General features: G+C 46.2%; 1 non-coding gene and 2 pseudogenes across 1 annotated transcript; 2 read left to right on the top strand and 1 right to left on the bottom strand.

Annotated features, from left to right (window-relative positions):
- Positions 1–8,562: 8,562 nt before the first annotated feature.
- Trnal-aag lies at positions 8,563–8,643 on the top strand. The gene has a single exon. It is a non-coding gene; the product is annotated as a tRNA-Leu (tRNA).
- Positions 8,644–26,173: 17,530 nt separating this feature from the next.
- Positions 26,174–26,588, top strand: LOC117193001 (annotated as a pseudogene).
- Positions 26,589–35,147: 8,559 nt separating this feature from the next.
- Positions 35,148–35,860, bottom strand: LOC117193004 (annotated as a pseudogene).
- Between the last annotated feature and the right edge of the window lie 36,229 nt (positions 35,861–72,089).

Here is a 72,089-nt window from a genome sequence, read left to right on the forward strand (position 1 = left end):
TTTGTGGTAAAAGTGGATGTGTGTAACGTCCAGAAGGAATCGTTTCCGACCCCATTATATTCTTGATCAGCATCAATGGCCGAGTCGATTGAGCCATGTCTGTCTGTCCGTCTGTCCGTCCGTCCGTCTGTCCGTCCGTCCGTCTGTCCGTCCCTTCAGCGCCTAGTGCTCAAAGACTATAAAAGCTAGAGCAACGATGTTTTGGATCCAGACTTCTGTGATATGTCACTGCTACAAGAAAATTTCAAAACTTTGCCCCGCCCACTTCCGCCCCCACAAAGGGCGAAAATCTGTGGCATCCACAATTTTAAAGATACAAGAAAACCAAAAACGCAGAGAATAGCCATATCTTTTAGACTGCGGAATCTGAATTGGATCGTATTATTATTATAGCCAGCATCAAGAAAACAATTTCATTTTTTCTCGCCCTGTCTCTCTCTAACACACACGTAGCGTAGCCGGCTTTGTTTAGAGTAAAACATTAGCGCCTAGATCTCAGAGACTACTAAAGCTAGAGCAACCAAATTCGGTATCCACACTCCTAATATATCGGACCGAGACGAGTTTGTTTCAAAATTTCGCCACACCCCTTTCCGCCACCGCAAAGGATGAAAATCTGGGGATATTCAAAAATCTCAGGAACTATTAAGGCTAGAGTAACCAAATTTGGTATCCGCACTCCTGTTAGATCTTACTATAAAACGTGTATCTCAAAATTTCGGCCCCCCCCCCCTTCCGCCCACACAAAAGACGAAAATCTGTTGCATCCACAATATTGCACATTCGAGAAAACTAAAAACGCAGAATCATAGATAATGACCATATCTATCAGATTGCTGAATCTAAATAAGATCAGGTCATTTTTATAGCCAATAGGAACAAATCAATTTGCAGTGGCTACGCAGCGCCCGACGTCACGCTCAGACTGATTTTCTGTCTCTCTCGCACGCACTCTTTGTCGTGTCGTTTAATATTAGCGGCGTCTGCCGGAGGAGAGCCATACTGACTTAGTATCGGGTATAACCGTAGAGTTGCGGTGCCCGCAACAACTCGCACCGTTCCCCCTCGTTATACCCGATGCTCAAAATGAGTATTGGGGTATATTAGATTTGTGGTAAAAGTGGATGTGTGTAACGTCCAGAAGGAATCGTTTCCGACCCCATAAAGTATATATATTCTTGATCAGCATCAATAGCCGAGTCGATTGAGCCATGTCTGTCTGTCCGTCTGTCCGTCTGTCCGTCCGTCCGTCTGTCCGTCCCCTTCAGCGCCTAGTGCTCAAAGACTATAAGAGCTAGAGCAACGATGTTTTGGATCTAGACTTCTGTGATATGTCACTGCTACCAAAATATTTCAAAACTTCGCCCCGCCCACTTCCGCCCCCACAAAGGACGAAAATCTGTGGCATCCACATTTTTAAAGATACGATAAAACCAAAGACGCAGAATCGTAGAGGATGACTATGTGTTCTAGAGTGTAAGATCTCAACCAGATCGTATAATTATTATAGCCAGAATCAAGAAAACAATTTCATTCTTTCTCGCTCTGTCTCTCTCTAACACACAGGTTTCACGGTCGGCTTTGCCAATTGCAAAATATGAGTTCAAGGATCTCAGAACCTATAAGAGCCAGAGCAACCAAATTTGGTATCCACACTACTGTGATATCGGACCTTGACCGTTTCGTGTCCAAATTTCGCCACACCCCTTCCGCCCCGCAAAGGACGAAAATCTGGGGCATCCACAAATCTCAGAGACTATTAAGCCTAGAGTAACCAAATTTGGTATCCGCACTTCTGTTAGATCTCACTATAAAACGTTTATCTCAGAATTTCGCCCCACCCCCTTCCGCCCCACAAAGGACGAAAATCTGTTGCATCCACAATATTGCACATTCGAGAAAACTAAAAATGCAGAATCATAGATAATGACCATATCTATCAGACTGCTGAATCTGGATCAGATCGGATTATTTTTATACCCAAAAGGAACAAATCAATTTGCACTGGCTACGCAGCGCCCGACGTCACGCTCAGACTGATTTTCTGTCTCTCTCGCACGCACTTTTTGTCGTGTCGTTTAATATTAGCTGCGTCTGCCGGAGGAGAGCCATACTGACAAAGTTTCGGGTATAAATGTAGAATTGCGGTGTACGCAGCAACTCACAACGTTCCCCCTCGTTATACCCGATACTCAAAATGAGTATTGGGGTATATTAGATTTGTGGTAAAAGTGGATGTGTGTAACGTCCAGAAGGAATCGTTTCCGATCCCATAAAGAATATATATTCTTGATCAGCATCAATAGCCGACTCGATTGAGCCCTGTCTGTCTGTCCGTCTGTCCGTCCGTCCGTCTGTCCGTCCCCTTCAGCGCCTAGTGCTCAAAGACTATAAGAGCTAGAGCAACGATGTTTTGGATCCAGACTTCTGTGATATGTCACTGCTACAAAAATATTTCAAAACTTCGCCCCGCCCACTTCCGCCCCCACAAAGGACGAAAATCTGTGGCATTACATTTTAAAGATACATAAACAAAAACGCAGATCGTAGAGGATGCATATTTTGATGTAGATCTCAACAGATCGTATAATTATTATAGCCAGATCAAGAAAACAATTTCATTTTTTCTCGCTCTGTCTCTCTCTAACACACAGGTTTCATGGTCGGTTTGCATTGCATAATATGAGTTCAAGGATCTCAGAACTATAAGAGCCAGAGCAACCAAATTTGGTATCCACACTCTATATATCGGACCGAGCAGTTTGTGTCAAATTTCGCCACACCCCCTTCCGCCCCGCAAAGGACAAAAATCTGGGGCATATTCAAAATCTCAGAGACTATTAAGGCTAGAGTAACCAAATTTGGTATCCGCACTTCCTGTTAGATCTCACTATAAAACGTATATCTCAAAATTTCGCCCCACCCCCTTCCGCCCACACAAAGACGAAAATCTGTTGCATCCACAATATTGCATATTCGAGAAAACTAAAAACGCAGAATCATAGACAATGACCATATCTATCAGATTGCTGAATCTGGATCAGATCAGATCATTTTTATAGCCAATAGGAACAAATCAATTTGCAGTGGCTACGCAGCACCCGACGTCACGCTCAGACTGATTTTCTGTCTCTCTCGCACTCACTCTTTGTCGTGTCGTTCAATATTAGCTGGCGTCTGCCGGAGGAGAGCCATACTGACTTAGTATCGGGTATAACTGTAGAGTTGCGGTGTCCGCAGCAACTCACAACGTTTCCCCTCGTTATTATACCCGATACTCAAAATGAGTATTGGGGTATATTAGATTTGTGGTAAAAGTGGATGTGTGTAACGTCCAGAAGGAATCGTTTCCGACCCATAAAGTATATATATTCTTGATCAGCATCAATAGCCGAGTCGATTGAGCCCTGTCTGTCTGTCCGTCTGTCCGTCCGTCCGTCTGTCCGTCCCCTTCAGCGCCTAGTGCTCAAAGACTATAAGAGCTAGAGCAACGATGTTTTGGATCCAGACTTCTGTGATATGTCACTGCTACAAAAATATTTCAAAACTTCGCCCCGCCCACTTCCGCCCCCACAAAGTACGAAAATCTGTGGCATCCACATTTTTAAAGATACGAAAAACCAAAAACGCAGAATCGTAGAGGATGACTATATGTTCTAGAGTGTAAAATCTCAACCAGATCGTATAATTATTATAGCCAGAATCAAGAAAACAATTTCATTCTTTCTCGCTCTGTCTCTCTCTAACACACAGGTTTCATGGTCGGTTTTGCCAATTGCAAAATATGAGTTCAAGGATCTCAGAACCTATAAGAGCCAGAGCAACCAAATTGGTATCCGCACTCCTGTAATATCGGACCTTGACCGTTTCGTGTCCAAATTTCGCCACACCCCTTCCGCCACCGCAAAGGACGAAAATCTTGGCATCCACAAATCTCAGAGACTATTAAGGCTAGAGTAACCAAATTTGGTATCCGCACTTCTGTTAGATCTCACTATAAAACGTTTATCTCAGAATTTCGCCCCCCCCCTTCCGCCACACAAAAGACGAAAATCTGTTGCATCCACAATATTGCACATTCGAGAAAACTAAAAACGCTGAATCATAGATAATGACCATATCTACCAGACTGCTGAATCTGGATCAGATCGGATCATTTTTATAGCCAATAGGAACAAATCAATTTGCAGTGGCTACGCAGCGCCCGACGTCACGCTCAGACTGATTTTCTGTCTCTCTCGCACGCACTCTTTGTCGTGTCGATTAATATTAGCGGCGTCTGCCGGAGGAGAGCCATACTGACTTAGTATCGGGTATAACCGTAGAGTTGCGGTGTCCGCAGCAACTCACAACGTTCCCCCTCGTTTTTAGCCTATTTTTATACCGATTCTCAAAATGAGTATTGGGGTATATTAGATTTGTGGTAAAAGTGGATGTGTGTAACGTCCAGAAGGAATCGTTTCCGACCCATAAAGTATATATATTCTTGATCAGCATCAATAGCCGAGTCGATTGCGCCATGTCTGTCTGTCCGTCTGTCCGTCCGTCCGTCTGTCCGTCCCCTTCAGCGCCTAGTGCTCAAAGACTATAAGAGCTAGAGCAACGATGTTTTGGATCCAGACTTCTGTGATATGTCACTGCTACAAAAATATTTCAAAACTTCGCCCCGCCCACTTCCGCCCCCACAAAGGACAAAAATCTGTGGCATCCACAATTATAAAGATATGAGAAAACCAAAAACGTTGAATTGTAGAGAATGACCATATCTTTAAGACTGCGGAATCTGAATTGGATCGTATTGTTATTATAGCCAGCGTCAAGAAAACAATTTCATTTTTTCTCGCCCTGTCTCTCTCTAACACACACGTAGCATAGGCGGCTTTGATTAGAGTAAAACATTAGCGCCTAGATCTCAGAGACTACAAAAGCTAGAGCAACCAAATTTGGTATCCACACTTCTAATATATCGGGCCGAGACGATTTTGTTTCAAAATTTCGCCACACCCCCTTCCGCCTCCGCAAAGGACGAAAATCTGGGGATATTCAAAAATCTCAGAGACTATTAAGGCTAGAGTAACCAAATTTGGTATCCGCACTCCTGTTAGATCTCACTATAAAACGTATATCTCAAAATTTCGCCCCACCCCCTTCCGCCCACACAAAGGACGAAAATCTGTTGCATCCACAATATTGCACATTCGAGAAAACAAAAAACGCAGAATCATAGATAATGACCATATCTATCAGATTGCTGAATCTGGATCAGATCAGACCATTTTTATAGCCAATAGGAACAAATCAATTTGCAGTGGCTACGCAGCGACCGACGTCACGCTCAGACTGATTTCTGTCTCTCTCGCACGCACTCTTTGTCGTGTCGTTTAATATTAGCAGCGTCTGCCGGAGGAGAGCCATACTGACTTAGTATGGGGTATAACTGTAGAGTTGCGGTGTCCGCAGCAACTAAAAAAACTAAAAAATCAGAATCATAGATAATGACCATATCTATCAGATTGCTGAATCTGGATCAGATCAGATCATTTTTATAGCCAATAGGAACAAATCAATTTGCAGTGGCTACGCAGCGACCGACGTCACGCTTAGACTGATTTTCTGTATCTCTCGCACGCACTCTTTGTCGTTTCGTTTAATATTAGCGGCGTCTGCCGGAGGAGAGCCATACTGACTAAGTTGCTGCTGACACCGCAGCACTACAGTCAGTATGGCTCTCCTCCGGCAGACGCCGCTAATATTAAACGACACGACAAAGAGTGAGTGCGAGAGAGACAGAAAATCAGTCTGAGCGTGACGTCGGGCGCTGCGTAGCCACTGCAAATTGATTTGTTCCTATTGGCTATAAAAATGATCTGATCTGATCCAGATTCGGCAATCTGATAGATGTGATCATTATCTATGATTCTGCGTTTTTAGTTTTTTCGTATCTTCAATATTGTGGATGCAACAGATTTTCGTCTTTTGTGGAGGGGAAGGGGGTGGGGCGAAATTTTGAGATATACGTTTTATAGTAAGATCTAACAGGAGTGCGGATACCAAATTTGGTTACTCTAGCCTTAATAGTCTCTGAGATTTTTGAATATCCCAGATTTTTGTCCTTTGCGTGGGCGGAAGGGGTGTGGCGAAATTTTGAAACAAACTCGTCTCGGTCCGATATATTAGGAGTATGGATACCAAATTTGGTTGCTCTAACCTTTTATAGTCTCTGAGATCTAGGCGCTAATGTTTTACTCTAAGCAAAGCCGGCTATACTACGTGTGTGTTAGAGAGAGACAGAGCGAGAAAGAATGAAATTGTTTTCTTGATTCTGGCTATAATAATTATACGATGTGGTTGAGATTTAACACTCTAGAACATATAGTCATCCTCTACGATTCTGCGTTTTTGGTTTTCTCGTATCGTTAAAATTTTGGATGCCACAGATTTTCGTCCTTTGTGGGGCGGAAGTGGGCGGGGCGAAGTTTTTAAATATTTTTGTAGCAGTGACATATCACAGAAGTCTGGATACAAGACATCGTTGCTCTATCTCTTATAGTCTTTGAGCACTAGGCGCTGAAGGGGACGGACAGACGGACAGACGGACGGACGGACAGACGGACAGACAGACATGGCTCAATCGACTCGGCTATTGATGCTGATCAAGAATATATATACTTTATGGGGTCGGAAACGATTTCTTCTGGACGTTACACACATCCACTTTTACCACAAATCTAATATATGTACCCCATTTAATTACTACATTTTCAGTATTTTTTCGTCGTCTTGAGCACGAAGCGGCCTCGAGAGAGGTGCCGTGCCGCAAAAAACCAAAATCTCCTTTTCACTAAAATGTTTTATAATGCAGATAGATAGATGGTGTAAAATATGGACCACCCATTAACGCTCTGACGACGACGCGGTGGCTGTCAACGTGCAACGAAAACACTTCAACTGGCAACAAAACAGCGCAGAAGAGCGCTTTGCCGCTCAAGGGTTGTTTTAATTGCTTTACAAAGTAGAACAACAATAACGTCGGGAACGGGAAAAACCTGCCGGTTAAGGCCGATATCACAATTCCACTACTATTTCTCCCTTGGCCCCTCTTATTATAAGTTTTTGAAATGTATTGTAACGGACCGTTCTTTTCCCGTCTGATGCAGCTGGGCTGGCTCAGCGGTCGGTAGGCTCGCTGCAACAATATTTGTATGTTGCCCCGACGACTCTCAGTCAGGCGACTGACGCGTTCGCTCTCACTCGACTCCCTTGGCTTTGCGGCCGAGGGTGCCTCACTCCTGGTGGGTTGCGCGTCAAGCGTGGCACCGTTGGTTCAAGGGATTGGGGTCTTTGGCTCTTGGCTTCACGCTCGAGTCCGCCTCTCAATCCTCACACAACGTGTTCGCTTTCTAACGCTCTTTTCCCTTTGCTTGGTCTCACTCTTGTCACTCACTGTGCACTTCACTCTTGCTAGCTCCGTTTGCTGACTGTCCCTTGTTCCTGGTCGCGGCCCTCCTCTTATAGGCTCGCTTCTGCGTCAGCGCCGCCGATGCCGCCTGGCGCTAACGGCACTTTCCGCCATGCGGTGCCATGATCCTCTGAAGTATAGTCTTAACTTTTACAGCCACGACCTGTGGATCTTCACCCGCCGCGAGCTAGAGCCAGTTGGGAATTACAACAGCGCAATCAACGAAAAAGCAACCGACACGTGGGGATTATTGCGCGTATATGCGGAATATGGTGTTGCTATGGGGTGGGATCACTTTTTTCCGACTTGTGTGTTGTTCTAAGATTCTTCCTTCTTCAATGCCGATCGCCGATCGGATCGCTACGAAGCTGTTGAAAAAGATAGAAAATCTGGAAATTTACAAAAAATCAATTCAGTTGGCGGCGGTGGATTCAAACCCAGGAGGCTGGTGCCTTAAACCAGCGCCTTAGACCGCTCGGCCACGCTACCATTTCCTAAGTAGCCGCCAAAGCCGCGACCGACTTAAATTTGTATAAATTCACGTGTGGCAAATATTTTCTATGCTGACGCGGCGTCTGACTTTTTGCTCCTTTCGGTGGCATTTTAATGAAACCGCAAATGCTGCTCTGTTGTTGCCGACTGGTTTCCCAGTCCTTGGAGCACCCTCTGGCCAACCGCAGACTTTGTTTTTGTTTTCCCTGTCGTACCGTGCAAAGATTTTTATTGAAATTTTCTAATTTCATTGCGGATGTTTTGTACCGTCGGAGTCTTCTCCTTTTTCTAGATACCCAAGTCCTGCTCCTGCGCCAGTGCCTGTGCCAGCTCCGGCTACGGTTCCCTGCCACCGGCTTCAGTTTATGGCTTGCAGCAGCAGGGCGTCCGTCCAACCGCCTGTCACGCATAAATTCGCATTTTCATTTGAATTTTAAACGCATTTCTAAGCTGACGCCGCTGTCTAAGCAAAAATGATGACAGTTTTGTAAATATAATAAACATTTTAATGCAGCAGCCAGAGAAGGCAAGAGCAGAAGGCTTACGCCAGAAATTGATTTCGATTGATTGACATTTTCTTTTTTCCCAAATGAGCCCATTTATATTTATATGGTAGCGTGGCGAGCGGTCTAAGGCGCTGGTTTAAGGCACCAGTCTCCTCGGAGGCGTGGGTTCGAATCCCACCGCTGCCAACTGAATTGATTTTTTGTAAATTTCCAGATTTTCTATCTTTTTCAACAGCTTCGTAGCGATCCGATCGGCGATCGGCATTGAAGAAGGAAGAATCTTAGAACAACACACAAGTCGGAAAAAAGTGATCCCACCCCATAGCAACACCATATTCCGCATATACGCGCAATAATCCCCACGTGTCGGTTGCTTTTTCGTTGATTGCGCTGTTGTAATTCCCAACTGGTTCTAGCTCGCGGCGGGTGAAGATCCACAGGTCGTGGCTGTAAAAGTTAAGACTATACTTCAGAGGATCATGGCACCGCATGGCGGAAAGTGCCGTTAGCGCCAGGCGGCATCGGCGGCGCTGACGCAGAAGCGAGCCTATAAGAGGAGGGCCGCGACCAGGAACAAGGGACAGTCAGCAAACGGAGCTAGCAAGAGTGAAGTGCACAGTGAGTGACAAGAGTGAGACCAAGCAAAGGGAAAAGAGCGTTAGAAAGCGAACACGTTGTGTGAGGATTGAGAGGCGGACTCGAGCGTGAAGCCAAGAGCCAAAGACCCCAATCCCTTGAACCAACGGTGCCACGCTTGACGCGCAACCCACCAGGAGTGAGGCACCCTCGGGCCGCAAAGCCAAGGGAGTCGAGTGAGAGCGAACGCGTCAGTCGCCTGACTGAGAGTCGTCGGGGCAACATACAAATATTGTTGCAGCGAGCCTACCGACCGCTGAGCCAGCCCAGCTGCATCAGACGGGAAAAGAACGGTCCGTTACAATACATTTCAAAAAACTTATAATAAGAGGGGCCAAGGGAGAAATAGTAGTGGAATTGTGAAATCGGCCTTAACCGGCAGGTTTTTCCCGTTCCCGATGTTATTGTTGTTCTACTTTGCAAAGCAATTAAAAACAACCCTTGAGCGGCAAAGCGCTCTTCTGCGCTGTTTGTTGCCAGTTGAAGTGTTTTCGTTGCACGTTGACGCCACCGCGTCGTCGTCAGAGCGTTAATGGGTGGTCCATATTTTACACCATCTATCTATCTGCATTATAAAACATTTTAGTGAAAAGGAGATTTTGGTTTTTTGCGGCACGGCACCTCTCTCGAGGCCGCTTCGTGCTCAAGACGACGAAAAAATACTGAAAATGTAGTAATAAAATGTTTGCTAATGGGCGGAGGAAGTGTAGTGCTTCCATAAATTACTTAACGCTGCATATGAATGACCCTTGAGCGAGGGCGTGATTATACCCGATACTCAAAATGAGTATTAGGGTATATTAGATTTGTGGTAAAAGTGGATGTGTGTAACGTCCAGAAGAAATCGTTTCCGACCCCATAAAGTAATATATATTCTTGATCAGATTCAATAGCCGAGTCGATTGAGCCATTTCTGTCTGTCCGTCTGTCCGTCTGTCCGTCCGTCCGTCTGGCCGTCTGTCCGTCCAAAATTCTGTGATATGTCACTGCTACAAAATATTTCAAAACTTCGCCCCGCCCACTTCCGCCCACTTCCACAAAGAAGGAAAATCTGTGGCATCCACATTTTTAAAGATACGATAAAACCAAAAAACGCAGAATCGTAGAGGATGACTATATGTTCTAGAGTGTAAAATCTCAACCAGATTGTATAATTATTATAGCCAGAATCAAGAAAACAATTTCATTCTTTCTCGCTCTGTCTCTCTCTAACACACAGGTTTCATGGTCGGCTTTGCCAATTGCAAAATATGAGTTCAAGGATCTCAGAACCTATAAGAGCCAGAGCAACCAAATTTGGTACCCACACTCCTGTGATATCGGACCTTGACCGATTTGTGTCCAAATTTCGCCACACCCCCTTCCGCCCCCGCAAAGGACGAAAATCTGGGGCATCTACAATATTGCACATTCGAGAAAACTAAAAACGCAGAATCATAGATAACGACCATATCTATCAGATTGCTGAATCTGGACCAGATCAGATAATTTTTATAGCCAAAAGGAACAAATCAATTTGCACTGGCTACGCATCGCCCGACGTCACGCTCAGACTGATTTTCTGTCTCTCTCGCACGCACTCTTTGTCGTGTCGTTTAATATTAGCAGCGTCTGCCGGAGGAAAGCCATACTGAATTAGTATCGGGTCCGCGGATGACGGGATCGGGCCGGCAGTGGCCCAGCGCATGACCAAATATGGTCATGAGATCACGCCACCAGCCAGGTCCCGTTGGAAAGCGACAAGGAATGAAGGAACGCCGATGGAAAAATACGGGCACCGCATGGCGGAAAGTGCCGTTAGCGCCAGGCGGCATCGGCGGCGCTGACGCAGAAGCGAGCCTATAAGAGGAGGGCCGCGACCAGGAACAAGGGACAGTCAGCAAACGGAGCTAGCAAGAGTGAAGTGCACAGTGAGTGACAAGAGTGAGACCAAGCAAAGGGAAAAGATCGTTAGAAAGCGAACACGTTGCGTGAGGATTTAGAGGCGGACTCGAGCGTGAAGCCAAGAGCCAAAGACCCCAATCCCTTGAACCAACGGTGCCACGCTTGACGCGCAACCCACCAGGAGTGAGGCATCCTCGGGCCGCAAAGCCAAGGGAGTCGAGTGAGAGCGAACGCGTCAGCCGCCTGACTGAGAGGCGGATTTGGGCCACGTGCCAAGAATCGCTAGCCCCAGTCAGTAGAGCCGGCGGTGCCACGCTCGGCGACGCCGTGGGGGGCCCAGGGAGCGCCACGCTCATCGAACCACAGAGGAGAACCACGAGGAGGACCCGCACCGGAGTCGGAATAGAGTAAGATAGACTTAAGATACCAATAAAGCATACTAGCATACCAGTACAAGACCCAACCCGTGCCTTCTTACTTGTCGTCGGGGCAACATACAAATATTGTTGCAGCGAGCCTACCGACCGCTGAGCCAGCCCAGCTGCATCAGACGGGAAAAGAACGGTCCGTTACAACTGGCGCCCAACGTGGGGCCTCTCGACAAGCAAAATACAAAGTGCATTTGGGAAGGGCGGTATTGAGTTTGGTATCGCGAGGGCACAAAAATGAGGAGCCGACGATGGGTTCATTCATTGAGGAAAGAGGACTTGGTCCAGTGCGCGCGGGCGTGCGGTCTTCGATTGGAAGGCACGCTGACCAAGATGCGCCGAATCTTCAAGGAGTGGATAGAGAAACACGGAGAGGAACCGGAGTATGCGGACGCGCTCGAGGCCTGGGAGATGAAAGCGGGAGGAGCCGTGACCGCGGCCCAAATGGAGGACGGGCGGATCCATACGAGCGCCTGACGCTGCCGGCGAGTGCGGAGCAAGTAACGCTGTGGAGACGGCCGTCCGAGACCCCAGAGGAGCTCATCGCGAGCCTGGCGGTCCCGGTGAAAAGCCGGTCGCCTAGCCGACCGCGGGCAGAGAGTGGGGAGAGGCCAACCAGGCCAGCACAGCCGGAGCAAGGGGGCGCGAGAAACCCACAGGGATTGGAAGAAGGGAGAGCAGGGGAGGATCGTCGACGGGGACTAGATGAACAAACCACGAGACCGCCCAGTTCGAGTTTTGCCCACGTCGCCAAGCAGGTCAGGGAGTGGTCGTTTCGGTTCGACGGAACGGCGAAACCACTCGAGTTCCTGGAACAGATCGAGTGGTCAGCCGACATGTACGGGTTGGAGTTGAATCTAATTCCGCGAGCCATGCCTGAGCTGCTAAAGGGTCGGGCGCTCATGTGGTTTGTAGCCAACAACAGGCAGTGGCAGACATGGGACGCATTTGCGCGTAGCTTCCAAGCATACTTCCTGCCGAGGGGTATTTTGAAAAATTACTCCAGGAGGTGAGGTTGAGGAAGCAAAGATGGGGAGAGCCATTCAAGGACTACATGGTGGAGATGCAGACCCTTATGCGGCCACTAAAATGCACGCCCGAAGAGCAGTTGGAGCTCATTAGAGACAACAGCATGCCCGATCTGAGGGTGTTCATCCGGCCACATAGGTGCAGAGACCTGGATCACATGATGACGCTGGCCGACGAGTTTGAGGCTCTGGAGAGGGACCGGCTGGAGTTCCAACGGAGTGTCCGGCGAATAAGGCAAAAGCAAAACAATCCGTTCGCTCGTCCGGCAGTAACGGAGATATGTCGCCGCTGCCAGGGCGACACGACAGCCAGCTCTGATTCGACAAGGGAAAAAAGGCCGTCCCAACGCGGCGGGACGACCAAGCGAACACGAACATAGAGGCTGGGTTCGTGAAAAACCCAGCCCAGGCGTGTCGACGATGTGGAAGTGACCGCCATTGGGCACAAGCATGCGATGGCCGACCTATAACATTCTGCTGGAGGTGCGGCAAGGTAGGAGCCCCGACATGGCAGTGCTGCCAGAAAGCGGGAAACGCCCCGCGACCCAAGCCGCGGAGGCCGTGCAGGGTCGCAAGACGAAGCCCCCCAAAGCTCATAGGAGAACTCACGGAGGAGGATGTCCAGCTGTCGGCGGTAGTGAGGATCGCGGGCAGCAACTGGAAAGCAACGGTCGATACCGGGCGACAAGCAGTTTTATCAGCTGCGAGGCGGCGAGTAGACTGGGGGAAGAGGGGCGACAGAAAGAGACGTGGAAGCTGGTGCGGCTGGCTGACGGACGCAGCCGGGAAATCAATTCCCAGATCGAGGTGGAGCTGGCCTTCGGGGACAAGATCGTTACAATCCCGCTTCTCGTGTTGCCCGGAGTAATAGATGAGCTGGTTCTGGATGGGATTTCCTCGCCGCGGTCGGAGCAGAGGTGACCTGTGCGGGACACAGGATTGTGATCCCGGCGAGAGGCCACCGCCAGGGCGGTTGGAGGAGAAGCTGTCAGTGGCGGTGGTAGCGAACACGGGAAGGTCTGTCGAGCCCGCATCCGACGGAACGCGAGCGGAGGAGGATCGGTTGAAAACTTCCTGGCAAAGGAGTTGGAGGAGTTCCGAGAACTGAATGATCTCTATGAGCGACGCGCAGCCGGTCAAACAGCGCTACTATCCCAAAAATCCCAAGATGCAAGCCGAAATCAACCAACAGGTTGACGAACTGCTGGAAAGAGGGTGTATTGAGCCCTCGAAGAGCCCGTACAGTTCACCCATCGTGATGGTCAAAAAGAAGACGGGAAAGTGGAGATTATGCGTGGACTTCAGACAGATAAACGCGAAGTCCATCAAGGATGCGTACCCCATGCCAAGAATAGACTACATTTTGGACCAGCTCAGGGAGGCACGGTTCATCAGTAGCTTGGACTTAAAGGACGGATATTGGCAGATACCACTGGAGGAAGCAGTAGGAAGTTCACCGCGTTCACGGTGCCCGGCAAAGGGCTGTTCCAGTGGAAGGTGATGCCATTCGGACTCCACTCAGCCTCGGCTACGTTTCAGAGGGCATTGGACCAGGTGATAGGCCCCGAGATGATGCCACACGCGTTCGCGTACCAAGACGACATCATTGTCATCGGCCGTACCGAGGAGGAGCACAAGCGCAACCTCGAAGAAGTTTTTCGACGGTTGAAGAACGCCAACTTGCGCCTAAATGTGGACAAGTGTCAATTTTTTAGAAGGAGCTACGATACCTGGGGCATTTGGTAACGGGAGACGGAATCTGCACCGATCCCGAGAAAGTGGCGGCCATTAAGAGTTGCAGCCGCCAGCGAGTGTCAAAGAGCTACGACAATACTTGGGCGTGGCCTCCTGGTACCGGCGTTTCGTAAAGGGATTCGCCACGTTGGTGCAGCCCCTCAGCACTTTGCTGAAGAAGAAGGCCAAGTGGGAATGGTCAACGGAACAGCAACAAGCGTTCGAGGACGTAAAAAGTCGGCTGACAGCAGATCCGGTGTTGGCATGCCCAGATTTCTCAAAGAAATTCGTGCTTTCAGACGGACGCCAGCGACTACGGACTGGGGCGATCCTGACGCAAGAGACGGAGAAGGGCGAGAGGATCATCTCATACGCAGTAGGACTCTGAATAGCGCAGAAAAAGAACTATTCGGCGACTGAAATGAGTGTCTGGCCATTGTATGGGCTATAAGAAAGCTAAAGCCCTATCTGGAGGGATACCATTTCAAGGTGGTCACGGATCACATGGCGTTGAAATGGTTGAACAGCATCGAGAGTCCAACAGGGAGGATCGCCAGGTGGGCGCTGGAGCTACAACAATACGACTTCGAAGTGGCATATAGGAAAGGGCAGCTGAACGTAGTGGCGGATGCACTGTCCCGACAGCCATTGGCGAGCGATGCCTGAGAACCACCGAGGAGGAAGCAGAAAAGGGACACGAACCGGAGGCAGAGTGCGGATGGATTCAAAAGGTCAAAGAGAGGATGAGGACGGAACCGAGGAAATATCCGGATTACGTCGAGGAAGCAGGCGGATATACGGCACATCCCGCCACCGGGCTGGAGAAGAGGAGATAGCATCATGGAAGTTATGCGTACCGAAGGATCTAAGAGAGAGAGTTATAAGAGAGAATCACGACTCGCCGGAGGCGGGGCACGCGGGCGGCAGAAGGACGATGGCCCGAGTAGCCGCCCGATACTACTGGCCGGGGATGCACCGAGATGTGAGGACATACGTGAGAAAGTGTGAAAACTGCATACGCTACACACCAAGTCAACTGCAGACGGCGGGGAAAATGCTGACACAAGTGCCAGAAGAGCCGGGGGCAACGGTGTGTGCCGACTTCGTGGCCCTCTGCCCAGGTCAAAGCATGGGAATGCCATGTTATTGGTGATGGTGGATCGGTTCTCGAAATGGACCGAGTTGGTCCCCTTGAGAAAGGCCACTGCGGAAGCACTAACGAAAGCGTTCCGAGAGCGCATCGTGTCCCGGTTTGGCGTGCCGAAGGTGGTGATCACAGATAATGGCGTCCAGTTCACCAGTAGAGCTTTTAAGAGTTTTTGGAGCAGATGGGTGTACGGCATCAGTTCACGGCCCCGTACACGCCGCAGGAGAACCCGACGGAGCGAACTAATCGGACAGTGAAAACTATGAATAGCTCAGTTCACCGAAGGGAACCAGAGGAACTGGATGAGAAATGGCCAGAGATAATGTTGGCCGTAAGTTCAGGGTGTCCGAATCCACCGGGTACTCGCCGGCATTCGTGGTCCCAGGGAGAGAGCCGAGGCTACCAAAGGCTCTATACGATGACGAAGCGCTTGGCACAGGACAGGGCACGCACACTCCGGACGAGAACGCGGCCAAGTTGAGAGAGGTGTTTCAACTGGTGAGCGGAATCTCGAAAGAGCGGCGCAGGACCAGGCGAGGTATTATAACCTGAGGAGGAGAGCGTGGAAACCCACGATTGGAGACAAGGTATGGGCCAAGCAACACCATCTATCCAACGCGGCCGAAGGGTTTGCGGCAAAACTGCCCCGAAAATGACGGGCCCTACACCATAATGGATTTCGTGTCCCCGGTCATTTGTAACTTAAAGAAGGACAGCGAGAAACGGACGCGGACCGCGCATATAGGGACCTGAATCCACAACCCGGGGAAGGAACCCCCAAAACAGGCCCGGAGCCGAAGCGTAGACGACGCACAAGGAGGGGCAACGGCGAGGCATACGGAAAAGGGTGGACGAGCACGGAAGACAGAGACTAACGGCAGGGGCAGAAAGGAGAGTCCCAGCTGGATGCCACGCAGGACAAGGTCGTACGAGTTACTCTTACAACTAAGGTTCAATAAAACTAAGAACCACGCGTGTCACGCAGGACATGAATCGCCCACAAGGGAGGAGCGGGTGGCCCAACTTGATGCCACGCAGGACAAGGCCGTACAGGATGCTCTTACAACTAAGGTTCAGTAAAACGGAGCAGCAGACGGCGGCCGGCGGACCAATAAAGCTGGACCTACAAGAAAAAAAAAGAAGGATTAGCTCGTCAGCCAATTGGAACTGATCAAAGGCAAAGAAGGTAGAAGATACCCGGTTACCACTATCCCAGGGGGGGCGGGTTGCGTGGTGCGTCGACGGACGAGGGGCGCCCGAGAAGGGGTTCCGAGATGAGCAGAAGTTCGGGTCCGGGTCCAGGGCATCGAAGCCAGCTGCTAACGTCGGGATGGCGGGACAAAAGCGGATGCCGCCCGTGCGCGGTCTACCGGCTGGGGAATCGGATGATCCCTGGTCCGAGGCGCTGCACGGGGTGACATCCGCGTCTAAGCCGATCCAGAGACGGCGGAGCTGGCCACGGGGGCGGGCCGATGTTTGGCAGCACGGGCGAAAGGTCGGAGGACCTATTGGTCACGGCTGGGAGATAGGTCAGCACACTGGACTGGAACCCAAGGACGGGCTGGAAGAAAGGCAAGGTGAGATGAGGAACCCAAGAACTCGGGAGGCTTACCAGATCCAAGGCGGAGCCGGACAACACGTCGCCAGACCTGGAAGTAGAAAGGGCCAAATAAAAAAAAAAAAGGGAAAAGGAAAAAAAGTGGGAACCGGAGGAAAGCTAACAAAATTAGGGGCACCCTAGGGTTAACGCGGCGAGAGGCGCGGATAACTTTCAAAACGGAGCGAGCGAGAGAGCCACTGGAAAGCAAGAGAGAGCCGTCCCACGGGCCCATGCAAGCACCGTTACAGGGAACGGTGAACACCGGCACGAGCCCTTATAAAGGGGGAGCAGCGCTCGATCAGGTCTTTTCAAAAAGTTGACCACGTGGAAAAAAGAAAAAGTTTAAGATGCAGCAGCATTTTAATAAGGTACATAGCGGAGCAGCGAAAATGGATTCGCGCGGGTATCAGGCTATGGTGATACACAAAGTCTGCGGCAGGCGTACCAGGTCGAGCGCGAGGAGCAAAGATCGAGTAGGAAGGAGTAGGTCCCCGGAGCTACAATTGTTGGCCTCACCGCTAGTGTCAACCGCGGATCCATGGACCGACGGTGTCCCCCATGGTATTGCCGGGTACACCGAGGCGGAAAGTGACCTAGAATTGGTGAGCTGGGAGCCGGCGCCACGGAGAGAACGCGCACGCGAGGCGAAGCGCGAGGAGCCCGGACCAGCAGACGCGAGGAGCCCCACACCAAGCGCGAGGAGCCCCGGACCAGCAGTAGCAAGGAGCCCGCACCAGCAAGCGCGAGGTGCCCCGCACCAGCAAGCGCGAGAGCCCACACCGGCAAGCGCGAGGAGCACCGGACCAGCAGACGCAAGGAGTCCCGCACCGCAAGCGCGAGGACCCCGGACCAGCAGCGCGAGGAGCCCCGGACCAGCAGGCACGAAGAGCCCCGCACCGACAAGCGCGAGAAGCCCCACCCCAGTAAGCGCGAGGAGCGGCCTGAGGGAGGAAGGAGGGGCGCACGGAGACGCGGAAGAGGAGCCAGTGAGCGGGCCTCGAAGCTGGCGTCCACGCGTTCGACGCGTACGGCCAAGGAAGAGGAGTCGTCGGCACGCACAAGGGGGAGGTCGACGGCGCGGCGAGGGGATCAGCGGCCGACAGACCCACAGGTCGAGGAGCCGCTGCCATCGGGCCGTTCGTCTCGCAGGAGGTTGCGCTCCGCGGTGGCGAGACGGCATGATGTGGCACGTGCAAACGCTGCACATATCGTGGGCCTCTGGGCCGCGCCCCAGCAGCCCGGGCAAGAAGCGAGGAGCTCGACTGTGGGAGGAGGCACCACGCGCCAGTGACGAGCGGGACCCGAGGCGGCGGGCACGGCCACAGGAGTCGACAGGCCCAGCTGTGGCACCCACCGCCGAAGAGGTGCCCGAGGAGGCGCCGGGAGGACGGCAGAGGTCGAGACGGAGGCACGACGAACACGCCAACATCACTGACGGCGGAGGCCCAGCGGCGGCGCCCGAAGCCGAGGTGGCGGCCGACGGCGAAGCGGATGACGGCGCAAGAGCAACGGCGGAAGCGAAGAAGGACGAGGCGCGGAACAACGCTCACCTTAACCATGGGAGAGAGGTCCTTGGCGATGGCCGGAACCCGGCCAGGGCGAGCGTCCGAAGCTGGGCCGACAGGCGTCGTGCCCAGGGGAGCGGGCGAGGCGCGCCGGCCGAGCTCCAGCGCCAGGCATCGTGGCCCCAGACGAGGTCGGCGGACAACTCACGGTGGCGGGCCGTCAACCGCGAGGAGTGGCCAGCCGTCGTCACGCGCTCTCTCGCGCGGATAAAGCCAACCGCAAGGAAGGTGAAGCGTCTGGTCAACGACGGGGGCGTCCGGTACCGGCTATTGGTGTCCACCGACCGGCAGGAGGTATTCCGGCTAGTTATTGAGGAGAAAAGAAGAGTAGAGAAGAAGAATGGAGAAGAAGAAACTGAAAACAAGAAAAAGTAAAAAAGGAAAAAAAAAACCAAAAAAAAAGGGGTGTTTTAAAAAAAAAACATGTCTTACCTTGCAGCAGTGGAACAGCGGGGAATCGGGGAGCTTGAATGAAGGCGGCGGAAGGCGTCAAAGCGGGAGGAAAACTTACCGAAGCATCCAGAGGGCCGGCGGAAAGCAGGCGGCCCAGCGAAGGGTAGTAGGAAAAACCAGACGCGCACAAGGTAAACAAAGAAAACACCCGGCATCGCGAGAAAATGGTACGTTTCCAGTCCATTGACGAATTCGCGATCCGGAAGTAGAATACGCACGCTGCGACATATCGAGTAGAGCACAGAAACGACCCTACGCTGTTTCGAGTGGAGCGTAAGGGCAACGCTGTGTCATATCGAGTAGGTCAGAATAGCGACCGTACTATACCGGGCGGGGCAAAGGGAAAAAGCTCCTATGCGAACTATCGGTAAGGGGGAATCGAATCGATCGCGCTCATCGGAGAGGTACGGCAACACCGCAAGCGTGAAGCCGAAAGAGGGCGCCAGGGGGCACCCGGGTCGAGAACAAAAGCACGCGCACCGGTCGCGCGGGCTTTTTGAAGCATCCCAAACCTGGACGCGGAAAACCGGGTTTTCGACAATAAAAGAAAGGGGAAGTGTGAGGAAAGGTATTCCCACACGTAGGGGGCAGTGCAGGGTTAAGCGCTAACGGCCGTTATCCGGGGATATCCGGAGGCGGCGAATTCCCGAGGAGAGCTCTCCCGGGGACCCAAGATGAGAGGGGGAGGACCCCTGGAGAGAGAGCCGCGGGATGACGGGATCGGGCCGGCAGTGGCCCAGCGCATGACCAAATATGGTCATGAGATCACGCCACCAGCCAGGTCCACCAGCCGTTCCAATGAAGGAACGCCGATGGAAAAATACGGGCACCGCATGGCGGAAAGTGCCGTTAGCGCCAGGCGGCATCGGCGGCGCTGACGCAGAAGCGAGCCTATAAGAGGAGGGCCGCGACCAGGAACAAGGGACAGTCAGCAAACGGAGCTAGCAAGAGTGAAGTGCACAGTGAGTGACAAGAGTGAGACCAAGCAAAGGGAAAAGATCGTTAGAAAGCGAACACGTTGCGTGAGGATTTAGAGGCGGACTCGAGCGTGAAGCCAAGAGCCAAAGACCCCAATCCTTGAACCAACGGTGCCACGCTTGACGCGCAACCCACCAGGAGTGAGGCATCCTCGGGCCGCAAAGCAAGGGAGTCGAGTGAGAGCGAACGCGTCAGGCGCCTGACTGAGAGGCGGATTTGGGCACGTGCCAATAATCGCTAGCCCCAGTCAGTAGAGCCGGCGGTGCCACGCTCGGCGACGCCGTGGGGCCCAGGGAGCGCCACGCTCATCGAACCACAGAGGAGAACCACGAGGAGGACCCGCACCGGAGTCGGAATAGAGTAAGATAGACTTAAGATACCAATAAAGCATACTAGCATACCAGTACAACACCCAACCCGTGCCTTCTTACTTGTCGTCGGGGCAACATACAAATATTGTTGCAGCGAGCCTACCGACCGCTGAGCCAGCCCAGCTGCATCAGACGGGAAAAGAACGGTCCGTTACAATACATTTCAAAAACTATAATAAGGGGCCAAGGAGAAATAGTAGTGGAATTGTGATATCGGCCTTAACCGCAGGTTTTTCCCGTTCCCGATGTTATTGTTTGTTCTACTTTGCAAAGCAATTAAAACAACCCTTGAGCGGCAAAGCGCTCTTCTGCGCTGTTTGTTGCCAGTTGAAGTGTTTTCGTTGCACGTTGACGCCACCGCGTCGTCGTCAGAGCGTTAATGGGTGGTCCATATTTTACACCATCTATCTATCTGCATTATAAACATTTTAGTGAAAAGGAGATTTTGGTTTTTTTGCGGCACGGCAACCTCTCTCGAGGCCGCTTCGTGCTCAAGACGAACGAAAAATACTGAAAATGTAGTAATAAAATGTTTGCTAATGGCGGAGGAAGTGTAGTGCTTCCATAAATTACTTAACGCTGCATATGAATGACCCTTGAGCGAGGGCGTGATTATACCCGATACTCAAATGAGTATTAGGGTATATTAGATTTGTGGTAAAAGTGGATGTGTGTAACGTCCAGAAGAAATCGTTTCCGACCCATAAAGTAATATATATTCTTGATCAGCTTCAATAGCCGAGTCGATTGAACCATGTCTGTCTGTCCGTTCTGTCCGTCCGTCCGTCTGGCCGTCTGTCCGTCCAAAATTCTGTGATATGTCACTGCTACAAAAATATTTCAAAACTTCGCCCGCCCACTTCCGCCCCCACAAAGGCCGAAAATCTGTGGCATCCAAAATTTTAACGATATGAGAAAACCAAAAACGCAGAATCGTAGAGAATGACCATATTTTTAGACTACAGAATCTGATTTGGATCGTATTATTATTAGAGCCAGCATCATGAAACAATTTCATTTTTTCTCGCCCTGTCTCTCTCTAACACACGTAGTATAGCCGGCTTTGCTTAGAGTAAAACATTAGCGCCTGGATCTCAGAGACTATAAAAGGTAGAGCAACCAAATTGGTATCCATACTCCTAATATATCGGACCGAGACGAGTTTGTTTCCGCCCCGCAAATGATGAAAATCTGGGGATATTCTTAATCTCAGAAGACTATTAAGGCTAGAGTAACCAAATTTGGTATCCGCACTTCTGTTAGATCTCACTATAAAACGTGTATCTCAAAATTTCGCCCCAACCCCCTTCCGCGCCACACAAAGGACGAAAATCTGTTGGCATCCACAATATTGCACATTCGGAGAAAACTAAAAACGCAGAATCATAGATAATGACCATATCTATCAGATTGCGAATCTGATCAGATCAGATCATTTTTATAGCCAATAGGAAACAAATCAATTTGCAGTGGCTACGCAGCACCCGACGTCACGCTCAGACTGATTTTCTGTCTCTCTCGCACTCACTCTTTGTCGTGTCGTTCAATATTAGCGGCGTCTGCCGGAGGAGAGCCATACTGACTAAGTATCGGGTTTAACTGTAGAGTTGCGGTGTCCGCAGCAACTCACAACGTTCCCCCTCGTTTTTATACCCGATACTCAAAATGAGTATTGGGGTATATTAGATTTGTGGTAAAAGTGGATGTGTGTAACGTCCAGAAGGAATCGTTTCAACCCATAAAGTATATATATGCTTGATCAGCATCAATAGCCGAGTCAATTGAGCAATGTCTGTCTGTCCGTCTGTCCGTCTGTCCGTCGTCCGTCTGTCCGTCCCCTTCAGCGCCTAGTGCTCAAAGACTATAAAAGATAGAGCAAACGATGTTTTGTATCCAGACTTCTGTGATATGTCACTGCTACAAAAATATTTCAAAACTTCGCCCCGCCCACTTCCGCCCCCACAAAGGACGAAAATCTGTGCATCCACATTTTTAAAGATACGATAAAGCCAAAAACGCAGAATCGTAGAGGATGACTATATCTTCTAGAGTGCAAAATGTGAACCAGATCGTATAATAATTATAGCCAGAATCCAGAAAACCAATTTCATTCTTTCTCGCTCTGTCTCTCTCTAACACACAGGTTTCATGGTCGGCTTTGCCAATTGCAAAATATGAGTTCAAGATCTCAGAACCTATAAGAGCCAGAGCAACCAAATTGGTACCACACTCCTGTGATATCAGACTTGGCCGTTTTGTGACCAAATTTCGCCACACCCCTTCCGCCCCACAAAGGACGAAAATCTGTTGCATCCACAATATTGCAGATTCGAGAAAACTAAAAACGCGGAATCATAGATAATGCCCATATCTATCAGACTGCTGAATCTGGATCAGATCGGATTATTTTTATACCCAAAAGGAACAAATCAATTTGCACTGGCTACGCAGCGCCCGACGACACGCTCAGACTGATTTTCTGTCTCTCTCGCACGCACTCTTTGTCGTGTCGTTTAATATTAGCGGCGTCTGCCGGAGGAGAGCCATACTGACTTAGTATCGGGTATAACCGTAGAGTTTGCGGTGTCCGCAGCAACTCACAACGTTCCCCCTCGTTAATATTGAGTTTAAGGATTTAACAGTCATTTTGTTCATAAGCTTGGTCTTAACGATATTAATTTGACTGATTACACGTTCAATGGCAGCATTTGACCACGGTAGACTTAAAATTTCAATGGCAAATAAAGCGATTTCTTCAAGGAGGTTTGTTTTTTCCAGCATCTTTTATAAGTCAGTACTTCTGACCAAAGCTTATAGAGTCATCTGTACTTTGCCAAGGGACTAAGTGAATTTTGCCATATTGGGCAAGAATTCCATCTATATTGCTATAGTTGAAGTGTTCCAAAACTTGCAGTTTTTTCCAATGTCTCAAAAATTATCTGGAAGTTCTGAAATTAAACAGCAGATTATTATTTAATTTTTATATAAAATCCTATTGAAGTTAGATAATAAGCTCCTTTATAAAATCCTTGAACCTCAATTTTACACAATTACACATTTCACACGATCGCCAAGTTTCTGTGTAGGTAGTGACCGAAACTTTTCAAACGAAAATATACCCTAAATGAATTCTAAAATACATGATACACCATAATATTGTACAACAATATACTTTTTGTTCGATTTGCTAAAAATATATGTAGGATATAAAAAGGCAAACATAAACAGAGTGAAATTAAAAAAGGCTAGATTTAAGGCTATAAGCATTTTCATAATTTTTCAAGCTTTTCGTTTTCAATAAGCTAGATCTAACCTTAAATAGGCTAAAATGCAACACTTTGCCTACTTTGCCCGATCCCATGCCCATGCCATTGCCCATGGCATGTCGTTGCAACTTTTTCCCGATCGGTATAATAAAAAATAAAATCTCTTGGCACATATGTTTTTGTGGCTGCACGTTAAGTACTTTTTCATAAACCATCCTCTCCTCCGAGAGTCGTGGCTGTTGTGTCTGGATGTACGGAACTGCGGGATGGGATGTACTCCTGTGCCTTCCGGGGCATAATATGCATATGCAACAACACAAGGGAGGGGCAGCAAATAATAGAGAATGTCAATAAAAAAGTACGATACATATTGGACGGAAAGCAGCCAAAGGGAAAACTTTAAATAGTTCCTGCCACTTTTCCGAGAGTTTTGCTCTGGGGAAGGGACAACTGCGCCAAATTTCTTTTTAGTGCTGGTTTTTTTTCGCAGAGTTTTTGGTTATTTTTTTATTCTGTTTTGTGCAAAAGTTGTGGCCCTAAATTAAGCGATTACAAATGGGATTTTTTTGATAATAGAAATTATAAATTGATATCAAGAAAAGTTACCAAAAAGTCAGGACATTGTTAAATAGACGGAAAACTGAGGAAAAAAAGAGGAATACTTTTTCATTTATGTTGATCCACGCGGGATTTGAGCCGTGGACCTTAATATTCGGGGTCTGGATGCCTGGACACAAGAGAAAAATCCCCAAAAGTAATGGAATGATTTTGTAAAGACTCTTAGGATGACTTTAAGGAGCGATTTCTTTAAACACTCGGTGATTTATCTAATTCTGATAAAGTTGCATAACACTTCTTGTTCGGTTTTGAGAGGAAAGAACATCTCATGGGCTGAACCTTGCTCCGACACTCGTCGGTCGTGCTCTGAGCCAGGCTGATTTGCTTGCACCGCACGTAGCGTCATTGTTGACATTTAATTTATGGTCGGTGCTGTTGCTGCCTGCCACTGTGCCCCACTCTGTCAGAGAGCGAGTAAGCTGCATGCTCGATTCTCGCAAAAGGTGATACCATATTTCGTTTCTTGCGACTGCAAAGAAATGCGTTGTTCAGGACTGCGGCTTCGTTTTTTCTCCATAAAAATTGGAGTTTCCTTTTCCTCCTTTTTCGGTAGTTCGGGAGGGGTATTCCGTTGGACAACTTTGTGGGGCAGGGCAATTTATGGAAAGAAAAAAAAACACAGCAAAACGAGAAGAATGTGGCACGTGACGTGAAATAGGCAAAGGATTTGCGAACGCCTGGAGTTGGGACTGCACTGGACAATGGCGTCTAAATTAATTATCAAGGATAACAGCGTGAAAGGTTCAGCGACGCTGCATTGTCTCCTGCTTCCTAATTCAATTACGACAGCCCTCAGGACCGGGCGCTGGAATGGGGCAAATTAAAAAAGGCTTAGGCCAGAGTTAATACGGGCTTAAGCGCGGTAATTAACAGCCGGAGCTGCAATTGCAATCAGTCGGGGAATGTCTCAAACAACAGCTGCCATTCGGGTGGATACTTTTACAGCCCAATCCGACGCGATGAAGGGGGCAGCACAGCTGCCACTCCTTACAACAAAAGGAAAAAGAAAGAAAGAAAGAAAGAAAGAAAGAAAAGAAAAGGGAGTGGAAGAAAGACAGTGGAAAACAGAGAAACGAAATGAAAATTGTGAAAATAAAAATAAGACAGGAATGAAATGAAACTATGGCTGGGGGAAAGCAGGCAGATCGAAATGGGAAAAGCAGCTAAGGAAATGGAGGAAAGCGGAACAGTAGCCACAGGAAATACATTTTCTGAAAAGGGGAAATAGCAGGGGAAAACCCTGACAAGGATACTATGACATAACCTGAATAGATCTTAAAGAATCAACTCTTGAAAGATACGCATTCAAGTGAAATATACCCTAAAACTTCATTATTCGCCCCACTGTGCCCGTTCCCCTTTCGACGACCCTTTTTCACCAGCGGAATAACTCCAGAACTCCAATTGGCTTTCCCGTTCGAGTTTTATAATAACTAGGGTTAGGACTGGCAATTATACAAACGGCAGAAAACAGAGCCACAAAACCGAGATGCAAATTAAATTTGGTTTTAATCAAGCAGAGCCATGGCTCTCCCACGCGGGGCCGACCCCAAGGCCGGGCACAACAAGCAAATCAATTACAGGGCTGCACCCCGCCACTCCAGTCGAGTCGAAACAAAAGCCAAATGTCAAAATACAAATTTTGTGAAGCCAAAACATGCTCAAACTCAAACTCCAAGTGGAAGCGCATGCGATGACCTCTAGAGACCATCGATGGGCCACTCGAAGACATTGCCCGTGCAATGCGTTAGTTGAACAAAAGCCAGACCGAAAACGTGATCGTATTTTTGAAACCCACGGTCCACGATCCACAGTTTGTGCATCAGAAAAGCTGGGAGAACCGGTTCGCACCGACCACATGTGAGTCTTGTCCGGCAACGGATGCATCCATCAATCTTTGACAGAGCGATCGCAGATCAAGTTCAAAGTCATCTTCGGCTAATGGATAATGTGCTCCCGTTGCCGCTGGCGCAGAGATCGGCCATATAAAAGCCGCGGGAGATCATCGATGCCACAGCACACATCTTCGTTGATCGTCGCACAAACACTGCCAGCAATCATGGTAGGTCGAGGATCACTACATTCAGATAGATATATGTTCTAATTCTTTGCTTGGACCACAGAAATTCCTGATCATCGCCGTTGCCTTCCTGGCCTGCGCCTTTGCGATGTCTCGGAGCTGTCCGGATACGATTACAGCAGCCGGAGCTGCCCGCCCCCGCTCCAGTGGAGACCTACATCCCCCCGCACCGCCAGCACTGGCGCCGTTGAGAGCTGCATTCCCCCCGCATCGCCAGCCCCGAGTACATCCCACCCGCACCCGTCCAGGACGAGCAGTCGTGATCGAGGAGATCGAGCAGCCCGCCTAGGACGGATACCGCTACAAGACCGTGCGCCGTCGCGTCTTCCGCCACCGCGCCTAAGTCGCCGGGGTATTCTGATTCAGATACCTTATTGTTGGTTCTTCCTAAGATTGTTCATTGACTTGAGTGTCGGATTCGAATGCCATCCACAATCCGCACTTTGATAGTAAAATTCGTAATTGAAAAAATGTTTGTTGTCTTGCATTTACTTTGGTAACCATCAAAGTTTATAGAACAGGAAAATAAAGTAACAATAAGTGAAATTTATGAGTTTAATATGGCTAATGCTCGTAGTTTCCATAAAACAATCGAGATCCCGAGTTAAGTGACAGCTTGCGGATATTTGTGGAGCAAAATCCCTCTCGGTATCAGGCAGTTTCTCTTTATCAACAGGTTCCCATCGGCCAAGTTCAATTTCTAATGTCAAAGTCGTCGTTTCCACAGCCATCCAACCCTCTTCAACCCACTCTCCAATCCACTCACTCACAAACACACACAGAGAATCCTAAACAAACCTCGCTTGTTCGTCCGATCTTAGAATACGGCTCCTGTGTATGGTGCCCTCAGTACAAAGTACACCAGGACCGTATAGAATCAGTACAGAAAAACTTTTTACTCTTTGCTCTGCGGGGCCTTAACTGGGATGCGGGTGTAAGACTCCCATCTTACTCTAGTAGACTACTATTAGTAAACCTCCCATCCTTAGTTAACCGTAGAAAAATGCTTGGTGTGATATTTATGCACAACTTGATCAGGGGTGACATAGACAGCCCTGATCTGTTGAGCCGCATAAACTTCACGATTCCTATTAGACTGACTAGAAATTTTATACCGTTGTTCCTTCCACTTTGTAGATCGAATTATTCCTTGTATGAACGGTTTAGGGCTTATGCTCGGATTATAATTCCCTCTACCATATTATATCCACCACTAATTCTCTTCCTCTTATTAAATTATTAATCCTTACACACCTTTCTATTAATGAGTAACTGTAGTGGTATTTGTATTTTGATTGCATGCTTAGTTTCTTAGTAAGTTTAGTACTAATTTTCCTCGAATGTTAGTCTAATAGCTATCTTTCTTGCATGTTCGCGTTTGGTTCGGCTACGCACCGCTCGTCATGCGGCAGCGCCCCTCGATCGGTTGGGCGGGAGGAGGGCTGCGTTTTGCCTGGGATCCGCGCGTAACAGCCTTCTGCTGGTGTCACACGGGCCACTTGACGGTGCAGTAACTGCATCGCCTCTTGAAAGATGCAGTCATTGCATGTCAACGTACACACAAACAAACCGCCCAAGGCCAAACACATGTCCAGGCCACACACGCATTCCGACGGTCCCCATCCCTGCTGGCAGTAAAAAGGTCAAACCAACGACTAGACCAATTTGACTTGGCCAAAAATTGCTGAAACATTCAATGAGCTGTCCAACTGGGGCCAAAGCAAACAAATCCTCGATTACAAAATCAAACAGCAGGCGGGGTGGGGGCACGGAAAACAAAAGATGGCGAAATGGAAAAATGTTTGCCCATATAGCAAAATGGGAAAATATGCGAATTCAATAAACCGCACCCCGCTCTACCGCTCTACTGGCTGCCTTTACCCTTACAAGTCATTTGGCCAATTGATGTTGACTCTGCGATCTAAAGCGAATTTTCGTTGTGCATCGGAGTGGCGAGCAGAGGCGAGGACTCCTCGAGTCCTGGGTGTGGGGTGGGGTTCACATATTTTGCACTCACTTTATGCTGATGACATACAAGTGGCAAAAAGTATATGTACCGCTCTGGAGCTTGACCTGGACCGGGCCAAAAGGCGAATAATGAGCTGCAAACAAGCTGTGGAAACCAGCCAGCGGGGCCCTGTTCTGCAGCATACTCCTCTCTGCTTTCTGCTCTCTATTTCTGTCGGGATAAAAGAAAAGGAACAACAACAAAAAAATAGAAGAAATGTGAAAGAAAATGCCGCCCGACACCCAGACAGCATCTTCTTTGTCGTGGCATACGGGAAATTCCCCATGGAGTCTATCAGCAGTTGATAAGGCAAAATGTGCGTGCAGGGGCTGGGATTGGGGATGGCATTCCTTCCTTTTTGGTATGTACATAAGTTTATTATTTTGAAGGTAATTGGATTTGTGTTGCAGCAGTCAAGAAGTCGCCAACGCCAACGCCACTGCCACCAGCAATGACACCTCGCCCAGCACCCCATCTCGTGTCCACCACTCGCCGCATATTCTGTGGCGGAATAATAAGAAATTATATAAAGTTTTTTCTCTGCTCCCTCTACTCGACTCTGGGCACCGGTTGTGCTCCTTCGGCAGGACAATGAACTGGCAGCGCGACAATCTCAACATTGTACGGTGAGGCTTGTAGCTGCTGTGAGGAGGCCTAGGGTTTTTGGGGTCCGCCGAAAATTAGGCACCATCAAACGAGAGGCAAGGAGATTCGCTTTCCCTAGGTTGGAAATTAGAGGGGTCTCGTCTTCCACGACAACCAGCTGCAGGTCATAGAAATTCGCCGGAGTTTTGGGACGTCGCCTTGGAGCAATTCGGCGAGCCAGAGAGGAGAGGCCAACTAGTGCCCGGCAGACGGCAGCCGCGTAGGCTTGTTTCATCGCTCCGCGTATGTGTCCATACCCCGTGCGTAGGGGAGGAGGCAGAGAGGAAAAAGTGTTCGGCAGATAGTGGCTGATCGAAGTTGAAATTGTCACAGAGATCTAGCCTGGTCCAAAAGAAACAAAAAATAGCAAGAATAAGAAAAAACGAGGGGGAACGTTGTGAGTTGCTGCGGAGACCGCAACTCTACAGTTATACCCGATACTAAGTCAGTATGGCTCTCCTCCGGCAGACGCCGCTAATATTAAACGACACGACAAGGAGTGCGTGCGAGAGAGACAGAAAATCAGTCTGAGCGTGACGTCGGGGGCTGCGTAGCCAGTGCAAATTGATTTGTTCCTTTTGGCTATAAAAATGATCTGATCTGATCCAGATTCAGCAATCTGATAGATATGGTCATTATCTATGATTCTGCGTTTTTAGTTTTCTCGAATGTGCAATATTGTGGATGCAACAGATTTTCGTCTTTTGTGGGGGCGGACAAGCGTGGGGCGAAATTCTGAGATATACGTTTAATAGTGAGATCTAACAGAAGTGCGGATACCAAATTTGGTTACTCTGGCCTTAATAGTCTCTGAGATTTGTGGATGCCCTAGATTTTCGTCCTTTGCGGGGGCGGAAGGGGGTGTGGCGAAATTTGGACACGAAACGGTCAAGGTCCGATATCACAGGAGTGTGGATACCAAATTTGGTTGCTCTGGCTCTTATAGGTTCTGAGATCCTTGAACTCATATTTTGCAATTGGCAAAGCCGACCATGAAACCTGTGTGTTAGAGAGAGACAGAGCGAGAAAGAATGAAATTGTTTTCTTGATTCTGGCTATAATAATTATACGATCTGGTTGAGATTTTACACTCTAGAACATATAGACATCCTCTACGATTCTGCGTTTTTGGTTTTATCGTATCTTTAAAAATGTGGATGCCACAGATTTTCGTCCTTTGTGGGGGCGGAAGTGGGCGGGGCGAAGTTTTGAAATATTTTTGTAGCAGTGACATATCACAGAAGTCTGGATCCAAAACATCGTTGCTCTAGATCTTATAGTCTTTGAGCACTAGGCGCTGAAGGGGACGGACGGACGGACGGACGGACAGACGGACAGACAGACAGGGCTCAATCGACTCGGCTATTGATGCTGATCAAGTATATATATACTTTATGGGGTCGGAAACGATTCCTTCTGGACGTTACACACATCCACTTTTACCACAAATCTAATATACCCCAATACTCATTTTGAGTATCGGGTATAAAAATAACGTAACACAGTCATATGCTCTAAGCATTTTTACTCGGGTTATTTCATTGTCCCTCTTCATTTAGGCTTCTTGATCTCTCTATCCCTTTCCCTTTTTCTCCACCTAACTTTGCCGCTGAGGGCGAGCCCCCACATACCGGTGCTCGATAAGCGCCGGTGATCCGCAAAGAGGAATGCGAGACTGAGCGCAGTGGAATGCGGAAGGGGCGTGAGGGACGGGAAGAAGAGAGATAGAAATTCACAGTAAAATAACTCGACCTGCCTGAGCCACTCGGTCGTCGTTTCACTTTTTTTGTGTGTGCGAAAGTATCTAAAGTATCTGGATCAGATCGGATACTTTGTATACCCAAAAGGAACAAATCAATTTGCACTGGCTACGCAGCGCCCGACGTCACGCTCAGACTGATTTTCTGTCTCTCTCGCACGCACTCTTTGTCGTGTCGTTTAATATTAGCGGCGTCTGCCGGAGGAGAGCCATACTGACTAAGTATCGGGTATAACTGTAGAGTTGCGGTGTCCGCAGCAACTCACAACGTTCCCCCTCGTTTTTATACCCGATACTCAAAATGAGTATTGGGGTATATTCGATTTGTGGTAAAAGTGGATGTGTGTAACGTCCAGAAGGAATCGTTTCCGACCCCATAAAGTATATATATTCTTGATCAGCATCAATAAACGAGTCGATTGAGCCCTGTCTGTCTGTCCGTCCGTCCGTCTGTCCGTCTGTCCGTCCCCTTCAGCGCCTAGTGCTCAAAGACTATAAGAGCTAGAGCAACGATGTTTTGGATCCAGACTTCTGTGATATGTCACTGCTACAAAAATATTTCAAAACTTCGCCCCGCCTATTTCCGCCCCCACAAAGGACGAAAATCTGTGGCATCCACAATTTTAAAGATATGAGAAAACCAAAAACTTAGAGTTGTAGAGAATGACCATATCTTTAAGACTGCGGAATCTGAATTGGATCGTATTATTATTATAGCAAGCATCAAGAAAACAATTTAATTTTTTCTCGCCCTGTCTCTCTCTAACACACACGTAGCATAGGCGGCTTTGCTTAGAGTAAAACATTAGCGCCTAGATCTCAGAGACTACAAAAGCTAGAGCAACCAAATCTCAGATTGCAGGAATCTGGATCAGATCAGATCATTTTTATAGCCAAAAGGAACAAATCAATTTGCACTGGCTACGCAGCCCCCGACGTCACGCTCAGACTGATTTTCTGTCTCTCTCGCACGCACTCCTTGTCGTGTCGTTTAATATTAGCGGCGTCTGCCGGAGGAGAGCCATACTGACTAAGTATCGGGTATAACTGTAGAGTTGCGGTGTCCGCAGCAACTCACAACGTTCCCCCTCGTTTTTATACCCGATACTCAAAATGAGTATTGGGGTATATTAGATTTGTGGTAAAAGTGGATGTGTGTAACGTCCAGAAGGAATCGTTTCCGACCCCATAAAGTATATATATTCTTGATCAGCATCAATAGCCGAGTCGATTGAGCCCTGTCTGTCTGTCCGTCTGTCCGTCCGTCCGTCCGTCCGTCCGTCCGTCCGTCCGTCCGTCCCCTTCAGCGCCTAGTGCTCAAAGACTATAAGAGCTAGAGCAACGATGTTTTGGATCCAGACATCTGTGATATGTCACTGCTTCAAAAATATTTCAAAACTTTGTCCCGCCCACTTCCGCCCCCACAAAGGACGAAAATCTGTGGCATCCACATTTTTAAAAATACGATAAAACCAAAAACGCAGAATCGTAGAGGATTACTATATGTTCTAGAGTGTAAAATAGCAACCAGATCGTATAATTATTATAGCCAGAATCAAGAAAACAATTTCATTCTTTCACGCTCTGTCTCTCTCTAACACCCAGGTTTCATGGTCGGCTTTGCCAATTGCAAAATATGAGTTCAAGGATCTCAGAACCTATAAGATCCAGAGCAACCAAATTTGGTATCCACACTTTCGTGTCCAAATTTCGCCACACCCCCTTCCGCCCCCGCAAAGGACGAAAATCTGGGGCATCCACAAAGCTCAGAGACTATTAAGGCTAGAGTAACCAAATTTGGTATTCGCACTTCTGTTAGATCTCACTATAAAACGTATATCTCAGAATTTCGCCCCACCCCCTTCCGCCCCCACAAAGGAAGAAAATCTGTTGCATCTACAATATTGCAGATTCGAGAAAACTAAAAACGCAGAATCATAGATAATGACCATATCTATCAGATTGCTGAATCTGGATCAGATCGGATCATTTTTGTAGCCAAAAACAAGAAATCAATTTGCAGTGGCTACGCAGAGCCCGACGTCACGCTCAGACTGATTTTCTGTCTCTCTCGCACGCACTCTTTGTCGTGTCGTTTAATATTAGCGGTGTCTGCCGGAGGAGAGCCATACTGACTTACTATCGGGTATAACTGTAGAGTTGCGGTGTCCGCAGCAACTCACAACGTTTCCCCTCGTTTTTTCTTATTCTTGCTATTTTTTGTTTCTTTTGGACCAGGCTAGATCTCTGTGACAATTTCAACTTCGATCAGCCACTATCTGCCGAACACTTTTTCCTCTCTGCCTCCTCCCCTACGCACGGGGTATGGACACATACGCGGAGCGATGAAACAAGCCGACGCGGCTGCCGTCTGCCGGGCACTAGTTGGCCTCTCCTCTCTGGCTCGCCGAATTGCTCCAAGGCGACGGCCCAAAGCTCCGGCGAATTTCTATGACCTGCAGCTGGTTGTCGTGGAAGACGAGCCCCCTCCAATTTCCAACCTAGGGAAATTTGCACGCACAGAACACCTTTATACACTTCACTCGGCTGTTTTTCTTTTCAACTTACCCAAACGGGTGCCCCGTCGAAAGGGTGTATTGCAGGGTATCACTATACAACGCCTCACTGCCTGAGATATATTTCCTTGTCGTCATTTAATTTAAAAGGTTTCTCTCTCTTTTTTTGTTGAATATTTAAATTCCGGCTGCCACTTTAGAAAATGAACACCATCCAATGCTGTCGACCAGGCTTGGAATGCTGCAAAGGCTTCCAATGACATCTATTTGTATCCTCTCTTCTTGTCGAACTTCGATTTCGAACCCGCTCTCCTTTCGACTAGGAAGTCTGACCTGGCTCTGACCCACTCTCTGATCCCAGGCCCTCTTTGCCGACTGTTAAAGAGAATCTCTCTTGCCTCTCGTTTGATGGTGCCTAATTTTCGGCGGACCCCAAAAACCCTAGGCCTCCTCACAGCAGCTACAAGCCTCACCGTACAATGTTAAGATTGTCGCGCTGCCAGTTCATTGTCCTGCCGAAGGAGCACAACCGGTGCCCAGAGTCGAGTAGAGGGAGCAGAGAAAAAACTTTATATATTTTCTTATTATTCCGCCACAGAATATGCGGCGAGTGGTGGACACGCGATGGGGTGCTGGGCGAGGTGTCATTGCTGGTGGCAGTGGCGTTGGCGTTGGCGACTTCTTGACTGCTGCAACACAAATCCAATTACCTTCAAAATAATAAAATTATGTACATACCAAAAAGGAAGGAATGCCATCCCCAATCCCAGCCCCTGCACGCACATTTTGCCTTATCAACTGTTGATAGACTCCATGGGGAATTTCCCGTATGCCACGACAAAGAAGATGCTGTCTGGGTGTCGGGCGGCATTTTCTTTCACATTTCTTCTATTTTTTTGTTGTTGTTCCTTTTCTTTTATCCCGACAGAAATAGAGAGCAGAAAGCAGAGAGGAGTATGCTGCAGAACAGGGCCCCGCTGGCTGGTTTCCACAGCTTGCTTGCAGCTCATTATTCGCCTTTTGGCCCGATCCAGGTCAAGCTCCAGAGCGGTACATATACTTTTTGCCACTTGTATGTCATCAGCATAAAGTGAGTGCAAAATATGTGAACCCCACCCCACACCCAGGACTCGAGGAGTCCTCGCCTCTGCTCGCCACTCCGCAGAGTCAACATCAATTGGCCAAATGACTTGTAAGGGTAAAGGCAGTCAGTAGAGCGGTAGAGCGGGGTGCGGTTTATTGAATTCGCATATTTTCCCATTTTGCAATATGGGCAAACATTTTTCCATTTCGCCATCTTTTGTTTTCCGTGCCCCCCACCCCGCCTGCTGTTTGATTTTGTAATCGAGGATTTTGTTTGCTTTGGCCCCAGTTGGACAGCTCATTGAATGTTTCAGCAATTTTTGGCCAAGTCAAATTGGTCTAGTCGTTGGTTTGACCTTTTTACTGCCAGCAGGGATGGGGACCGTCGGAATGCGTGGGTGGCCTGGACATGTGCTTTGGCCTTGGGCGGTTTGTTTAGGAATTCTCTGTGTGTGTTTGTGAGTGAGTGGATTGGAGAGTGGGTTGAAGAGGGTTGGATGGCTGTGGAAAACGAACGACTTTGACATTAGAAATTGAACTTGGCCGATGGGAACCTGTTGATAAAGAGAAACTGCCTGATACCGAGAGGGATTTTGCTCCACAAATATCCGCAAGCTGTCACTTAACTCGGGATCTCGATTGTTTTATGGAAACTACGAGCATTAGCCATATTAAACTCATAAATTTCACTTATTGTTACTTTATTTTCCTGTTTCTATAAACTTTGATGGTTACCATAAAAAAAATGCAAGACAACAAACATTTTTTCAATTACGAATTTTACTATCAAAGTGCGGATTGTGGATGGCATTCGAATCCGACACTCAAGTCAATGAACAATCTTAGGAAGAACCAACAATAAGGGTCTCTGAATCAGAATACCCCGGCGACTTAGGCGCGGTGGCGGAAGACGCGACGGCGCACGGTCTTGTAGCGGTATCCGTCCTAGGCGGGCTGCTCGATCTCCTCGATCACGGACTGCTCGTCCTGGACGGGTGCGGGTGGATGTACTCGGGGGCTGGCGATGCGGGGCGGAATGCAGCTCTCAACGGGCGCCAGTGCTGGCGGTGCGGGGGGGATGTAGGTCTCCACTGGAGCGGGGGCGGCAGCTCCGGCTGCTGGTAATCGTATCCGGACAGCTCCGAGACATCGGCAAAGCGCAGGCCAGGAAGGCAACGGCGATGATCAGGAATTTCTGTGGTCCAAGCAAAGAATTAGAACATATATCTATCTGAATGTAGTGATCCTCGACCTACCATGATTGCTGGTAGTGTTTGTGCGACGATCAACGGAAGATGTGTGCTGTGGCATCGATGATCTCCCGCGGCTTTTATATGGCGATCTCTGCACCAGCGGCAACGGGAGCACCATTATCCATTAGCCGAAGATGACTTTGAACTTGATCTGCGATCGCTCTGTCAAAGAATTGATGGATGCATCCGTTGCCGGACAAGACTCACATGTGTCGGTGCGAACCGGTTCTCCCAGCTTTTCTGATGCACAAACTGTGGATCGTGGACCGTGGGTTCAAAAATACGATCACGTTTCGGTCTGGCTTTTGTTCAACTAACGCATTGCACGGGCAATGTCTTCGAGTGGCCCATCGATGGTCTCTAGAGGTCATCGGCATGCGCTTCCACTTGGAGTTTTGAGTTTGAGCATGTTTTGGCTTCACAAAATTTGTATTTTGACATTTGGCTTTTGTTTCGACTCGACTGGAGTGGCGGGGTGCAGCCCTGTAATTGATTTGCTTGTTGTGCCCGGCCTTGGGTCGGCCCCCGCGTGGAGAGCCATGGCTCTGCTTGATTAAAACCAAATTTAATTTGCATCTCGGTTTTGTGGCTCTGTTTTTCTGCCGTTTGTTTATTGCCAGTCCTAACCCCAGTTATTATAAAACTCGAACGGGAACGCCAATTGGAGTTCTGGAGTTATTCCGCTGGTGAAAAAGGGTCGGTCGAAAGGGGAACGGGCACAGTGGGGCGAATAATGAAGTTTTAGGTATATTTCACTTGAATGCGTATCTTTCAAGAGTTGATTCTTTAAGATCTATTCAGGTTCTGTCATAGTATCCTTGTCAGGGTTTTCCCCTGCTATTTCCCCTTTTCAGAAATGAATAATGAAGTTTTAGGGTATATTTCACTTGAATGCGTATCTTTCAAGAGTTGATTCTTTAAGATCTATTCAGGTTCTGTCATAGTATCCTTGTCAGGGTTTTCCCCTGCTATTTCCCCCTTTTCAGAAAATGTATTTCCTGTGGCTACTGTTTCCGCTTTCCTCCATTTCCTTAGCTGCTATTCCCATTTCGATCTGCCTGCTTTCCCCCAGCCATAGTTTCATTTCATTCCTGTCTTATTTTTATTTTCACAATTTTCATTTCGTTTCTCTGTTTTCCACTGTCTTTCTTCCACTCCCTTTTCGCTTTTGCAGCTCTTGATAATATTGCAAATAATTTTCTTTTTTATGTTGATTATTTTTTGGACAGGCCCCCACCCGCGCCCGCACTGCCTCGCGCGCAGACACCTGAGAACTGAGGACTGAGCACTGGGGACTCTCCCTTTACGCGCCTTTTTATTAACTTCATTTTCATTTGGGCCGGTGCCTTCACGAGCTCATCATATTTTAATGTGGAAGGGATTCGGCGGCGGCGTCGTCTTCAGGCTTTTCTTTCCGACTTGTACTATGTTTCAAATTATTCTCGAGAGATTTGCAGTTCGTGATTTTGGCGGGCACTTTTGTTGTAAGGAGTGGCAGCTGTGCTGCCCCCTTCATCGCGTCGGATTGGGCTGTAAAAGTATCCACCGAATGGCAGCTGTTGTTGAGACATTCCCCGACTGATTGCAATTGCAGGCTCCGGCTTTTAATTACAGCGCTTAAGCCCGTATTAACCCTGGCCTAAGCCTTTTTTTAATTTGCCCCATTCCCAGCGCCCGGTCCTGAGGGCTGTCGTAATTGAATTAGGAAGCAGGAGACAATGCAGCGTCGCTGAACCTTTCACGCTGTTATCCTTGATAATTAATTTAGACGCCATTGTCCAGTGCAGTCCCCAACTCCAGGCGTTCGCAAATCCTTTGCTATTTCACGTCACGTGCCACATTCTTCTCGTTTTGCTGTGTTTTTTTATACCCGATACTCAAAATGAGTATTGGGGTATATTAGATTTGTGGTAAAAGTGGATGTGTGTAACGTCCAGAAGGAATCGTTTCCGACCCCATAAAGTATATATATTCTTGATCAGCATCAATAGCCGAGTCGATTGAGCCCTGTCTGTCTGTCCGTCTGTCCGTCCGTCCGTCCGTCCGTCCGTCCGTCCGTCCGTCCCCTTCAGCGCCTAGTGCTCAAAGACTATAAGAGCTAGAGCAACGATGTTTTGGATCCAGACTTCTGTGATATGTCACTGCTAACAAAAATATTTCAAAACTTCGCCCCGCCCACTTCCGCCTCCACAAAGAACGAAAATCTGTGGCATCCACATTTTTAAAGATACGATAAAACGAAAAACGCAGAATCGTAGAGGATGACTATATGTTCTAGAGTGTAAAATCTCAACCAGATCGTATAATTATTATAGCCAGAATCAAGAAAACAATTTCATTCTTTCTCGCTCTGTCCCTCTCTAACACACAGGTTTCATGGTCGGTTTTGTCAATTGCAAAATATGAGTTCAAGGATCTCAGAACCTATAAGAGCCAGAGCAACCAAATTTGGTATCCACACTCCTTGTGATATCGGACCTTGACCGTTTTGTGTCCAAATTTCGCCACACCCCCTTCCGCCCCCGCAAAGGACGAAAATCTGGGGCATCCACAAAATCTCAGAGACTATTAAGGCTAGAAAAACCAAATTTGGTATCCGCATTTCTATTAGATCTCACTATAAAACATATATCTCAGAATTTCGCCCACCCCCTTCCGCCCCACAAAGGACGAAAATCTGTTGCATCCACAATATTGCACATTTGAGAAAACTAAAAACGCAGAATCATAGATAATGACCATATCTATCAGATTGCTGAATTTGGATCAGATCGGATTATTTTTGTAGCCAAAAGCAAGAAATCAATTTTCAGTGGCTACGCAGCGCCCGACGTCACGCTCAGACTGATTTTCTGTCTCTCTCGCACGCACTCTTTGTCGTGTGGTTCAATATTAGCGGCGTCTGCCGCAGGAGAGCCATACTGACTTAGTATCGGGTATAACTGTAGAGTTGCGGTGTCCGCAGCAACTCACAACGTTCCACCTTGTTTTCTTCCATAGATTGCCCTGCCCCACAAAGTTGTCCAACGGAATACCCCTCCCGAACTACCGAAAAAGGAGGAAAAGGAAACTCCAATTTTTATGGAGAAAAAACGAAGCCGCAGTCCTGACAACGCAATGTCCATCCAAAGAGGACTAGGACGAGGTCCACTGTCCAGGGGCCAGGGGCCAGGTCATGTGGCTTGCATATGGAACTACAATATACAGGTACAAGATGCACACGTAGCACGCGCCGCTGGAGTCGCAAGAAACGAAATATGGAATCACCTTTTGCGAGAATCGAGCATGCAGCTTACTCGCTCTCTGACAGAGTGGGGCACAGTGGCAGGCAGCAACAGCACCGACCATAATTAAATGTCAACAATGACGCTACGTGCGGTGCAAGCAATCAGCCTGGCTCAGAGCACCGACCGACGAGTGTTGGAGCAAAGGTTCAGCCCATGAGATGTTCTTTCCTCTCAAAACCGAACAAGAGTGTATGCAACTTTATCAGAATTAGATAAATCACCGAGTGTTTAAAGAAATCGCTCCATAAAGTCATCCTAAGAGTCTTTTACAAAATCATTCCATACTTTTGGGGATTTTTCTCTTGTGTCCAGGCATCCAGACCCCGAATATTAAGGTCCACGGCTCAAATCCCGCGTGGATCAACATAAATGAAAAGTATTTCCTCTTTTTTTTCCTCAGTTTTCCGTCTATTTAACAATGTCCTGACTTTTTCGTAACTTTTCTTGATATCAATTTATAATTTCTATTATCAAAAAAATCCCATTTGTAATCGCTTAATTTAGGGCCACAAACTTTTGCACAAAACAGAATAAAAAATAACCAAAAACTCTGCGAAAAAAAACCAAGCACTAAAAAGAAATTTGGCGCAGTTGTCCCTTCCCCAGAGCAAAACTCTCGGAAAAGTGGCAGGAACTATTTAAAGTTTCCCTTTGGCTGCTTTCCGTCCAATATGTATCGTACTTTTTATTGCCATTCTCTATTATTTGCTGCCCCTCCCTTGTGGTTGTTGCAAATGCATATTATGACCGCGGAGGCACAGGAGTACATCCCATCCCGCAGTTCCGTACCTCCCAGACACAACAGCCACGACTCTCGGGAGGAGAGGATGGTTATGAAAAAGTACTTAATGTGCAGTCCACAAAACATATGTGCCAAGAGATTTTATTTTTAATTATACCGCTCGGGAAAAAGTTGCAACGACATGCCCATGGGCATGGGCATGGGCATGGGGATGCCATTTTTAGCCATCTAGCTTATTTGAAAACGGAAAAGCTTGAAAAAATTATGAAAATGCTTATAGCCTTAATCTAGCCTTTTTTTAATTTCACTCTGTTTATGTTTGCTTTTTATATCCTACATATATTTTTTAGGCCAAATCGAACAAAAAGTATATTTGTTGTACATATTTTGGTGTATCATGGTATTTTAGAATTCATTTAGGGTATATTTTCGTTGAAAAGTTTCGGTCACTACTACACAGAAACTTGGCGATCGTGTGAAATGTGTAAAAATTGAGGTTCAAGGATTTTATAAAGGAGCTTATTATCTAACTTCAATAGGATTTGATATTAAAAATAAATAATAATCTGCTGTTTAATTTTCAGACTTCCAGATAATTTTGAGACATTGGAAAAACTGCAAGTTTTTGCAGCAGAAAATGTACTCGAACATAATAAAAATCCTAAATGATCTCATTTCCATATTGGAACACTTCAACTATAGCAATATAGATGGAATTCTTGCCCAATATGGCAAAATTCACTTAGTCCCTTGGCAAAGTACAGATGACACTATAAAGCTTTGGTCAGAAGTACTGACTTATAAAGATGCTGGAAAAAACAAACCTCTTGAAGAAATCGCTTTATTTGCCATTGAAATTTTAAGTCTTATGACTTATGACTTATGAACAAAATGACTGTTAAATCCTTAAACTCAATATTAATGAGGGGGAACGTTGGGAGTTGCTGCGGACAACCGCAACTCTACGGTTATACCCGATCTTAAGTCAGTATGGCTCTCCTCCGGCAGACGCCGCTAATATTAAACGACACGACAAAGAGTGCGTGCGAGCCAGTGCAAATTGATTTGTTCCTTTTGGGTATAAAAATGATCCGATCTGATCCAGATTCAGCAGTCTGATAGATATGGTCATTATCTATTGATTCTGCGTTTTTAGTTTTCTCGAATCTGCAATATTGTGGATGCAACAGATTTTCGTCCTTTGTGGGGGCGGAAGGGGGTGTGGCGAAATTTGGACACAAAACGGTCAAGGTCCGATATCACAGGAGTGGTGGGATACCAAATTTGGTTGCTCTGGCTCTTATAGGTTCTGAGATCCTTGAACTCATATTTTGCAATTGGCAAAGCCGACCATGAACCGTGTGTTAGAGAGAGACAGAGCGAGAAAGAATGAAATTGTTTTCTGGATTCTGGCTATAATAATTATACGATCTGGTTCAGATTTTGCACTCTAGAAGATATAGTCATCCTCTACGATTCTGCGTTTTTGGCTTTATCGTATCTTTAAAAATGTGGATGCCACAGATTTTCGTCCTTTGTGGGGGCGGAAGTGGGCGGGGCGAAGTTTTGAAATATTTTTGTAGCAGTGACATATCACAGAAGTCTGGATACAAAACATCGTTGCTCTATCTTTTATAGTCTTTGAGCACTAGGCGCTGAAGGGGACGGACAGACGGACAGACGGACGGACGGACAGACGGACAGACGGACAGACAGACATTGCTCAATCGACTCGGCTATTGATGCTGATCAAGAATATATATACTTTATGGGGGTCGGAAACGATTCCTTCTGGACGTTTACACACATCCACTTTTACCACAAATCGAATATACCCCAATACTCATTTTGAGTATCGGGTATAAAAACGCAGAATCGTAGAGGATGACTATATGTTTTATAATGTAAAATCTCAACCAGATCGTATAATTATTATAGCTAGAATCAAGAAAACAATTTCATTCTTTCTCGCTCTGTCTCTCTCTAACACACAGGTTTCATGGTCGGTTTTGCCAATTGCAAAATATGAGTTCAAGGATCTCAGAACCTATAAGAGCCAGAGCAACCAAATTTTGGTATCCACACTCTTGTGATATCGGGCCTTGACCGTTTTGTGTCAAAAATTTCGCCACACCCCCCTCCGCCCTTAACTATTAACGCTAGAGTAACCAAATTTAGTATCCGCACTTCTGTTAGATCTCACTATAAAACGTATATCTCAAAATTTCGCCCCACCTCCTTCCGCCCACACAAATAACGAAAATCTGTTTGCATCCACAATATTGCAGATTCGAGAAAACTAAAAACGCAGAATCATAGATAATGACCATATCTATCAGATTGCTGAATCTGGATCAGATCAGATCATTTTTTATAGCCAATAGGAACAAATCAATTTGCAGTGGCCAAGCAGCGCCCGACGTCACGCTCAGACTGATTTTCTGTCTCTCTCGCACGCACTCTTTGTCTTGTCGTTTAATATTAGCAGCGTCTGCCGGAGGAGAGCCATACTGACTTAGTATCGGGTATAACTGTGGAGTTGCGGTGTCCGCAGCAGCAACTCACAACGTTCCCCCTCGTTTTGTTTTAAACTGTTGAGTTGAGAATTTTTTATACCCGATACTCAAAATGAGTATTGGGGTATATTAGATTTGTGGTAAAAGTGGATGTGTGTAACGTCCAGAAGGAATCGTTTCCGACCCATAAAGTATATATATTCTTGATCAGCATCAATAGCCGAGTCGATTGAGCCCTGTTTGTCTGTCCGTCTGTCCGTCCGTCCGTCCGTCCGTCCGTCCGTCCCCTTCAGCGCCTAGTGCTCAAAGACTATAAGAGCTAGAGCAACGATGTTTTGGATCCAGACATCTGTGATATGTCACTGCTACAAAAATATTTCAAAACTTTGTCCCGCCCACTTCCGCCCCACAAAGGACGAAAATCTGTGGCATCCACATTTTTAAAGATACGATAAAACCCAAAAACGCAGAATCGTAGAGGATGTCTATATGTTCTAGAGTGTAAGATAGCAACCAGATCGTATAATTATTATAGCCAGAATCAAGAAAACAATTTCATTCTTTCTCGCTCTGTCTCTCTCTAACACACAGGTTTCATGGTCGGCTTTGCAATTGCAAAATATGAGTTCAAGGATCTCAGAACCTATAAGAGCCAGAGCAACCAAATTTGGTATCCACACTCCTGTGATATCGGACCTTGACCGTTTCGTGTCCAAATTTCGCCACACCCCCTTCCGCCCCCGCAAAGGACGAAAATCTGGGGCAATCCACAAATCTCAGAGACTATTAAGGCTAGAGTAACCAAATTTGGTATTCGCACTTCTGTTAGATCTCACTATAAAATGTATATCTCAGAATTTCGCCCCAACCCCCTTCCGCCCCCACAAAGAACGAAAATCTGTTGCATCCACAATATTGCACATTCGAGAAAACTAAAAACGCAGAATCATAGATAACGACCATATCTATCAGATTGCTGAATCTGGATCAGATCGGATCATTTTTGTATCCAATAGGAACAAATCAATTTGCAGTGGCTACGCAGCGCCCGACGTCACGCTCAGACTGATTTTCTGTCTCTCTCGCACGCACTCTTTGTCGTGTCGTTTAATATTAGCGGCGTCTGCCGAAGGAGAGCCATACTGACTTACTATCGGGTATAACTGTAGAGTTGCGGTGTCCGCAGCAACTCACAACGTTCCCCCTCGTTTTAATTAATATTCAAATTTTATTTCACTTTTAAATTTTCTTCATTACATATATATAAGAAACATACATACATATCATTTCAGAGTTAAGCAGATAGTTTTTTTTAGTAAACACCTATAAAAAGAGAGATGGGCTTGGATCGGTCTGATGATGAAGGGGCAAGCGCCTCAGCAATCTGTTGCAGGCTGTGCAAAGACACAATGGCCCCCGAAGATGTTTATAGAACTTCTTGTCAGCATGAATTCATAAAACATGCATGCGAACATACCTTAAGACCCAAAAACCTGTCCAGTTTGCAATGCGGTTTGTATTGCCCCAACGGTTGGTCAGCCTCCTCTGGTGCCTGGCAAGACTAGACAGCAGACAAAGTCAGTTCTCGCGGGAGGCAGTAAGCGGGGTCGGAGGGTCAAGCGTCTACTTCAAATCAAGCGCTTAGTTCAAATCAAGTGTCTAGGGAGATCACGGCGGCTATTAGGGGTATGCAGAATGAATTACTTATCAACCTGACGGAGAAGATGTCTCAAATGATAAGTACCACTGTCGAAGCTCGGTTAGCTTCTAATGCGCAAATTCCGCAGCCGTCAGTAGGGAGCCTGAATAGGAACGCTTCTTTGGACCAATTGCTAGAAATTCCCGAGGGGAACCAGGGCGCAAGTTTATGTTGGACATAATTTCGCTGCCGTTGCAAGGGAAGTTCTTGTACCGAAAAGTAAAAACGCAACCATTCATATGTAAGGTTTATTTGTGACTAATAAAATGCCTCTGCTCGCAAGGCAGATAGAGACCGAACGAAAGGGAGAACAAAAAGGGAGATAAGAGAACGTCGCTTCGTTACGTCTCTCACTCATACACACGTCTACATACTCATATGTCTGTCATACATGCGTGCATTGCTAGAGATGGTCATTCTTCAACACCCTTCCTCAATGCGTGCATGCTTCGATTTAACTCAATTTAAACTTAACAATTTTGAAAATTCGACATGCTTTCTCTTAGGGAGATTCTTGGTCAAGATATCTGCAATCATATCTGTTGTACTAGCATACTTTAAACTTAACTTGACCTTCTTCTACAATCTGTCGTACAAAGTGATATCTAATATCAATATGCTTGGTCCTTGAGTGATGCACTGGGTTCCTAGCCAGCTCTTGTGCGCTCAGATTAATCGCCATATAAGGTAGTTGAGGTAGCTTCATCTCACAGCCAATTTCAATGATTAAGCGACGTAAGAATATGGACTCCTTACACGCAGCCGACAGTGGCATGTATTCTGCCTCCGTGCTGCTAAGTGCCACGTGCGTTGTTGTTCTCAGATCGCCAAGAAATTGGGCCACCTGCAAAAAATAAACATAGCCGTATACGACTTCCGGTTAGTTCGATCGCCGCCCCAATCCGCATCCACATATCAGTAAGTGGCTGGTGTCACCCTTTGTAGTGTAGTTTGAAGTTCATCGTCGCTGCCAAGTACCTCAGAAAGTGCTTCACACCAAGCCAGATGCTCTGCGTGCGGATCTTTGTTCTCTGGGCCAACTTTGCAACTGAATGCAAAATGTCCGGTCTGGTTGTGAGTGCCAGCCACATCAGCTCACAATCATGATTGATACATGACAGGATCAACCTTTTGACACTGCTCATTAGTACAATCCACCTGGAACCCCGCAATCCAACGGAGTAGCCACTGGTCTACATTTGTCCATTGTCGTGAGCTTGCAATAGTTCCTTGATGTATTGCGAGTGGCCTACTGGTGATAGGCCCAAACTCACCTTCACGGTGCACCTCCATGCTTAAAAACAGCTCTGGAACACCTTTGTCGATACATTCGAACGCATTTGAAATAGCCGATTTGATACCGAGCATGTCTCTTTGGACTGACATGCTATAAGTAAATCGTCAACATATACCAAGATTAACGATAAGTTACTTTCCTCTCTGCTGGTAGAGGCACGGCTCGTTGTCACAAGAAACAAAACCCAGAGGAGATACGTCAAGGAGATTAACTAGAAATGCACGTAGAATTAAGGCCATTTTTAAATCTCTCAAATGTATTAATGAAATAAAGAAAAGGAAGGAGATAAGAGGCCGTATGCGAGGTCAAGTTACTGGATAGAACCGTAGTAGGATTGCTAGATACTGGCGCCGGAATGAGTTGCGTGGGTGGTCAATTGGCAAAGGATGTAGTATGCAGTAAGAAACCATTAAGATCGGTGTCGTCCAATGCTTTTAGGGAAGATGGAAAGAAGCATCAAATAGTAGGCAAGATGACAACTAAGATAGAGTACCGCGGGGAGTCGAAAACGATAGAGCTATTCATAATTCCTAATTTAAGTCAAGATTTATATTTAGGTATTGATTTTTGGTCCTTTTTTAAATTATTACCGTCCGAATGGAAGATTTCCGAAATTTGCGAGAGTTCAGTATGTTCATAAACTCACTTCTGCTCAGGAGGCAGCGTTAAACCAGGTGATTTCCCTATTTCCATCTTTCGCTGTGGTCGGGTCTGGGAAGGACAGATATGCTTTGTCATACAATCGATGTGGGGAATGCGAAGCCGTAAAGCGAGAAATTTCTCAGTCTCACCGGCCGTTGAGAATGCTGAGATTAGGGGTTATTGAGGAGTCAGGAAGCGCTTGGTCTTCTCCGGTAGTTCTGGTCAAAAGCCTGGGAAAGCTCATCTTTGTCTAGACAGTCGAAAAGTAAACGCGGTGACAGAAAAAGATGCGTACCCGTTGCCCCAAATTGATGGCATCTTGAGTAGATTGCCCAAGGCAGAATATGTAACTAGCTTGGACTTGAAAGATGCATTTTGGCAAATACCTTTGGAGGTGGCGTCGAGAGACAAGATTGCATTCACCATACCAGGGAGGCCGTTGTACCAATACAAGGTCATGCCTTTTGGTTTATGCAACGCCTCACAAACCACGTCCAGACTCATGGATAAGGTAATACCGCAGCTCTTCGAAATCAAGTGTTTGTCTACTTAGATGACTGCTGGTCATTTCAGACACATTTCCTCGCATCTTGAGGTACTGCGTTCGGTGGCAGAACACATCCGTCACGCAGGGCTGACCATAAATATAGAGAAGAGCAGATTCTGTAGGAGATCCGTAAAATATCTAGGTCACGTAATTGGCGAAGGCGGTATTAAAACAGACCCGGAAAAGATTTCCACTATTACTAAGTTTCCGCTCCCACGAACTCTCCGAGCCCTGAGGAGCTTCCTTGGAATGGCCGGGTGGCCGTCATGTCCCAGGGTGGAATAGAGGCTGTGGAGATAATGTTTTTTATCCCCAATCGGCCGACTAATTATTTCGAATTAAATAAAACTCGGCGCAGAAATAAAATTACGATATGTTCTTTAATGCGTGACATCCAAATTGCAAGTGTGGCTTGCCTGCCCTTTACATTGCCGCTCCGATCGCTAAGCGCAGCTTCGCTCGGCCGACGTCGGTAGGCAGACGCAAAGCGGAGATAGCGAAGAGCGAGCTGGCAGAGAGCGTTTAGCAGGGCAAGCAAGCGCAAAGCTTTAACAAACAAATGAGTGACATAGACATAAGTAACAAACAAAATAAGCGGCTGAGGGCCAAGAATTAGGTGCTATTTGGCAAGCAGCTAATCGGCTGGGTTCTGCTCCGAACATTCACCCCCCGTTGGAAGGCAAAGGCTTTCAACAGATCCATCCTGAAGGGGCAGAACCGCTATTTTTCCAACGGCCCTCTTGAAAAGGCCTTTTTGAGTGCGGATGACGGCTACTCTGATGGTTCCATCTTTTCCTGGGATGACGCTCTCAATGCGGCCAAGCGGCCACCTTAATGGTGGCAGCGTTTCCTCCTTGATCATGACGAGCGTCCTAGCTTGATGTTTGGAGACGATGACCGCCACTTGCTCCGCTCCTGAAGAATCGAAAGATACGCCGTGCTCCATTTTCTCCAAAACGCCTGCTTCATTTGACACAGCCGCTGCCATCGACTAAGTAAATTGACCCGGAGATGCGCCACATCTGGCTCGTCGAATGCAGCTTTCGGGGCTCCATTGAGAAAGTGGTTTGGCGTGAGCACATCTAGATCATCGGGACTTTCTGTAATTGCATAAAGCGGACGGGAATTTAACAAAGCAGAGATTTCACAAGCCAAGGTCTGAATTTCATCAAGAATAAAAATGTAGGTCCGACGATGCGATGAAAATGGTATTTAGCTGCTTTAACAGCTGCCTCCCACAAACCCCAAAATGAGGTGAGCGAGGGGGGATGAATTTCCAGTCGATTCCACTAGAAACGCAGAGATGTGACACAGCCGACGTATGAGGATCGCTGAGGAACATTTGCCGAAGCTCGAAAAGCTCATTTTTTGCTCCTACAAAATTTGTAGCGTTGTCTGACCAGATGATTCGAGGTTTGGGACGTAGACTTATAAAACGCCTTAATGCTGCCAGAAAGGATTCTGTAGATAGATCCGAACGACTTCAAATGAGTTGCTTTGGTGCTAAGCATACGAAGACAGCGATGTAACATTTGATAGGAGGCTGCTTCTGACTTCGACTTGTGATAAAAGGGTCCGCAAAATCAACGCCGTTGTGTGGAATGCTGGATTAGTCCTTACGCGATCCGCAGGCAAGTTTCCCATGATATGTTCCTCAGCACTGGCTTCAAACGAAAGCATCTAACACATTTGCGAATGATTCCCGCAACATATTTGCGTCCACCAATAGGCCAGAATTTTTGCCGAAGCAGTCCGAGCAATCCTTGAGCTCCTGCGTGGAGAAACCTTTCGTGAAAGAAGATAATAATAGAGACAGTGACAGGATGTCCTTAGGAAGCAGGATCGGGTGCTTCGCGTCGTAGTCCAATTCGGCATTTTGGAGGCGGCCTCTAACACGCAGCAATCCAAAGCTATCCAGAAAGGGATTCAGTGAGGCATCGTGCTTTTTGGGGGTAGGGCTGTTTGCTGGCGAGGGCCTTATCTCTTCCGAAAATTGTTGCTGCTGTATTGCCTTATGAGCAAAGGCGTACCATTTTTGATGTCGATTACGGTAAGTTGACCTTCGACGCGCTTTGCCTTTGTCCTTGAGAATGTAGAATCGATATATGTAAGCAAAGACGCGCTGCATGGATCCGAATGAGTTTTGAAATTTGCAATCGTACGATACATTCCTTTCGTTTGAAACAACCAATGCTGCATGACGACGTCTGGTACATCGGTCGGAATTGCAAGCCTGCAGGCCATTCTGAGCTCTCAAGACGCAAGAATGGTGGTCCAGAGATCCAAAGGCTGCTATCCATTTAGTTCAGCGGGCGTGGGATCCACGTGATATGATGTCGGCAGGATTCAACTTTGTGGGCACGTGATGCCAAGTCATTCCAGGGTGAGCTCCTGAATCCGCTGAACTCGATTAGAAAAAATATATTTAAAATTCAATGGTGTATTCTCGAATCCAGGAAAGGGCTATGGACGAATCCGACCAGCAATGTATTTGGCATGGAGCTGATAATCCCTTAACTATGGTAGACACTAGTTCGGCTAATACGAGGGAGCGGACAGCTCAAGCTTGGGGATAGTCAAACTTTTCAAGGGCGCGACTCTGGATTTAGAGCATAAGAGATGACTTTGCACAATGCAAGAACTTCCGAACGCATGTATACACAGGCGCATATGCTGCTTGGGTCGCATCACAAAACGCGTGCATTTCTAATCTGGCTTGCTGGCGAAGCACGTAACGTGGAAGCTTAAAGTTTTTAACCATCGACAACTGCGAAGTCAGCTCAATCAAGTCTTATGTAGATCCTGGGCAGGCTTTCGTCCAATTCAACTTTAGGCTTTCGTTCCATAGCGACTGCATAAAATATTTTAGCTTTTGTGATGATGGGAGAGATGAGCCCTAGAGGATCGTAGAACCTAGCTAGTGTAAGACAGGACCGAACGCTTCGATATTGGGCCTGCAGCGGTTCGACGTGAGCGAAGCTAAACAGAAGATTGTCCGTGGTGGGATCCCAAACTAGACCAAGCGCCTTGGTTACTTCAGTCCGTCATGAAAAGGTAAGGAACTTTTCGCGATCCGCTCCGATACGCTTCCAAAGCAGCGGTTCATTGGAACACATTTACGTATGGGAAAACATCCTTTCGAAAGTAGCTCCTTTACCTGCTGACGAATCTTGATGACAGAATCAATGCTGTCCCTCCAGATATGAGATCATCGACATAGAAATCTCTTCGAACAACATCAGCTCCAAGCGGAAAACGCAACTCTTCATCATTTGCCAATTGATGCATAGCACGAATTGCTAAGAAGCGCAGGTTTGGTTCCGTACGTAAAGTCTCTAACTTGAACACCTGAATCTCTCCTTCGGGTCATTGCGCCATAGGATGCACTGCACGTGCGTATCGGGATGGGAAACGCGTACACAGCGGTACATTTTGCAGATATCGCCACACAAGGCGACTTTAAAAAAGCGGAAACATAGCAGAGTTATCAGAATTTTAGGTTTGGATGGTGGGTCAGCCATTAGCGCATCATTCAGTGATACTGCCAGACGCTGTTTTGGCAGATCCATCGAACACTACGCGTAATTTGGTGGTTGTACTATCCTGCTTGTGGACGCAATGGTGAGGCAAAAAGTACTGCGGGAGGTCTGACTGCGCGAAGCTGGCGACATGTGTCCTAAATCACGATACTCCTGGAGAAACTCCATATATTTTGCCTTAAGCTGTGCATTTTTTGTAGCTTCTCTCCAAATTGAGAAAATCTACGTAGCGCCTGCTGATACGATTTCTAATTCTCTAGAGCTGAATTTGGTTGGCAAACGCACGGAGTAAGCTCCGGACTCTAGGCGAATGCAGTTTGTGACGAAATGCTGTTCGCAATGAACATCTTCTCCGAAATTGATGAGGGCGAATAATCTCATCGACTTCCCAAAACCGCCTTACAATATCGCACAAATTAAGTCTCGCAAGCGGAGATGACAGGGGATCTTTAACGGCTGCTAGCGCCTCACGGGCTTTCTCAGAGTTTTTAATACTTCCGACACTATCCAGCAAGTTTAGTCTTCTGCAATGTTGGCAATTGGTCTGACGTCGAATCTGTCAACGCACATTAATTCAAAGAACAAACCAGCACCTATCAACAGATCGACACGCATGGGGCTTGGCGAAATTAGGATCAGCCAGTTTTAGATTATTTGGCATTGGCAATCTTTGCGTCTAGGCGAAGTTAGGCTGCATTCTGTGATTGAGGCAGTGATAATTGCAGAGAGGAAACCGCGATAGCTTTCGTCTTGAGATTGCAGGACGACGTCCAAGCCTTGCTGGATGGTAGAATTGACTCTCCAATACCGGCGATTTGAACGTGAGACGGGTGAGGATCTAATGCAGCTGATTGGCGAGTCTCGATGTTATAAAGTTAACCTGAGAAGCGGAATCTAAAATGGCACGACATGGAATAAGCGATCCAAAACGGCCCTGACATATTCGATTGCAGTAGCTAGCAGCAGTTTTGGCTAGGCAGAGATTTTTGACTCGAGGGGGGAGGGCTAATATATTTGCTTGCTACTAGGGCACTTGCAGGATCATGCTGGGTCGATTCCGTGCTCGGCGACGGCAACTCAGCGTCAGCGCCGACTGCATGTGGAGCAGTGTGGTGATGCTTGGCTTGGCAATTTCTACATGCCCCTGACTTGCAGCGTTGCAATGAATGGCCTTTGTTGAGGCAGTTTAGACATAAATGGCGCTTCTTCACCTCCTTGTATCGAGAAAAAAACAGGAGATCTATAAATGCCTGGCATCGGGATATGTAGTGATCGGAGGATTTGCAATACTTGCATGTTGAGCTATTATGATCGTTTAATGGAGGTGATTAGGGTGTAGTGTTGGGTAAACATTGCTCATTTTGGTGAACATGTTCACTTGTTCTTTTTAGTGAGTCAACTCACTCATATTGCTCACTTGCTCACTTGCTCTCTTAGATTGCTCAGTTACTCACTTGTTCACTTGCTCAGTTGTTCATTGCTCTGTTGCTCACTTGCTCAGTTGCTCAATTGCTCACTTGCTCAGTTGCTGACTTGCTCAGTTGTTCACTATTCATGCACAGAACCTAAGCACCACAGACTTTTACACAAATAAAATACGTTACATTTCAATATTAATCAAACATTTATAACTAAAACGAGGGGAACGTCAGTAAGTCAGTACGGCTCTCCTCCGGCAGTCGCCGCTAATATTAAACGACACGACAAAGAGTGCGTGCGAGAGAGACAGAAAATCAGTCTGAGCGTGACGTCGGGCGCTGCGTAGCACTGCAAATTGATTTGTTCCTATTGGCTATAAAATTATCTGATCTGATCCAGATTCAGCAATCTGATAGATATGGTCATTATCTATGATTCTGCGTTTCTAGTTTTCTCGAATGTGCAATATTGTGGATGCAACAGATTTTCGTCCTTTGTGTGGGCGGAAGGTGGTGGGGCGAAATTTTGAGATACACGTTTTATAGCAAGATCTAACAGAAGTGCGGATACCAAATTTGGTTACTCTAGCTTAATAGTCTCTGAGATTTTTGAATATCCCAGATTTTCGTCCTTTGCGGGGCGGAAGGGGTGTGGCGAAATTTTAAAACAAACTCGTCTCGGTCGATATATTAGGAGTGTGGATACCAATTTGGTTGCTCTAGCTTTTTTAGTCTCTGAGATCTAGGCGCTAATGTTTTAACTCTAAGCAAAGCCGCCTATGCTACGTGTGTGTTAGAGAGAGACAGGGCGAGAAAAAATGAAATTGTTTTCTTGATGCTCGCTATAATATTAAAACGATCAATTCAGCTTCCGTCATTCTCTACAATTCTACGTTTTTGGTTTTCTCATATCTTTAAAATTGTGCATGCCACAGATTTTCGTCTTTGTGGGGGCGGAAGTGGGCGGGGCGAAGTTTTTGAAATATTTTTGTAGCAGTGACATATCACAGAAGTCTGGATCCAGTCGGAATCGATTCTTCTGGACGTTACACACATCCACTTTTACCACATATCTAATATACCCAATACTCATTTTGAGTATCGGTATAAAAAGGAGATCCTTTCATAGGAATTCTTATACTTTTCGTTTTCTTCATTTTAGCGCTATAAGAGAATAAAATTTTAATCAAGCAAACAAGCAATCAAGTACAAAATAGGTTAAACTCACTTCCGATTTACATGTTGTTATGCAAAAAAAATTAAATTTTCAACGGTTGTTGACTTTAAAAGGGAGCGCCTTTTGCGCAAAAAGTGAGTAGAGAACAAGTGAGTAAAAATGAACAAGTGAGTAAAAATGAACAAGTGAACAACAAAGAACAAGTGAACAAAAAAGAACAAGTGAACAACAAAGAGCAAGTGAACAAAAAGAACAAGTGAACAAAAAAGAACAAGTGAACAAAAAAGAACAAGTGAACAACAAAGAACAAGTGAACAAAAAGAACAACTTGGAAGGAACATGTTCAGTTGCTCACTTAAGTGAACAACTCTTTTTTGTTCACTCACTCATGAGCAACACAACACAATTAGGGTGCTAGGTTTACTTTCTCCCACCTGCTGGCTAGGAATTGTTACCATAGCCGATCCAAATTTTCCAGCATCCGACATCTTGCTTCCAAGAATGAGGCCATGCTTGACCACCGAGGCAATCCTGACGTCGGCAAGGTCTCTTCCCATTTCTCCTTGGTCTTGTGGTCCAATTTCGTGCCTATGATAAAGATCAGCAACCCATCGGAAATCTCCTGCGGGGTCGCCAAGGTCTGAAGTGCACGCAAGTGCGAATTGATTTTATCGCTGAGCGCGCGCAAGCCAATAGCAGAGCCCTTCTCCACCCTTGCAGCCCGAAAATAGCCTTGACGTGTGCCTGAAAATGTAACAGTTTATTATCGAATCGCAACATTAGTAAATTCAACGCCTTGTCGTAATTCTCCTCAGAAAGTTCCAAGGAACGAATCGTATCCAGCGCAGCACCATCTAGACATCCACGAAGATATTGGAATTTTCGATGATTGGTATACGATGGTCTTTGTGCACCATTGTCGAAAACATCGCGTGGAATTCTGGCCAATCCATGTAGCTCCCACCGAATCGCGGAAGCTGCAACTCGGGCATTCGAGAACGGCCTATACTATTATAGGCGAACAACGACGAATTCCCTCGAGAGTATGCCGAGCCGTTGAATTGGCAACATTTACCGTGCGAGCAGCCATCAACTCCGCGACAGCCTGGACCTAACCTTGACATAAACATTCGAAAAGTCCAGCCGGGCATCATGGGCTAACTGCAGGAAATCCAGCCTTTCAAGGCTCGTTTGAGCGGCATCGAAATCCGCATTCATTCGCTCGATCTGCTCTAAGCGAGCTTGAAGTTCTGCCTCATCTAACTCGGCAAGCTCTTCCTTGGTGAGAAAGCGATCCATGGCCTTTAGTTGGCGCGCGATGGACTCGGCCTTGTGCTTGTAGAAATCTACATCACTCGGCATTGCTGCGTTCGCGACATTGGTAGGCTCAGGTGCTGCCATGTTGAGGTTTTAAAAGAGTCACTCAGCACGACCGAAAAAGACACCCTGTATACGTATAAACGTGGGAACCGAAAGCAAGGGGATTACAGCTAATGCCTTTAGCTGTGCGAGCTGTCGATTCCGCTTTGTACTCCGCTTGTGTGTACTAGTGAGTTCGCTGCACTGCCTACCGCACTGCACTGACCGAATTGTCGCGACAGAGAAATTAATAGCCAGCAATGCGTGTATGTAGGTGTATGTAAGTGTGTTTTAGCACCGAATTGTGCTTAACCGCCGAAAATTTGCGAGGCTAACGAATGTCGATCGCGAATGATTATTAATTGACACTGCAACTCAGAGATCACGTCGGGGTCACCAAATTTTATGTGGAGATAATGTTTTTTATCCCAATCGGCCGACTAATTATTTCGAATTAAATAAACTCGGCGCAGAAATAAAATTACGATATGTTCTTTAATGCGTGACATCCAAATTGCAATTGTGGCTTGCCTGCCCTTTACATTGCCGCTCCGATCGTTAAGCGCAGCTTCGCTCGGCCGACGTCGGTAGGCAGACGCAAAGCGGAGATAGCGAAGAGCGAGCTGGCAGAGAGCGTTTAGCAGGGCAAGCAAGCGGAAAGCTTTAACAAACAAATGAGTGACATAGACATAAGTAACAAACAAAATAAGCGGCTGAGGGCCAAGAATTAGGTGCTATTTGGCAAGCAGCTAATCGGCTGGGTTCTGCTCCGAACAGAGGCCTTTGAAAAAGTCGAAGTCGAAGTCGAAGTTCGACAAGAAGAGAGGATACAAATAGATGTCATTGGACGCCTTTGCAGCATTCCAAGCCTGGTCGACAGCATTGGATGGTGTTCATTTTCTAAAGTGGCAGCCGGATTTTAAATATTCAAAAAAAAGAGAGAGAAACCTTTTAAATTAAATAACGACAAGGAAATATATCTCAGGCAGTGAGGCTTGTATAGTGATACCCTTGCAAATACACCCTTTCGACGGGGCACCCGTTTGGGTAAGTTGAAAAGAAAAACAGCCGAGTGAAGTGTATAAAGGTGTTCTGTGTGTGCAAATTTCCCTAGGTTGGAAATTGGAGGAGGCTCGTCTTCCACGACAACCAGCTGCAGGTCATAGAAATTCGCCGGAGCTTTGGGACGTCGCCTTGGAGCAATTCGGCGAGCCAGAGAGGAGAGGCCAACTAGTGCCCGGCAGACGGCAGCCGCGTCGGCTTGTTTCATCGCTCCGCGTATGTGTCCATACCCGTGCGTAGGGAGGAGGCAGAGAGGAAAAAGTGTTCGGCAGATAGTAGCTGATCGAAGTTGAAATTGTCACAGAGATCTAGCCTGGTCCAAAAGAAACAAAAAATAGCAAGAATAAGAAAAAACGAGGGGGAACGTTGTGAGTTGCTGCGGAGACCGCAACTCTACAGTTATACCAAAACTAAGTCAGTATGGCTCTCCTCCGGCAGACGCCGCTAATATTAAACGACACGACAAGAGTGCGTGCGAGAGAGACAGAAAATCAGTCTGAGCGTGACGCCGGGGGCTGCGTAGCCAGTGCAAATTGATTTGTTCCTTTTGGCTATAAAAATGATCTGATCTGATCCAGATTCAGCAATCTGATAGATATTGTCATTATCTATGATTCTGCGTTTTTAGTTTTCTCGAATGTGCAATATTGTGGATGCAACAGATTTTCGTCCTTTGTGGGGGCGGACAAGGGTGGGGCGAAATTCTGAGATATACGTTTTATAGTGAGATCTAACAGAAGTGCGGACACAAATTTGATTACTCTAGCCTTAATAGTCTCTGAGATTTGTGGATGCCCCAGATTTTCGTCCTTTGCGGGGGCGGAAGGGGGTGTGGCGAAATTTGAAACACGAAACGGTCAAGGTCCGATATCACAGGAGTGTGGATACCAAATTTGGTAAGAGCCAGCTCTTATAGGTTCTGAGATCCTTGAACTCATATTTTGCAATTGGCAAAGCCGACCATGAAAACCTGTGTGTTAGAGAGAGACAGAGCGAGAAAGAATGAAATTGTTTTCTTGATTCTGGCTATAATAATTATACGATCTGGTTGAGATTTTACACTCTAGAACATATAGACATCCTCTACGATTCTGCGTTTTTGGTTTTATCGTATCTTTAAAAATGTGTATGCCACAGATTTTCGTCCTTTGTAGCAGTGACATATCACAGAAGTCTGGATCCAAAAACATCGTTGCTCTAGATCTTATAGTCTTTGAGCACTAGGCGCTGAAGGGGACGGACGGACGGACGGACGGACGGACGGACGGACGGACGGACGGACAGACGGACAGACAGACAGGGCTCAATCGACTCGGCTATTGATGCTGATCAAGTATATATATACTTTATGGGGTCGAAACGATTCCTTCTGGACGTTACACACATCCACTTTTACCACAAATCTAATATACCCCAATACTCATTTTGAGTATCGGGTAATAACGAGGGGAACGTTGTGAGTTGCTGCGTAGACCGCAACTCTACAGTTATACCCGATACTAAGTCAGTATGGCTCTCCTCCGGCAGACGCCGCTAATATTAAACGACACGACAAAGAGTGCGTGCGAGAGAGACAGAAAATCAGTCTGAGCGTGACGTCGGGCGCTGCGTAGCCACTGCAAATTGATTTGTTCCTATTAGCTATAAAAATGATCTGATCTGATCCAGATTCAGCAATCTGATAGATATGGTCATTATCTATGATTCTGCGTTTTTGGTTTTTTTGAATGTGCAATATTGTGGATGCAACAGATTTTCGTCCTTTGTGGGGGCGGACAAGGGTGGGGCAAAATTCTGAGATATACGTATTATAGTGAGATCTAACAGAAGTGCGGATACCAAATTTGGTTACTCTAGCCTTAATAGTCTCTGAGATTTTTGAATATCCCCAGATTTTCGTCCTTTGCGGGGGCGGAAGGGGGTGTGGCGAAATTTTGAAACAAACTCGTCTCGGTCGATATATTAAGAGTGTGGATACCAAATTTGGTTGCTCTAGCTTTTTTAGTCTCTGAGATCTAGGCGCTAATGTTTTACTCTAAGCAAAGCGCCTATGCTACGTGTGTGTTAGAGAGAGACAGGGCGAGAAAAAATGAAATTGTTTTCTTGATGCTGGCTATAATAATAATACGATCCAATTCAGATTCCGCAGTCTTAAAGATATGGTCATTCTCTACAATTCTACATACTGACTTAGTATCGGGTATAACTGTAGAGTTGCGGTCTCCGCAGCAACTCACAACGTTCCCCCTCGTTATACCCGATACTCAAAATGAGTATTGGGGTATATTAGATTTGTGGTAAAAGTGGATGTGTGTAACGTCCAGAAGGAATCGTTTCCGACCCCATAAAGTATATATATACTTGATCAGCATCAATAGCCGAGTCGATTGAGCCCTGTCTGTCTCGAATGTGCAATATTGTGGATGCAACAGATTTTCGTCCTTTGTGTGGGCGGAAGGGGGTGGGGTGAACTTTTGAGATACACGTTTTATAGTAAGATCTAACAGGAGTGCGGATACCAAATTTGGTTACTCTAGCCTTAATAGTCTCTGAGATTTTTGAATATCCCCAGATTTTCGTCCTTTGCGGGGCGGAAGGAGGTGTGGCGAAATTTTGAAACAAAACTCGTCTCGGTCCGATATATTAGGAGTGTGGATACAAAATTTGGTTGCTCAAGCTTTTGTAGTCTCTGAGATCTAGGCGCTAATGTTTTACTCTAAGCAAAGCCGCCTATGCTACGTGTGTGTTAGAGAGAGACAGGGCGAGAAAAAATGAAATTGTTTTCTTGATGCTGGCTATAATAATAATACGATCCAATTCAGATTCCGTAGTCTTAAAGATATGGTCATTCTCTACAATTCTACATACTGACTTAGTATCGGGTATAACTGTAGAGTTGCGGTCTCCGCAGCAACTCACAACGTTCCCCTCGTTATACCCGATACTCAAAATGAGTATTGGGGTATATTAGATTTGTGGTAAAAGTGGATGTGTGTAACGTCCAGAAGGAATCGTTTCCGACCCCATAAAGTATATATATACTTGATCAGCATCAATAGCGAGTCGATGAGCCCTGTCTGTCTGTCCGTCTGTCCGTCCGTCCGTCCGTCCGTCCGTCCGTCCCCTTCAGCGCCTAATGCTCAAAGACTATAGGAGCTAGAGCAACGATGGTTTGGATCCAGACTTCTGTGATATGTCACTGCTACAAGAATATTTCAAAACTTCGCCCGCCCACTTCGCCCCACAAAGGACGAAAATCTGTGGCATCCACATTTTAAAGATACGATAAAACCAAAAACGCAGAATCGTAGAGGATGACTATATGTTCTAGAGTGTAAGATAGCAACCAGATCGTATAATTATTATAGCCAGAATCAAGAAAACAATTTCATTCTTTCTCGCTCTGTCTCTCTCTAACACACAGGTTTCATGGTCGGCTTTGCCAATTTGCAAAATATGAGTTCAAGGATCTCAGAACTATAAGAGCCAGAGCAAACCAAATTTTGGTATCCACACTCCTGTGATATCGACCTTGACCGTTTCGTGTCCAAATTTCGCCACACCCCCTTCCGCCCCCGCAAAGGACGAAAATCTGGGCATCCACAAATCTCAGAGACTATTAGGGCTAGAGTAACCAAATTTGGTATCCGCACTTCTGTTAGATCTCACTATAAAACGTATATCTCAGAATTTCGCCCCACCCTTTTCCGCCCCCACAAAGGACGAAAATCTGTTGCATCCACAATATTGCACATTCGAGAAAACTAAAAGCGCAGAATCAGAGATAATGACCATATCTATCAGATTGCTGAATCTGGATCAGATCCGATTTTTTTTATAGCCAAAAGGAACAAATCAATTTGCACTGGCTAGCAGCCCCGACGTCACGCTCAGACTGATTTTCTGTCTCTCTCGCACGCACTCCTTGTCGTGTCGTTTAATATTAGCGGCGTCTGTCGGAGGAGAGCCATACTGACTTAGTATCGGTATAACTGTAGAGTTGCGGTCTCCGCAGCAACTAACAACGTTCCCCTTCGTTAGTTTTCTCGAATGTGCAATATTGTGGATGCAACAGATTTTCGTCCTTTGTGGGGCGGACAAGGGTGGGGCGAAATTCTGAGATATACGTTTTATAGTGAGATCTAACAGAAGTGCGGATACCAAAATTTGGTTACTCTAGCCTTAATAGTCTCTGAGATTTTTGAATATCCCCAGATTTTCGTCCTTTGCGGGGGCGGAAGGGGGTGTGGCGAAATTTTGATACAAACTCGTCTCGGTCCGATATATTAGGAGTGTGGATACCAAATTTGGTTGCTCTAGCTTTTTTTAGTCTCTGAGATCTAGGCGCTAATGTTTTACTCTAAGCAAAGCCGCCTATGCTACGTGTGTGTTAGAGAGAGACAGGGCGAGAAAAAATGAAATTGTTTTCTTGATGCTGGCTATAATAATAATACGAATCCAATTCAGACTCCGCAGTCTTAAAGATATGGTCATTCTCTACAATTCTACATACTGACTTAGTATCGGGTATAACTGTAGAGTTTGCGGTCTCCGCAGCAACTCACAAACGTTCCCCCTCGTTATACCCGATACTCAAAATGAGTATTGGGGTATATTAGATTTGTGTAAAAGTGGATGTGTGTAACGTCCAGAAGGAATCGTTTCCGACCCCATAAAGTATATATATACTTGATCAGCATCAATAGCCGAGTCGATTGAGCCCTGTCTGTCTGTCCGTCTGTCCGTCCGTCCGTCCGTCCGTCCGTCCGTCCGTCCGTCCGTCCGTCCGTCCGTCCGTCCCCTTCAGCGCCTAGTGCTCAAAGACTATAAGATCTAGAGCAACGATGTTTTGGATCCAGACTTCTGTGATATGTCACTGCTACAAAAGGACGAAAATCTGTGGCATACACATTTTTAAAGATACGAAATAAAACCAAAAACGCAGAATCGTAGAGGATGTCCATATGTTCTAGAGTGTAAAATCTCAACCAGATCGTATAATTATTATAGCCAGAATCAAGAAAACAATTTCATTCTTTCTCGCTCTGTCTCTCTCTAACACACAGGTTTCATGTCGGCTTTGCCAATTGCAAAATATGAGTTCAAGGATCTCAGAACCTATAAGAGCCAGAGCAACCAAATTTGGTATCCACACTCCTGTGATATCGGACCTTGACCGTTTCGTGTCCAAATTTCGCCACACCCCCTTCCGCCCCGCAAAGGACGAAAATCTGGGCATCCAAAATCTCAGAGACTATTAGGGCTAGAGTAACCAAATTTGGTATCCGCACTTCTGTTAGATCTCACTATAAAAACGTATATCTCAGAATTTCGCCCCACCCTTTTCCGCCCCACAAAGAACGAAAATCTGTTGAATCCACAATATTGCACATTCGAGAAAACTAAAAGCGCAGAATCAGAGATAACGACCATATCTATCAGATTGCTGAATCTGGATCAGATCCGATTTTTTTTATAGCCAAAAGGAACAAATCAATTTGCACTGGCTACGCAGCCCCCGACGTCACGCTCAGACTGATTTTCTGTCTCTCTCGCACGCACTCCTTGTCGTGTCGTTTAATATTAGCGGCGTCTGTCGGAGGAGAGCCATACTGACTTAGTATCGGGTATAACTGTAGAGTTGCGGTCTCCGCAGCAACTAACAACGTTCCCTTCGTTAGTTTTCTCGAATGTGCAATATTGTGGATGCAACAGATTTTCGTCCTTTGTGGGGGCGGACAAGGGTGGGGCCAAATTCTGAGATATACGTTTTATAGTGAGATCTAACAGAAGTGCGGATACCAAATTTGGTTACTCTAGCCTTAATAGTCTCTGAGATTTTGAATATCCCCAGATTTTCGTCCTTTGCGGGGCGGAAGGGGTGTGGCGAAATTTTGAAACAAACTCGTCTCGGTCGATATATTAGGAGTGTGGATACCAAATTTGGTTGCTCTAGCTTTTTTAGTCTCTGAGATCTTGGCGCTAATGTTTTACTCTAAGCAAAGCCGCCTATGCTACGTGTGTGTTAGAGAGAGACAGGGCGAGAAAAAATGAAGTTGTTTTCTTGATGCTGGCTATAATAATAATACGATCCAATTCAGATTCCGCAGTCTTAAAGATATGGTCATTCTCTACAATTCTACATACTGACTTAGTATCGGGTATAACTGTAGAGTTGCGGTCTCCGCAGCAACTCACAACGTTCCCCCTCGTTATACCCGATACTCAAAATGAGTATTGGGGTATATTAGGTTTGTGGTAAAAGTGGATGTGTGTAACGTCCAGAAGGAATCGTTTCCGACCCCATAAAGTATATATATACTTGATCAGCATCAATAGCCGAGTCGATTGAGCCTGTCTGTCTGTCCGTCTGTCCGTCCGTCGTCGTCCGTCCGTCCGTCCGTCCGTCCGTCGTCCGTCCGTCCGTCCCCTTCAGCGCCTAGTGCTCAAAGACTATAAGATCTAGAGCAACGATGTTTTGGATCCAGACTTCTGTGATATGTCACTGCTACAAAGGACGCAAAATCTGTGGCATACACATTTTTAAAGATACGATAAAACCAAAAACGCAGAATCGTAGAGGATGACTATATGTTCTAGAGTGTAAGATCTCAACCAGATCGTATAATTATTATAGCCAGAATCAAGAAAAACAATTTCATTCTTTCTCGCTCTGTCTCTCTCTAACACACAGGTTTCATGGTCGGCTTTGCCAATTGCCAAAATATGAGTTCAAGGATCTCAGAACCTATAAGAGCCAGAGCAACCAAATTTGGTATCCACACTCCTGTGATATCGGACCTTGACCGTTTCGTGTCCAAATTTCGCCACACCCCCTTCCGCCCCCGCAAAGGACGAAAATCTGGGGCATCCACAAATCGCAGAGACTATTAGGGCTAGAGTAACCAAATTTGGTATCCGCACTTCTGTTAGATCTCACTATAAAAACGTATATCTCAGAATTTCGCCCCACCCTTTTCCGCCCCACAAAGGACGAAAATCTGTTGCATCCACAATATTGCACATTCGAGAAACTAAAAGCGCAGAATCAGAGATAATGACCATATCTATCAGATTGCTGAATCTGGATCAGATCCGATTTTTTTATAGCCAAAAGGAACAAATCAATTTGCACTGGCTACGCAGCCCCCGACGTCACGCTCAGACTGATTTTCTGTCTCTCTCGCACGCACTCTTGTCGTGTCGTTTAATATTAGCGGCGTCTGTCGGAGGAGAGCCATACTGACTTAGTATCGGGTATAACTGTAGAGTTGCGGTCTCCGCAGCAACTAACAACGTTCCCCTTCGTTAGTTTTCTCGAATGTGCAATATTGTGGATGCAACAGATTTTCGTCCTTTGTGGGGCGGACAAGGGTGGGGCGAAATTCTGAAGATATACGTTTTAATAGTGAGATCTAACAGAAGTGCGGATACCAAATTTGGTTACTCTAGCCTTAATAGTCTCTGAGATTTTTTTGAATATCCCCAGATTTTCGTCTTTGCGGGGCGGAAGGGGTGTGGCAAAATTTTGAAAACAAACTCGTCTCGGTCCGATATATTAGGAGTGTGGATACAAAATTTGGTTGCTCTAGCTTTTGTAGTCTCTGAGATCTAGGCGCTAATGTTTTACTCTAAGCAAAAGCCGCCTATGCTACGTGTGTGTTAGAGAGAGACAGGGCGAGAAAAAATGAAATTGTTTTCTTGATGCTGGCTATATTAATAATACGATCCAATTCAGATTCCGCAGTCTTAAAGATATGGTCATTCTCTACAATTCTACATACTGACTTAGTATCGGGTATAACTGTAGAGTTGCGGTCTCCGCAGCAACTCACAACGTTCCCCTCGTTTATACCCGATACTCAAAATGAGTATTGGGGTATATTAGAATTTGTGGTAAAAGTGGATGTGTGTAACGTCCAGAAGAATCGTTTCCGACCCCATAAAGTATATATATACTTGATCAGCATCAATAGCCGAGTCGATTGAGCCCTGTCTGTCTGTCCGTCTGTCGTCCGTCCGTCCGTCCGTTCCGTCCCTTCAGCGCCTAATGCTCAAAGACTATAGGAGCTAGAGCAACGATGGTTTGGATCCAGACTTCTGTGATATGTCACTGCTACAAGAATATTTTCAAAACTTCGCCCCGCCCACTTCCGCCCCCACAAAGGACGAAAATCTGTGGCAATCCACATTTTTAAAGATACGATAAAACCAAAAACGCAGAATCGTAGAGGATGACTATATGTTCTAGAGTGTAAGATCTCAACCAGATCGTATAATTATTATAGCCAGAATCAAGAAAAACAATTTCATTCTTTCTCGCTCTGTCTCTCTCTAACACACAGGTTTCATGGTCGGCTTTGCCAATTGCAAAATATGAGTTCAAGGATCTCAGAACCTATAAGAGCCAGAGCAACCAAATTTGGTATCCACACTCCTGTGATATCGAACTTGACCGTTTCGTTCCAAATTTCGCCACACCCCCTTCCGCCCCGCAAAGGACGAAAATCTGGGGCATCCACAAATCTCAGAGACTATTAGGCTAGAGTAACATTTTGGTATCCGAATTCTGTTAGATCTCACTATAAAACGTATATCTCAGAATTTCGCCCACCCTTTTCCGCTTCCACAAAGGACGAAAATCTGTTGCATCCACAATATTGCACATTCGAGAAAACTAAAAGCGCAGAATCAGAGATAATGACCATATCTATCAGATTGCTGAATCTGGATCAGATCCGATTTTTTTTATAGCCAAAAGGAACAAATCAATTTGCACTGGCTACGCAGCCCCCGACGTCACGCTCAGACTGATTTTCTGTCTCTCTCGCACGCACTCCTTGTCGTGTCGTTTAATATTAGCGGCGTCTGTCGGAGGAGAGCCATACTGATTAGTATCGGGTATAACTGTAGAGTTGCGGTCTCCGCAGCAACTAACAACGTTCCCTTCGTTAGTTTTCTCGAATGTGCAATATTGTGGATGCAACAGATTTTCGTCCTTTGTGGGGGCGGACAGGGTGGGGCGAAATTCTGAGATATACGTTTTATAGTGAGATCTAACAGAAGTGCGGATACCAAATTGGTTACTCTAGCTTAATAGTCTCTGAGATTTTTGAATATCCCCAGATTTTCGTCCTTTGCGGGGGCGGAAGGGGGTGTGGCGAAATTTTGAAACAACTCGTCTCGGTCGATATATTAGGAGTGTGGATACCAAATTTGGTTGCTCTAGCTTTTTTAGTCTCTGAGATCTAGGCGCTAATGTTTTACTCTAAGCAAAGCGCCTATGCTACGTGTGTGTTAGAGAGAGACAGGGCGAGAAAAATGAAATTGTTTTCTTGATGCTGCTATAATAATAATACGATCCAATTCAGACTCCGCAGTCTTAAAGATATGGTCATTCTCTACAATTCTACATACTGACTTAGTATCGGGTATAACTGTAGAGTTGCGGTCTACGCAGCAATCACAACGTTCCCCTCGTTATACCCGATACTCAAAATGAGTATTGGGTATATTAGATTTGTGGTAAAAGTGGATGTGTGTAACGTCCAGAAGGAATCGTTTCCGACCCCATAAAGTATATATATACTTGATCAGCATCAATAGCCGAGTCGATTGAGCCCTGTCTGTCTGTCGTCTGTCGTCCGTCCGTCCGTCCGTCCGTCCGTCCGTCCGTCCGTCCGTCGTCCGTCCCTTCAGCGCCTAGTGCTCAAAGACTATAAGATCTAGAGCAACGATGTTTTGGATCCAGACTTCTGTGATATGTCACTGCTACAAAGGACGAAAATCTGTGGCATACACATTTTTAAAGATACGATAAAACCAAAAACGCAGAATCGTAGATGATGTCTATATGTTCTAGAGTGTAAAATCTCAACCAGATCGTATAATTATTATAGCCAGAATCAAGAAAACAATTTCATTCTTTCTCGCTCTGTCTCTCTCTAACACACAGGTTTCATGGTCGGCTTTGCCAATTGCAAAATATGAGTTCAAGGATCTCAGAACCTATAAGAGCCAGAGCAACCAAATTTGGTATCCACACTCCTGTGATATCGGACCTTGACCGTTTCGTGTCCAAATTTCGCCACACCCCCTTCCGCCCCGCAAAGGACGAAAATCTGGGGCATCCACAAATCTCAGAGACTATTAGGGCTAGAGTAACCAAATTTGGTATCCGCACTTCTGTTAGATCTCACTATAAAACGTATATCTCAGAATTTCGCCCACCATTTTCCGCCCCCACAAAGGACGAAAATCTGTTGCATCCACAATATTGCACATTCGAGAAAACTAAAAGCGCAGAATCAGAGATAATGACCATGTCTATCAGACTGCTGAATCTGGATCAGATCCGATTTTTTTTATAGCCAAAAGGAACAAATCAATTTGCACTGGCTACGCAGCCCCGACGTCACGCTCAGACTGATTTTCTGTCTCTCTCGCACGCACTCCTTGTCGTGTCGTTTAATATTAGCGGCGTCTGTCGGAGGAGAGCCATACTGACTTAGTATCGGGTATAACTGTAGAGTTGCGGTCTCCGCAGCAACTAACAACGTTCCCTTCGTTAGTTTTCTCGAATGTGCAATATTGTGATGCCGGCTTTGCTAATAAAACATTAGCGCTAGATCTCAGAGACTATAAAAGCTAAGCAACCAATTTTCGTCCTTTAGTCCACACGTGATATCAAAATTTAATTACACAAAACGTCTTCATCAAATATTGAATTTGGATACCAGAATCATAGATTGACTACTATCTTTAGATTACTCATCTGGATCTAGCCGCTAATGTTTTACTCTAAGCAAAGCGCCTATGCTACGTGTGTGTTAGAGAGAGACAGGGCGAGAAAAAATGAAATTGTTTTCTTGATGCTGGCTATAATAATAATACGATCCAATTCAGATTCCGTAGTCTTAAAGATATGGTCATTCTCTACATTCTACATACTGACTTAGTATCGGTATAACTGTAGAGTTGCGGTCTCCGCAGCAACTCACAACGTTCCCCTCGTTATACCGATACGTTTTATAGTTTGTTATGTAACCCAGCCAACATAATGGTTTTTGGAAAATAATTGGTATGAGAGCAACATTAATTATACCCGATACTCAAAATGAGTATTGGAATATTAGATTTGTGGTAAAAGTGGATGTGTGTAACGTCCAGAAGGAATCGTTTCCGACCCCATAAAGTATATATATTCTGGATCAGCATCAATAGCCGAGTCGATTGAGCCCTGTCTGTCAGTCTGTCTGTCCGTCTGTCCGTCCGTCCGTCTGTCCGTCCCCTTCAGCGCCTAGTGCTCAAAGACTATAAGAGCTAGAGCAACGATGTTTTGGATCCAGACTTCTGTGATATGTCACTGCTACAAAAATATTTCAAAACTCGCCCCGCCCACTTCCGCCACACAAAGGACGAAAATCTGTTGCATCCACAATATTGCACATTCGAGAAAACTAAAAACGCAGAATCATAGATAATGACCATATCTATCAGATTGCTGAATCTGGATCAGATCAGATCATTTTTATAGCCAAAAGGAACAAATCAATTTGCACTGGCTACGCAGCGCCGACGTCACGCTCAGACTGATTTTCTGTCTCTCTCGCACGCACTTTTTGTCGTGTCGTTTAATATTAGCTGCGTCTGCCGGAGGAGAGCCATACTGACAAAGTTTCGGTATAATTGTAGAGTTGCGGTGTCCGCAGGCAACTCACAACGTTCCCCTCGTTCCTTTAGATTTCATGTGCCAGGCTAAAACCATTCTCTTTCGTCACACGATGTATACAGTTTTATAGTTAGTTATGTAACCCAGCCAACATAATGGTTTTTGGAAACTAATGGTATGAGAGCAACATTAATTATACCCGATACTCAAAATGAGTATTGGTGTATATTAGATTTGTGGTAAAAAGTGGATGTGTGTAACGTCCAGAAGTAATCGTTTCCGACCCCATAAAGTATATATATTCTGGATCAGCATCAATAGCCGAGTCGATTGAGCCCTGTCTGTCTGTCTGTCTGTCCGTCTGTCCGTCTGTCCGTCCGTCCGTCTGCCCGTCCCTTCAGCGCCTAGTGCTCAAAGACGATAAAAGCTACAGCAACGATGTTTTGGATCCAGACTTCTGTGATATGTCACTGCTACAAAAATATTTCAAAACTTCGCCCCGCCCACTTCCGCCCCCACAAAGAACGAAAATCTGTGGCATCCACAATTTTAAAGATATGAGAAAACCAAAACCGTAGAGTTGTAGAGAATGACCATATCTTTAAGACTGCAGAATCTGAATTGGATCGTATTATTATTATAGCCAGCATCAAGAAAACAATTTCATTTTTTCTCGCCCTGTCTCTCTCTAACACACACGTAGCATAGCCGGCTTTGCTTAGAGTAAAACATTAGCGCCTAGATCTCAGAGACTATAAAAGCTAGAGCAACCAAATTTGGTATCCGCACTCCTGTTAGATCTCACTATAAAACGTGTATATCAAAATTTCACCCACCCCCTTCCGCCCACACAAAGGACGAAAAATCTGTTGCATCCACAATATTGCACATTCGAGAAAACTAAAAACGCAGAATCATAGATAATGACTATATCTATCAGATTACTGCATCTGGATCAGATCAGATCATTTTTATAGTCAATAGGAACAAATCAATTTGCAGTGGCTACGCAGCGCCCGACGTCACGCTCAGACTGATTTTCTGTCTCTCTCGCACGCACTCTTTGTCGTGTCGTTTAATATTAGCGGCGTCTGCCGGAGAAGAGCTATACTGACTTAGTATCGGTATAACTGTAGAGTTGCGGTGTCCGCAGCAACTCACAACGTTCCCCCTCGTTCCTTTAGATTTCATGTGCCAGGCTAAACCATTCTCTTTCGTCACACGATGTATACAGTTTTATAGTTTGTTATGTAACCCAGCCAACATAATGGTTTTTGAAACTAATGGGTATGAGAGCAACATTAATTATACCCGATACTCAAAATGAGTATTGGGGTATATTAGATTTGTGGTAAAAGTGGATGTGTGTAACGTCCAGAAGGAATCGTTTCCGACCCATAAAGTATATATATTCTGGATCAGCATCAATAGCCGAGTCGATTGAGCCCTGTCTGTCAGTCTGTCTGTAAGTCTGTCCGTCCGTCCGTCTGTCCGTCCCCTTCAGCGCCTAGTGCTCAAAGACTATAAGAGCTAGAGCAACGATGTTTTGGATCCAGACTTCTGTGATATGTCACTGCTACAAAAATATTTCAAAACTTCGCCCGCCCACTTCCGCCCCACAAAGGACGAAAATCTGTGGCATCCACAATTTTAAAGATATGAGAAAACCAAAACCGTAGAGTTGTAGAGAATGACCATATCTTTAAGACTGCAGAATCTGAATTGGATCGTATTATTATTATAGCCAGCATCAAGAAAACAATTTCATTTTTTCTCGCCCTGTCTCTCTCTAACACACACGTAGCATAGGCGGCTTTGCTTAGAGTAAAACATTAGCGCCTAGATCTCAGAGACTACAAAAGCTAGAGCAACCAAATTTGGTATCCACACTAATAATATATCGGACCGAGACGAGTTTGTTTCAAAATTTCGCCACACCCCCTTCCGCCCCGCAAAGGACGAAAATCTGGGGATATTCAAAAATCTCAGAGACTATTAAGGCTAGAGTAACCAAATTTGGTATCCGCACTTCTGTTAGATCTAACTATAAAAACGTGTATCTCAAAATTTCGCCCCACCCCCTTCCGCCCACACAAAGGACGAAAATCTGTTGCATCCACAATATTGCACATTCGAGAAAACTAAAAACGCAGAATCATAGATAATGACTATATCTATCAGATTACTGCATCTGGATCAGATCAGATCATTTTTATAGTCAAGAGGAACAAATCAATTTGCAGTGGCTACGCAGCGCCCGACGTCACGCTCAGACTGATTTTCTGTCTCTCTCGCACGCACTCTTTGTCGTGTCGTTTAATATTAGCGGCGTCTGCCGGAGAAGAGCTATACTGACTTAGTATCGGGTATAACTGTAGAGTTGCGGTGTCCGCAGCAAGAAAACAATTTCATTTTTTCTCGCCCTGTCTCTCTCTAACACACACGTAGCATAGCCGGCTTTGCTTAGAGTAAAACATTAGCGCCTAGATCTCAGAGACTATAAAAGCTAGAGCAACCAAATTTGGTATCCGCACTCCTGTTAGATCTCACTATAAAACGTGTATATCAAAATTTCACCCCACCCCCTTCCGCCCACACAAAGGACGAAAATCTGTTGCATCCACAATATTGCACATTCGAGAAAACTAAAAACGCAGAATCATAGATAATGACTATATCTATCAGATTACTGCATCTGGATCAGATCAGATCATTTTTATAGTCAATAGGAACAAATCAATTTGCAGTGGCTACGCAGCGCCCGACGTCACGCTCAGACTGATTTTCTGTCTCTCTCGCACGCACTCTTTGTCGTGTCGTTTAATATTAGCGGCGTCTGCCGGAGAAGAGCTATACTGACTTAGTATCGGGTATAACTGTAGAGTTGCGGTGTCCGCAGCAACTCACAACGTTCCCCCTCGTTCCTTTAGATTTCATGTGCCAGGCTAAAACCATTCTCTTTCGTCACACGATGTATACAGTTTTATAGTTTGTTATGTAACCCAGCCAACATAATGGTTTTTGGAAACTAATGGGTATGAGAGCAACATTAATTATACCCGATACTCAAAATGAGTATTGGGGTATATTAGATTTGTGGTAAAAGTGGATGTGTGTAACGTCCAGAAGGAATCGTTTCCGACCCCATAAAGTATATATATTCTGGATCAGCATCAATAGCCGAGTCGATTGAGCCCTGTCTGTCAGTCTGTCTGTAAGTCTGTCCGTCCGTCCGTCTGTCCGTCCCCTTCAGCGCCTAGTGCTCAAAGACTATAAGAGCTAGAGCAACGATGTTTTGGATCCAGACTTCTGTGATATGTCACTGCTACAAAAATATTTCAAAACTTCGCCCCGCCCACTTCCGCCCCCACAAAGGACGAAAATCTGTGGCATCCACAATTTTAAAGATATGAGAAAACCAAAACCGTAGAGTTGTAGAGAATGACCATATCTTTAAGACTGCAGAATCTGAATTGGATCGTATTATTATTATAGCCAGCATCAAGAAAACAATTTCATTTTTTCTCGCCCTGTCTCTCTCTAACACACACGTAGCATAGGCGGCTTTGCTTAGAGTAAAACATTAGCGCCTAGATCTCAGAGACTACAAAAGCTAGAGCAACCAAATTTGGTATCCACACTAATAATATATCGGACCGAGACGAGTTTGTTTCAAAATTTCGCCACACCCCCTTCCGCCCCCGCAAAGGACGAAAATCTGGGGATATTCAAAAATCTCAGAGACTATTAAGGCTAGAGTAACCAAATTTGGTATCCGCACTTCTGTTAGATCTAACTATAAAACGTGTATCTCAAAATTTCGCCCCACCCCTTCCGCCCACACAAAGGACGAAAATCTGTTGCATCCACAATATTGCACATTCGAGAAAACTAAAAACGCAGAATCATAGATAATGACTATATCTATCAGATTACTGCATCTGGATCAGATCAGATCATTTTTATAGTCAATAGGAACAAATCAATTTGCAGTGGCTACGCAGCGCCCGACGTCACGCTCAGACTGATTTTCTGTCTCTCTCGCACGCACTCTTTGTCGTGTCGTTTAATATTAGCGGCGTCTGCCGGAGAAGAGCTATACTGACTTAGTATCGGGTATAACTGTAGAGTTGCGGTGTCCGCAGCAAGAAAACAATTTCATTTTTTCTCGCCTGTCTCTCTCTAACACACACGTAGCATAGCCGGCTTTGCTTAGAGTAAAACATTAGCGCCTAGATCTCAGAGACTATAAAAGCTAGAGCAACCAAATTTGGTATCCGCACTCCTGTTAGATCTCACTATAAAACGTGTATATCAAAATTTCACCCCACCCCCTTCCGCCCACACAAAGGACGAAAATCTGTTGCATCCACAATATTGCACATTCGAGAAAACTAAAAACGCAGAATCATAGATAATGACTATATCTATCAGATTGCTGAATCTGGATCAGATCAGATCATTTTTATAGCCAAAAGGAACAAATCAATTTGCACTGGCTACGCAGCGCCCGACGTCACGCTCAGACTGATTTTCTGTCTCTCTCGCACGCACTTTTTGTCGTGTCGTTTAATATTAGCTGCGTCTGCCGGAGGAGAGCCATACTGACAAAGTTTCGGGTATAATTGTAGAGTTGCGGTGTCCGCAGCAACTCACAACGTTCCCCTCGTTCCTTTAGATTTCATGTGCCAGGCTAAAACCATTCTCTTTCGTCACACGATGTATACAGTTTTATAGTTAGTTATGTAACCCAGCCAACATAATGGTTTTTGGAAACTAATGGGTATGAGAGCAACATTAATTATACCCGATACTCAAAATGAGTATTGGTGTATATTAGATTTGTGGTAAAAGTGGATGTGTGTAACGTCCAGAAGTAATCGTTTCCGACCCCATAAAGTATATATATTCTGGATCAGCATCAATAGCCGAGTCGATTGAGCCCTGTCTGTCTGTCTGTCTGTCCGTCTGTCCGTCTGTCCGTCCGTCCGTCTGCCCGTCCCCTTCAGCGCCTAGTGCTCAAAGACTATAAGAGCTACAGCAACGATGTTTTGGATCCAGACTTCTGTGATATGTCACTGCTACAAAAATATTTCAAAACTTCGCCCCGCCCACTTCCGCCCCACAAAGAACGAAAATCTGTGGCATCCACAATTTTAAAGATATGAGAAAACCAAAACCGTAGAGTTGTAGAGAATGACCATATCTTTAAGACTGCAGAATTTGAATAAGATCGTATTATTATTATAGCCAGCATCAAGAAAACAATTTCATTTTTTCTCGCCCTGTCTCTCTCTAACACACACGTAGCATAGGCGGCTTTGCTTAGAGTAAAACATTAGCGCCTAGATCTCAGAGACTACAAAAGCTAGAGCAACCAAATTTGGTATCCACACTCCTAATATATCGGACCGAGACGAGTTTGTTTCAAAATTTCGCCACACCCCCTTCCGCCCCCGCAAGGGATGAAAATCTGGGGATATTCACAAATCTCAGAGACTATTAAGGCTAGAGTAACCAAATTTGGTATCCGCACTTCTGTTAGATCTAACTATAAAACGTGTATCTCAAAATTTCGCCCCACCCCCTTCCGCCCACACAAAGGACGAAAATCTGTTGCATCC

Source organism: Drosophila miranda (genome assembly GCF_003369915.1).
Source record: "Drosophila miranda strain MSH22 chromosome Y unlocalized genomic scaffold, D.miranda_PacBio2.1 Contig_Y2_pilon, whole genome shotgun sequence".
In the NCBI taxonomy this organism is placed as follows: domain Eukaryota; kingdom Metazoa; phylum Arthropoda; class Insecta; order Diptera; family Drosophilidae; genus Drosophila; species Drosophila miranda.